We start from the raw sequence: 60,948 nt of genomic DNA on the forward strand, positions 1-60,948 counted from the left end.
GCAGGAGGATCGTGAGTTCAAAGCCAGACTCAGCAAAATCGAGGTGCTAAGCAACTCAGTGAGACCCTGTCTCTAAATAAAATACAAAATAGCACTGGGGATGTGGCTCAGTGGCCGAGGGCCCCTGAGTTCAACCCCTGGAACCCCACTTCCCCACCAAAAACCTTGCTGAAACTCTCCTTGGGAAACACTGCATAACTCATGGTAGTAGAAAGGCCTATCCTTTATATTCGAGTCATTGTCAACAGATTTTTAAATCTGCATTTTTTTTAACCACTGGAGCTAAATTTGAATTTTGGCACCTTCCCTAAATTATTATCTCTCTGGTGTCTGTGAATTCTAAAGGTGACAGACGTGCTGTATCTTGTTCCTATTGGTGCTTTCTGATGTCTTGCCAAGGTTAAGGGCTCCCATCACTAGACATGCTGTGGGAGGTGCCAAGGATTCCACCCCTGTCCCCAGACTGACCAACAAGCTAGTTATGTCTCCTCTAGTGCTGTGATGACGCCGCTGCAATGTCAGTCTTAAATTCTTGGGTTCTCATATTCCAGTTCTTTTGATGCTGGTGTTCCTTTGTTGTTGATGTTGCTGGGCCTCGGGCCCTTTCTTGGAAAATCATCTGGGTGACACTCCATGCTGTGCTCGGGGTGTCCTAGATCCAGTTTGGCCACTCCAGCCTTCTTCATTCCCAAGAGCCACCTCATGCAAATCACCCTTGTCCAATCTATCCCATCACTTCTCCTATATGCTGGGACCCCTGTTCACTGACAGTGACCTTGCAGTCACCTTTATCAGGGTCCACTGCCTCCCAAGAACACTGTTCTATGCCCGTGAGTGAGAGCCCAAATTTCTCCGCATGGTAGATACATGGTGATTTATTGTTCAGTATGTAAAGTACTGAACAAAACTTGGTGTTCATGCTGGGATAAGAGTGTTCAGGGGCACTCTTCTTAGTTCTTTACTCTGCACTGTGTTTTCTTTAGTGGAGAAGAGAAAGCAGTGAGAAAAGTTTTTCTCAGGGCAAAATCAGTTTAGTTTCTGAGATATCTGAGTAGGGTTTAGTGTTACTACTCTGCTCACACTTTGGGCGAGAGTATATTGGCTCTAAAGTGCACTGTGACATGGTTATGAACTATAATTGGCACCTAGTGTAACACGCAGGGCTGCTATTTTCTTATTGTTTTTTATTTTATTATTGTACTGGGGCTTGAACCCAGGGGCACTCAACCACTGAGCCACATATTCAGATGTTTTAAAAAATTTTTATTTTGAGATAGAGTCTCACTAAGTTGCTTAGGGTCCTCAATAAGTTGCTGAGGCTAGCTTTGAACTTGGGATCCTTCTGCCTCAAACTCTTTATCTGCTGGGATTACACGTGTGTGCCACCATGCCCAGTTCTTATATTAAATGGTTAATTATGAAAAAATTTCAAATATGTAAAAGTACAAAGTCTAAAAAGACACCTATAAGTTGATAACTAAGATTGAAGCAATCTTAACCTTGTACATAGTTACATCATCTCTTTGATATTTTTTAAAAGAAAGGTGTTGTTATGGATTGAGATAAAACCCTGACTATATCCATTCCTTTTCCCCCCTGTCTTCCAAGAGGTTTTCCCTAGATTGGGTGGAATATCATTCTTCAAGCAAAACATTTCTAAAAATTATACATGGATGCATTTTTTTGGTATGTTTTCCAACTTAGCACTTTAAGTTAGAAAATATAAATAGTATAAATATTGCCATTAACTTTCCCCATTCAACATAAAGTTTCTGAGATTTATTTATTGTGATTCATGATGTTCTTTTCACTTACATTAACTGTGAAGTATTCCATAAGGAAAACTAGCCAAGTTTTTATCCATTCCATTGCTGGCGGATCATTTTCTATTTTAAAAAATAAAAAAGGAACATTCTTGCCAATATGTCCTTGTGGGCCCATGTGAATGTTTTTCTGGAGCAGTGATTCTCAAAGTGTGATTCCTTGGGAACCTCTTAGAAATGCTGTTCTCCTAGACCTACAAACCCAAAACTCTGAGAATGGGACTAGCAATCTAAAATTTTAATGGCCCTCTAGGAGATTTTAATATCTTTAAACTAGAGGAGTGTCATCAGACTTAGTAGATTTTGCCAATGAAATGTGAGTACAAAGGTATCTTGTTGCCCTAGTTTGCAGTTTTCTTAATTCTAGGGACATTATGTGCTGTGACCAGCATGGTCATTAATTCAGAAACCAGTGAGGGGTGATGGGGGATGAAGAAAAGACAAACAGACACATGTAGAGAGAAAAAGCTGGGACCAGGTGGGCAACCAAGCTCCGATGGGGTTTGACTGAGCCAGAGCTAGCTTAGCATGTTTATTATATAGGTTTTGTCAACCAAATGTTATTTGTGGGAAAGTTTTGGCAAAACAGGCAATCTGAAGGACTCAGGACTGGCAATACATTAGGGTTATCTTGTTATGCTCAGAATTTTCTATTTCTGGGAGCTCGTGCCTGAGCTTAAGGTCTTGACTGATATAGCTGTGCACCTTTGTACTAGGCTTCCCCTGGCCAGTGTCACCATAGCAACTGGGCCATCTTGACCTGTACTTTTGCACAGGAAGTTCCCAGTGCAAACACAGCCACAAGAGAGTCAGAAAGACCATGATTCAAATCACGGCTCTCCACAATTATGTATTAAAAATGTTTTTTAAATTGGTTGTTCAGTTTTCTTCCCTATATTTAATTTAACTCAACAATGTTTGAGTACTTATGTTTGTGCCTGCTGGACAGACCACTGAACAAAATAAAGACCAAATCTCTAGGAGTTTACTTTGAAGTGGAGGAAGACAGACAACAAACAGGGACAACCATCAGGACCATGTTAGGTGGTGTTTGTTAAAAAGAAATAAATCAGAGAAAGGACAGAGAGGGGTAGGGGATGGAGCCTTTGTGAGTAGGGTGTTCAGGGCTCCTGATATCTGATGAGGAAAAATAGGGCTTAGTCCATTTTATTATTGACATTTATTATTTCAAAAATTATTGGAATTAATTTTTGAAATCTTATTTTGTGCTTTCTCTTAAGTAAGATTCTTCTTTGCTTATTGTTTCTTCATTTCCCAACATCTAGCCCCAGTTTAATGTTTATTCTTAACTTTTAAAAGTGCACATTTGACTTAATACTATCTAATTTTAACTTACCTTTATTTTCTTTCATATAAAACAAGGCCCATGAAAGTTTGTATTTGTGTTCTTTAATTTAACTTCTACCTTGCTTTATGCTCCAAAATTTGGTCATTGTCATTGTTTAGAAACACCTGAATGTGCATCAGTTCATTTCTTTAAAAAAAAATGCTTCTGGCACTTTCTCCCTTCTTTCTGGTTTCTATTTCCTGTTTACCAAAATACATTCTTTGATAGTTCTTATAGAATATATAAGTGATAAATTATCTGTTATTGTCTGAAAATGTCTTTTGTTAATGGTCACTCTTAAATGATGGTTTAGTTGGTATGAGGTTCCAGATTGATATTTCCAAAAATGGATCATACATTAGACCATAAAGCAAATCTTAATGAATTGAAATAAATCTATGCATCTTATCAGATTATAATGGAATGAAACTAGAAGCAGCAACAATAACCTCAGGGTTTGTATGAGCACATGTAGATTGAACAATGCACTTTAAAATGAACAGTGGGTCACTAGAGAAGCTAAAAGGGGCTGTGCACAGTGCTGCTCCCCTGCAACCCCAGTGACTTGGGAGGCTGAGGCAGGAGGATCACAAGTTCAAGGACAGCCTTGGCAACTTAGCAGGATCCTCAGCAACTTAGTGAGCTCCTGTCTCAAAACAAAAAATTGAAAAGAACTGGGATATAGCTCATCAATAGAGTGTCCTCGGGTCCAATTTCCATTACCAAATAAATCAAAGGATAATTTTTTTAAAAAAAATCTAGAATCAAATAAAAATGGAAATGCAATGTACCAGAACCTGTGGGATATAGTGAAAGTCATACTAAAAAGGGAACTTACAGATTTGAGTGCCAATATTAAAAAAAAAAAAACAGTGATTGATCAATTTATGTGTATGTAAGAATATGGCATAATGAATCCCATTATTACGTATAATTATAATGCACCAATAAAGGAAAACTAAGAAAACAAAAACAAGACAGAGAGATCGCAAATAAATAACCTAATGATACGTCTCAAGGTCTTAGAAAAACAAGAACAAACAAAACTCCAAATCAATAGAAGGAAATAAATAACAAAGACTTGGGCAGAAGTAACTAAAACAGAGACTAAAAGCACAATACAATGGGTCAATGCAACAGAATTGGTTCTTTGAAAAGATAAACAAAATTAACAAACTCTCAGTCAAACTAATCAAGAGAGAGAAGAACCAAATTAATACAATTAGACACACAAAGGGGATAATGCAATAGATATCACTGAAATACTTAGGATTATTGGGAAATATTTTGAAAAGCTTTATGCTGATAAGTTGGAAAATATAAAAGAAATGGTCAAATATGTAGATCTATCATATGATCTACCAAAATTGAACCAAGAGGATATAAAATATTCAAATAGATCAATAACACACAATGGGACTGAAGAAGTAATAAAAAGTCTAGCAATAAAGCAAAGTCCATTACTAGACAGAGTCGATGCTAAATTTTACCAGGACTTTTAAAGAAAAAAAATGCCAATGAACCTTAAGCTAATCCATAAAACAGAAAGGAAAGAATGTCTTTCAGACTCATTCTATGATGCTGGTATTACTCTGCTACCAAAATCCAATAAGTACAACAAAAAAGAAAACAGATATAGACCAATATCCTTGATGAACACAATGCAAAAATACTCAATAAAATACTTGCAAACCAAACTCGACAGCACATTAAAAAGATTATACACTGTGACCAAGCTGGCTACCTTCCAGGGATGGAAGGGTGGATTGACATATTCAAATCAAGAAATGTAATATAGTATATACATAGACTCAAATATAAAATAGTCACTGATCATCCAATAGATGAGAAAACACTTTTTATAAAATTTAACATCCCTTCATAATTTAAACCATGGAAGAACGACTAGGGTAGGGGCTAGGGGTTTGGGGGGAGGAGGGGAAGTGGTAAAAGAGAGGGTGGACATGATTGAATCATAATGTATGCACATGTGGAAATGTCACAGTGAAACCCATTAAAAATATATGTTAATAATCATATAAAAGTATTCTAGGTTAACTGCTGTTTTCCTTCAGCATTGTGAAGACTCCATTATCTTTTGGATTTTGTTGTTCATGTTGAAAGCAGGTCGTCAACCTAACTGTGTTTCCATTGGTGGTAATACTTTTTCTTTTTTCTCCCCTCTTTGCTTCTAAGATTGTCTTGTTCTATTTAACATGGTGTTTTCCCCTACATAATGTCAAGAGCAGGTTTAATTTTGTTTTGTTTTTTTATTTAGGAATTGCATGCTTCTTGAAATGATTCATGCATTTCAATAGTGTGGGAAATTCTCAGTCATTGTGTTTTGTGAATAACTTCAGTCTTATTGTCTCCATTTTCTCCTTCTGAATTCCTTTTAAAAAATTATACATTGGCTTCACTGATATATAATTAATACACCATATATGATTCATATACCATAAAATCTACCCATATAAAAGACAAAATTAAATGGTTTAAAATATGTTTGTAGTTATCACATAACTACAAGTCTGGAGCATTTTGTCATTCCAAAAAGAAACTTTGTATCTGTTAATAGTCACTTCCCTTTCGTCTGTCAATTCTCAGGCCTGGGCAACCCCTATCTCCATAGATTTACTTATTATTATTATGGATATCTCATATGAATGGAATATGTGGGATTCTCATATGAATGGAATATGTGGGATTCTTTGACTCACTTTTTTTTTTTTTTGCAGTGCTGTGAATTGAAACCAGGGTCTCACCACATGCTAGGCAACTTCTCTTAACACTGAGTTAAATCTCCAGCCCTGATTTGCTTCTTTACATAGCTTAATGTTTCCAGGTTTACAACCTGTAACCTGTATATGGCCACTGGATTATGTGGGTTGGTTCATTGGTTATTAGAATAATGCTCCTATAAACATTTGTGTTCAATTTCTAGAATGGATATATATTTGCAGTTATTTTGGGTACATACCTAGGAGTGAAGTTGCTAGGATATATTATAACTTCATGGTTAAAATTTTGAGTAAAAATCATCTTGTTTCCTGTTATTGCACCATATGGACATTGTTACTGATTATATATGAGGGCTCCAATTTCTGCACATCCTCACAAACACTTGTGTTTTTTCATTCTTTATTTAAAAAAAATATGGTTATCCTAGTGCATGTGAAGTAGTGTCTCATTGTGGGTTTGGCTTGTAATTCCTTCATGGTTACTGATGTTGAGCTTCTCTTCATGAGTTTATTGGTCATTGTATATATCTTCTTTGGAGAAATGTCCACTCAGATTCTTTGCCCATTTAAAAAACTTGGCTTATTATCTCTTACTGTTGAGCTGTAGGAGTTCTTTATATATTCTGTTTCTTATAAGATTTACAAATATTTTCTCTCACAGGTTAATTTTTCACTTTCTTGATGAAAAGAAAGTTCTGTAGTGCAAAAGTTTTTAATTTTGAAGTTTAATCTTTGCTTTTTAAATTTATTTTTTAGTTTTAGGAGGACACAATATCTTTATTTTATTTTTATGTGGTACTGAGGATCGAACCCAGTGCCTCATGCATGCTAGGTGAGCACTCTACCACTGAGCCACAACCCCAGCCCCTAAGTCCAATCTTTTTTTTTTAACCTTTATCACTTGTGCTTTTGGTGTCATATCTAGGAAACCATGGCCTAACCCAAGATCATGAGGATTTACATCCATGTTTCCCCATAGTTTTATAGTTACATCTCATTATTTAGGTTCTATATCATTTTGAGGTATTTTTTTCCCTCTGGTGTAAGGAGAGAGCAAAGACTTATTCTTTTGCATGTGGAAGTCCAGTTGTTCAAACATCATTTATTGAAAAAACTATTTTCCTCCATTAATTTTATTGGCACCTGTGTCAAATGTACTTTGAAGTAAGTATTAAAAATCAGGAAATAAGAATCTTCCTACTTTGTTGTTCTTTTCCAAATTATTTAGGCTATTCTGGGTCTCTTGCATTTCCAGCTGAATTTTAGGATCAACTTGTCAATTTCTTTAAATAAGCCTCCTGGGATGTTGGTAGATGTTGCATTCAAACTGTAGATCAGTCTGGGGAGTATCTCCATCATTTTTTTTTTTTTTACCCTACTAACTGTTGAACCCACCACATCATCTCTTCTCCCAGAGGTATATGACTGCAAGAGGGAGGGTTCTATTCACCAGCTTCCCTGTCTGTATCCTCCCTATAAAAGTTTACGAAATGGTTGAGCTGTGGAAAATGGGATCTGCCGATGTGTTCTGATTGTTGGGGAGGATGGTGACTGTTGCTTGGCTGCCAAGACCATGTTGCTTCTGGAAGACAGAACTGGGATGGATAAGTGCAGCCCCTTGCTCAAACACCACAGCCTCCCAATGTCCTTACCATATTTTTTGTTGAATTAATTCTTCTCAATTTGTTGTAAGCCATTTAATCAATCTTCAGAGACTTTGATTGATTGTCTTTGCTAATTCTGGGGAAGAGATTTCCTGGAGCTATTGATTGTCTTTGCTAATTCTGGGGAAGAGATTTCCTGGAGCTATTAACACCACTATTTCTTGGATTCCTTTAAACAGGTTCTTCACATTCTATCTTGTCTCTTATTTTCTCTTCCCTGTTTTCTATCTTTAAATATCTCTGTGCTACATTCTTGTGAACTTTCCTTACCTTATCAATTCTACTTCACTTATTCTCTTTTCATCTTTCTCTAATTTGATGTTTAACTTATCAGCTGAGTTTTCAAATTTATTTTATTAAATTTTTAGAAAATAAAAAAACTTTTTTATTATTAAGATCCTTACCAGAGTTGGCTTTAATAAATGAAATTCTAACAGAGATAGCAGTACTTAATAAGAAATATGTCAATTATTAAAGTTAACAATAATTTGATACATAAAAAGTGATTAAAGATATAAAAGTAACGGGAATGATGAGACATGAAGCAGAAATGTATATTCTACATATTCTTTTAGAAAACTGACAGAATGAACATCAATCCTCAAGAGGTCTATTTTATTTTATAAAAGAAAAAAAACCCAACAAATATATTGACTCCTAGATCTGTGTCAAAGGATGTTGTAAAGCTCTATTGAACAAATACTAACAAAATTAAGTTGATAAAACAATATGATAATTGCTGTGACTTAATCAGTGGGAAAGTTATTGACTTTTATAAAAAATATCCAATAGGATTATAGAGGCTAGGACTTCGGTCTAATTATAACTCTGTTAATTCAGTAGAAGCCAAGAGAAAATTCAGCAGGTGAAGAATATCATTGATGTCAAACAAAACTGGATTTTTTGAAGCTGCAGGAGACCTACTTTTAAAATTTATACTTTAAGTCTTATTTTTCATTTCTATAAATTATTTGATTTTTTTAAAATTATGACTTCTTTTGGAAGAGTAGAAACTTTTTGTGGTCTTGATTTCGTATTTTGTCTTTAAACATAGTCATTTAATATTATTGGCTTTAATCTCCTGCTTCATTTGTCTTCTTTTCCTTGCTCATTGTGAATTATTTCCTTGGGTGTTTTGTTAATTTATCATTATGGAGATTCTTCATATGTGTACTATAAATTCCATTCCAAACATTGGTGATACGCAGGTTACTACTTAGTTTAACAATCTCAAAGGAGACTTACTATTTTAAATTTAGAATCCAGTAAGAGATAAGATAGTTCAGCTTTTTAAAAAACAATTTTCTTATAACAATGGACATACTTAATTTTTCTAATCCACCTTTTAAGGGTTCTGTCTTTTGAGAGAATTGGATTTCTTATTTGTCTCAGTTCTAACTCTAAAAGCTTTGTTTCCTGTCCCTTAATTCTTTGATTTATTATTTTCCAATTTGGGCTCCTCCACAAACTCTCCGTGTGAGCTTGGGTAAGTCATTTTCCCATTTGGGTCACAGTCACCCTATTTTTAAATGAGAGCTGGGTAAAATGATGAAATGACCCATCAGGTCTTTGGCAGTGCTAACGTGCTAAGAGTCTAGCCTTCATCAAACTTGGAAACTGTTTCCAGAAAAGAAAGTTCAATGTCCTTTATGAACTGTTCCATGGCAAGGATGTAGCTCAGTGTGAGGTGAACTCAATACTCATCTCCTTGGACTGCGAACTGATAGGCACCCGGCAGAGGATTTATCTCAGGATTTTTCCTCTTTGGTTTTCCTGACCCCACACCAGTCCATTCAGGAGCTATTGGCAGTTTTTTTATTACTTCCTCACAGTTCACCTTTGGACTTGGCAAAGTCAGCAGTTATGACAAGGGTGTGAACGCCAATCACACAGCTTCATTTCTAGAATAACCAGCTTAAGTGCTGTTCGGTGCTTATACTGGAATAGAAACCCGACTTGGCTAATTTTTACAACTCATTTTAAAAGAACTATAAGAATGTCCTTCTGGAATTTTAATGCACATTTTATTTTGTTTTCTTGTGCAGAAGGAATACATTTTTTTTAAAAAAAATTTTGTAGGTAAATGAATGAAGTTGGGAAATGTAATGCTAAGTGAAGTTAACCAATCCCAAAAACCCAAATGCTTAATGTTTTCTCTGATATAAGGAGGCTGATTCATAGTGGGGTTGGGAGGGGAAGCACGGGAGGAATAGACGAACTCTAGATAGGGCAAAGAGGAGGGAGAGTAAGGGAGTGGGCAAGGGTGTAAAGGATGGTGGAATGAGATGGACATCATTACCCTAAGTACATGTATGAAGATACAAATGGAGTGAATGAATATACTTTGTATACAACCAGAGATATTAAAAATTGTGCTCTATATGTGTAATATGAATTGTAATGCATTCTGTTGTCATATACAACAAGTTAGAATTAAAAAATAAAATTAAGATAAAAGTTTAAAAAAATTGAAGAGAATAAAAGAATATAAAGAAAGGAAAAAGAGAAAACACATTCATATTCCTAACATTTCAAACCAGCCAGTATCATCATTATAGTGTGGTTCTTTTTTTAGAACTTGATTTTTATTTATTTATATGCAGTGCTGAGAACTGAACTCAGTGCCTCACACATGCTAGGCAAGCACTCTACCACTGAGCCACCACCCCAGCCCCCTAGTGTGGTTCTTTTTAATCTCTCAATTGTTCTTATTTTTTTAAAAAAAGTGTTATGACTATATTTGTGTATCCTTTTTGGAGTAAATGTATTGCTACTGAGTGGGGTCACTATTGTTTGACTCACTGTTGTTCTAAGTTTCTCCAAACTGACAGCATATAATTCTATATCTGATGGGATATAACTGTACCTAAATTACTACAAAAATTGTTGGGGTATAATCATAACACCAACTTAGAGATGACAATTGAAATGAGAGAGACAAGAAGGATCTTCAGTATTGGTGAATTCTATTGTTATTCCCATGTATTTTTAATTCTTCTTCAACAGCACTGACCAATGGCTAACAAGGCTTCATTTTCCTGTTTTACTTCTTCTTTATCATCTTCAATTTCTTCTCCTAGATAATGGGAGGTCAGATTGGTTTTGAAAATAATATCTCCATGGAGGAGATGAGATAGGGAATGCAGTGGTGATGAGCAGATTTGGGTTCTAATTATATGATCCTAAGCAAGTAGTTTCTTCATTCTGAGACTCAGCTTCCCCATTTGTAAAATTAGGGGGCCATGAATGAGAGCTCATTAAGATCTCTATGTGCTCCTTGTTCCGAGGCTTTCCTTCTCTCTTTTGACATTTTTGGCATTTGGGATTTACATTAGGAAGTGGAAGGGAAGGAGAGAGGTCAGTGCAACATGCAAAGGATAAAAATAAAACAAAATAAAAAATGCAAAACATTTTTAATTTTTAGCTGTAGCTGAGTGCTTTGGATCTGTTGGGGAATGTCCATTGCTGAGCTCTGTGTTGTCCTCCACTTTGAAGACAGTGAGTGGCCCCTCCCCTTCCTGGGCGATGAATGCTTCCCCAGGTTAGATTTTTTTTCTTCATTGTCTTTCTTTAAGATATCAAAGAAGGCTCATCTTATGTCCTACAACAAAACAGAAGTGGTCATATGCATGGCCAGTTCAGATTGCTTATGCTTCTTGGATGATTGTTCCTAAATTCCAAACTATTATGAATCATCAAGTTCAAACAAGCTCAGCAACTCTAAACTGTTTCAAGCACACTCCAATTATTGCATGAAAGTCTGATTGCTGAGACCAAAGCTCACAAGCTTTATGATCAGCTGTACTAATGGATGATGGAAGAACTTCTCCAAGTGATGACGAACTTCTTTAAGGGATGAACACTTCAACACTACATGGCTCAAATCTCAGTTTACCAGGGTTCAGTGTGGGCATTACTTTAAGAACATAGGTGCTGTATGCAGCAGGCAAACCCTTGTGACCCTGGGAGGGTCTTGACAACTTGCTGGCCCATGCAGCCCAGACCCTCTCCATGGTCCTGATCTCGTGTGGCCCCTGAGCTGCATGTGGCAGCTCTGACATCACCTCTTCTTGGGAGTTCTCCTCCCTGGCCCTCTGTGATGCCTGCACTCGTTCTCCTCACTGGCTCTCACTCTTTCTCCATTTCTTTGGAATTCCCCAAAGTTGGGCCCTCAGCTCCTCGCCACGCTTCTCGTTGTATTGTCCCCTGACTCATTTCTCCAACTCTCCCACCTGTACTAAAGTCTTATCTGTCGTTGTTCCCCCATCATGAACTCTAGAGCTCTGACTCCCTTTGGCCCCTATTGCTGCTTGCCGGGCCTGTTGTAATAGCCTCCTTGCTGGCCTCTGTGCCCCCAGCCTTTCCTTCATGTTTCTGAAACTGATGAATATCTGCAGAAACAGTTCCTCAAACAGCTTCTGTCACATCACACGTGGGCTCAAAAACTTACATCAGCTGTCCTGCTACCACGGAGGTCTGAGCCTCTTAGTTTTGTCCCTGAGGTCCTCTACCTATGGCCATGACCTCCCTAGACATCCTTATTTCCCACCACTTCCCTTCCCAGTTCTTCCCTCCCAGCCGCCTGGACTCACTGGAGTCCCTCAACCATGCCTTGGGCTTTCCTGCCCCATCACTGTGGACAACACCATCCTCCTCACCCCACCTGGCTCCTACTTTTCTCCTCTCTACTTCTTAGTAGCTTCCATGTCCCAGCACAAATCCAGCCCTTGAACCTCCAATCCTGGTGGTGCTTGCTCTCCCCAGTATGAAAACCACTCTGTCTTGTCACCTCCTTCCGCTCAACAATGTCCACAGTGTGGCCAGGACTCAAAGATGTTTAGACCCCACCCTTGCCTTCGGGGGGGCTCCAACAGGGAGAGATCAGCACACAGATCAGGACAATGTTATGTTCAGGGTAAAATCCTGGAGTTCAGAGAGGAGGGAAGGATGACTTGCCTGATGGAGGTAGGGAAGGAGGTAGGCCACGGGGTTCTCAGCAGCGTGACGCAGTGGAACGAGCAGAGAGCCATGCTGGAATTCCTGCTTCACAACTTACCATCCCCTACCCTCTGTGCCTTGGTTTGCCATCTGTAAAATGGGAATGATATCATCATTTGCCTTGAAGGGTTGGGATGAGGAGTGACAAGATAGTGTTTGTGAAAAGTGTCCAGTAGCAGCCTGTGCAGGTTCTTGGGAAGTGCAAGCCCTGTCTGACCACATTCTGCACGGTGTCCAGTACACTGCCTGGGATAAAGTCCGATCCTGGTAGATGCCTGTGATTTGGTTGCTAGACATTATCACAGGAAGCAGGGCTATTATTATTATTATTATTATCAGGAAGCAGGGCTGTGAGGACCTCGGCTGTTTTAACTGTTCTATAAAACATCCACTCCTTTTTTTTGAGAACCATGAATTTAGCACTTGGAAATTTGAACTAGCAAAAGATACACAGGCAGTACCTATGCTTTTGCATTTCTTCAAGGAGAGCCAGAATCTTGCCCAGGAGTCAGGGCCCTCACGCCAGGTGATAGAGCAGCAATCCTGTCCCTGGACCCGCCACACCCAACTAATGAAGGCCAGGGCTTTCATGAGTCCAGTTCTTTGAAGCCACACCACGAAGCTCTTACTTCATGACACACGGCATGGTGGAGAGTCCTGACTTAGGGAGAAGCCCAAGTAAAGTCTTTTATGAGGTGAGGGACTCTTCTGAGGAAACACATAACAAGCAGAAGGGAAGGGCTTTGACAATCACCAAATGAGCACAAAGAAAAAAGGGCTGCCTTACACGTCCACACCCTCCACAGTGAGGGTATAAAGGCCCATCTGGGGAAGGAGACCCACAGCGCTGTGGCTTGCACGACTTGCATTCTGTCTTCAACCGGACACCTCGCACCCTCCCAGCACCATGCCTTACAACTGCTGCCTGTCCAACGTGAGCTGCCGCAGCAGCTGCTCCTCCCGGCCCTGCGTGCCCCCCAGCTGCCATGGCTGCACCCTGCCCGGGGCCTGCAACATCCCCGCCAACGTGGGCAACTGCAACTGGTTCTGTGAGGGCTCCTTCAACGGCAGCGAGAAGGAGACCATGCAGTTCCTGAACGACCGGCTGGCCAGCTACCTGGAGAAGGTGCGCCAGCTGGAGAGGGAGAACGCGGAGCTGGAGGCCCTCATCCAGGAGCGGAACCAGCAGCAGGACCCCTTGGTGTGCCCCAGCTACCAGTCCTACTTCCGGACCATCGAGGAGCTCCAGCAGAAGGTGAGGGGCGGGCACCATCGTGTTCTTAGCAGGAGGTTGTTGGAAGAAGAACATCCTAGCTGCAATTCAGAAACCATAGGAATTCCTGGGTCGATGGGAAGGTTGACGACTGGCCTTTATTTTGTGTCTTGGGGACTCATCTACTTTTAGACTTGGGCCTATTAGGTCTGAATATTGGTGTAGAGTTAGTTTAGGTGAAAATAGTAGCACTTCAGATAAAGAAGCTGTTATTTAAAGCTGTCTCTGAATGCTTCCATTCCAATGTATTTCCAAGCTCCAGAATTATTACCCCGAGGTGAAAGAAAAGAACTGAGCTGGAGAAGAAAACTAAGCAAATGGATTAGGTCATTTTTCTCTCTCCCTCAAGTGGGCATTGGGCTGCTCTGATCTCTGGTTATCTCCCTCTTCTGGACACTGAATTATCCCGACTCCATTGTCCTGACCTGGATGTCTCTGGGATCCTACTGGTGTCCAGTGTTCAGTGAAGGGGTAAAAAATGGTTGGTTAAACCCAGAAAGATTGGAAATGATGTAGGAGGAAATGGTACCAAGTCATTTCGATGGCCAGGAGAGCATGGCAGACTCCCTGGTACAGCCCCTTGTAGCTCCTAATTTATATATTTATCTTCCCTTCTCAGTTGAAAGTATCTTGAGGGCAGGATTCACATTTTAATAAATATGAATTGTTATCAGCTTTTCAGTATTGCTTATCAGGAAAGGAAAAAAAAGGAAGATAACTTGCTGATATTTTCTTTGTGTATTTCAATTCTTTTTCAAATATAGTTTCTAAAATATTTATTGAGCACCTATTGTACACCAATAGCACTTCATAGTGTTATATAAGATACATTATGACTTCTTATTTTGATCCTCCCATGGAGTGAATTAGTCGAGATTGCCATTGGCAAAAATAACCAAGCCCTTGCTTATTTGAGAATGTTTTGGTGCTTCCAGATCCTGTGCAGCAAGTCTGAGAATGCCAGGATGGTGGTGGAGATTGATAATGCCAAGCTGGCCTCCGATGACTTCCGAACCAAGTGAGTGGGCAAGTTGGGTTTTGCTTATTTTTCTGCTCTTTCCTCTCTCTGCTCCCTTAACCTGTTGACAACACTGACACACATCGACCAAGCTGTTCTCCAGATGTTTCCCCACCATCCACAGAGCTCTTTCTCACTAGACCTTGGAGATCCCTCTTCCTGGCCTCCAACCCCTTCCTCTTCCTCTTTCTCCTCTCTAGAGAGTAATCCCCAATCACAGGGTTCGCCAGTGTAGATAGCATGGTCCTTCGACATCCTGCTGAGCGCAGAACTCATGAGAATGTGGGAAATGTATCTCCCTTGGAAACCTCACAGTTCATGGGATTTTGTCCTCCTAAGTCCACGGGTTCCTTAACAAAATAATTGCCGGTGAATTTTTCTCCAGGACCTACTGCTAGGTACTGAAAACCTAAATGACCAGGATGGTTTTAAGAACCACTAAACCTAATTTCTAGTTTTCTGATCAACCAAAATCAAAGCAAAGTCAAGGCCAGGTGTATTCCTGCCCAGCCTGTCCCTGATCCTCCTCTGGTCACAGGTACGAGACGGAGCTGTCCCTGCGGCAGCTGGTGGAGTCGGACATCAACGGCCTGCGCAGGATCCTGGACGAGCTGACCCTGTGCAAGTCTGACCTGGAGGCCCAGGTGGAGTCCCTGAAGGAGGAGCTGCTCTGCCTCAAGCAGAACCACGAGCAGGTGACGTTCCCTAAAGCACTGTCAGGATCCGGCTCGCCAGGGCTTGAGTCCAACCGCCTCGGGCTGTGGGAGAAGCTGTGGGTTGAGGTTCCATTAGCTCAAGAAACTATTCTCCCAACAAAAAGGGATTTCTTTGTAGAGAATGAATAATGTAAAAATCTGAGACAGGAGATTAGGATTTCTCTGCCAGGGGCGGAAACGAGGATGAAGGAAGTTGGCCAGCTCCACCATGAGGACAGGTCAGCGATATGCAGCCACAGGACCTCTTCTGTGCCCAAGTCAGGCCACAAGCTGCAGTCATTTTGTAACTGTCCATTTTGTAACTGGAGAGGGCAGGATGGCCTAGGGCCACCAAGCTGAGAGAGCTGAGCCAGAAACCAAATGCAACTGTCCTCATTCCTTTCCAGAGCCCTTTTTGTTATTCAGCGTTGCTTGGAAGAAACATGGGATAAAATGCTCCCCATCACTGGCCAGTCACTTGCACACCGAACAGACATTTGCAAACCTTAAATCCCAGAACAATGTTCATGGGGACTGTTAATATTAGTTGAGAGCTTATTTTCTACCAGACATTATGCTAAGCCTGTTAGAGTTCCAGAGGTAGTTCTTGAAGAAATGGAAGATTCCAGAAGCTTCTAGAGTTGTATTGTGAGTGGTAGAGACGACACACAATTCAAATCTACCTGATATCCATCTAAACCCGAGTACCAAGCTCTGTGAAGAGATTAGCAGTGAAGTGAACAGATATTGATTTTCTTCAGCATGTTCTAACACTGGTAGAAATCAGCAAATCACCAAGTCCATTCTATTCTAAGATGGCAGATTTTGAAGTAAGCATTCTTTATTTTATCTTTAGCTAGACTTTGTCTTTTTATTGCCCATGCTTAAGAATCAGACTTAAGATACTCTGAGATATTATAGCTATATGGGCTTCCAGGGATCAGAACTTAAATCATGGTCAACCATGTCTCAGCTCTGAGACCAAATGGCCACACTTCTCTAAAAAAGAGGTGGTACAATAAATCTAAAGGGCAGGAGGTCCTGGGCCTGAAGGCCCTTTGTGAAGTGGAACACACACACAGATCAGTCACTGAATGTAGGAGCTGGTCAGCGAGGTCAGAGGGAGCGGAACTGGTTGTAAACTTAAGAATGATTAGAAGTTAAATTGCATTTATTCAAGGACAGACCAAGATCCTTCGTGATATTTAAAATTGTTATCCCCTCCCTCCATCAGGAAGTCAACACCCTGCGCTGCCAGCTTGGAGACCGCCTCAACGTGGAGGTGGATGCTGCCCCCACCGTGGACCTGAACCAAGTGCTCAATGAGACCAGGTGTCAGTACGAGGCCCTGGTGGAGACCAACCGCAGGGAAGTGGAGGAGTGGTTCACCACCCAGGTGGGCATCCAAGCACCTGACCACTCAGGACCCAAGGCCTCAGGGCCCTTAGGGCAGGGTCTGATCCTGTCTCCTCCCCTTGGGTGTTTCAGACTGAGGAGCTGAACAAGCAGGTGGTGTCCAGCTCAGAGCAGCTTCAGTCCTACCAGGCGGAGATCATCGAGCTGAGGCGCACGGTCAACGCCCTGGAGATCGAGCTGCAGGCCCAGCACAACCTGGTGTGTATTGTTCAGACCAGCTGGTGAGCAGTGTGAAGTCGGGGAGGCAGACTCACCTGTGGGCCTCAGCTCTGGAAGCTGGTGACTTCTTTGGAAGCAGTTTTGAAGGAGCAGCTCCTGACACTTCCTTTGTTCTCTCCCCCACCACAGAGGAACTCTCTGGAAAACACACTGACAGAGAGCGAGGCCCGCTACAGCTCCCAGCTGTCCCAGGTGCAGTGCATGATCACCAACGTGGAGTCCCAGCTGGCCGAGATCCGGGCTGACCTTGAGCGTCAGAACCAGGAGTACCAGGTGCTGCTGGACATCCGGGCCCGGCTGGAGTGTGAGATCAACACGTACCGGGGCCTGCTGGACAGCGAGGACTGCAAGTGAGTGCAGGGCTACTGATCCTTTCTTTGGGACATGTGAGGTTGCGGTGGCGGTGAAGCGTCTTCCTGATGGAAATGGCTTATCATTTCATGCTGTAGGGTGACATTGTGACTCAAAATGCTTTTAGTGTCTTATTCCTTTAGCCCATTTTATTCTAATTTGTTCCAATGATTTTTATGTCACCAGACTTCCCTGTAATCCCTGTGCCACAACCAACGCGTGCGACAAGCCCATTGGGCCCTGTGTCTCCAATCCCTGTGTCACACGATCTCGGTGTGGGCCTTGCAGCAATTTTGGGCGCTAGAGGCCCCACTGCCAGGAGGAGGACAAGGACTTCAGTCACATCTCAACTCCAACAATGACCACACCAGACAAAGGAGAAACCCTTTATCACAGCAGGTCCTTGAGCTCAGCTCTGACTTTCCACTTCGTCTCCTGGTCTGAGTCTCCAGCACAGGACAGTGCAGAGCCTGTCTTTTGAGTCACACACAGAGATCTACAACAGGATCAAGTAATAACTACTGTCACAATGACACATTTGCGCGACATGTTATGTGTCGGCAAAACTTATCTAAATGCAATTTGAAAATGATGATATTAAGTGTGGTACAGCTGCTGGGCTGCTTGTGCAACAGAACATAACTGGACTTAATCTTCTTTGTCACACTTTTGGATTTTGGCGATGTAATAAAAATCCTTTGTTAATCCTCCTAATAAACTTATTCTGGCACGGAAATTATAGTTGTATGTTTCATTCATAAATTCCAAAATTGGCTGCCTTTTATCTATAAAGAGTACCCAGTGTTTTTCCATTAGATGAAAGTATTCAACTTGATACATGGTCTGTGATTTCCTTCAAAGGAAAAGTCCCCACTGGACATCACCTGTCAATCCCCCCCTTTTTTTTAACCTGGATTGAACCCAGTGGCACTTAACCACTGAGCAACATCCCCAGTCCTCCCTCCCTCCCTCCCCCTTCCTTCCTTCCTTCCTTCCTTCCTTCCTTCCTTCCTTTCTTCTTCTTATTATTACTTGGGGCATGAGGGATTAAACTAAGGGGCACTCAACCACTGAGCCACACCCCCAGCCCTATTTTGTATTTTATTTAGAGACAGGGTTTCACTGAGTTGCTTAGCACCTCGATTTTGCTGAGGCTGAACTCACGATCCTCCTGCCTCAGCCTCCTGAGCTACTGGGATTACAGGTGTGCATCATCGTGCCTAGCTCACCTGCCAATCTTGATAAGCACTAGAATAAGCAGAGCAGGGTGATCCATGCAGGTTGAGGTGATGGTGGTGACCATGGTCAGCACTGGTTTGTACAGGAGATGACATCTGAGTTGAGACCTGCAACCTGAGAAGAAACGGATCAGAGGGAAAGAGCCTTCCTTCCAGACAGAGGAACCAGAAAGTCAAGAGTGGAAACGAAGCTGATGCCTTTGAAGGAGGTGAGGGAGGGCCAGCGTGTCTGTGGTGATGAGCTGGGAAGGGGTGGGCAGTGCCTGGGGATCGGGGGAGGACCTGACTTTATTTGAAGTGAAGCTTTGGCAGAGTTAAAAGGATGGACTGATTGACAGCTTTATTAAAGGGAGTGCTTGGGTGGCTGAGTGGGTGTAGGTGTTCTGAACGTCCCTGTTGGAGGCGTTGGGGTTGTAGATGACAATGACAAGTCAACTGTGTTGTTTTGTTTGGTTTCATAGAGTCACTGACATCTAACCGCTGCTCACATTCCTCATCAGAAACAGGGAAGTCAATAAAGTGCCAAAAACTACAAGGATTGCTCAAACTTGAAGAAGATATGGTTATGATGTGGCCTGCCCGGGTCATTGAGAAACTCATGCCCGGCCTTGCCTGGCCTCTAAGCCCGCTGCAGGTGTGCGGAGGCAGCCTGCTCTCACTCTCGCTTTTACTGCATGCAGGGACAAGCACCCGTCTTAAGTGTAAAGACCAGGGAAGATTTACAGCTTCCTCAATGACATATTTATAAGAAACTCAAAGCGCTCGGCAGTGGCCGGGACATGTTGGCATGTACCCGAGATGACTTTATGTGGCAGCACCAGTGAGGTGAGTGGCCACCCTGGTGAACTAAAAGCTTGGGGTGTGACACGTTGGAACGTGTGTGTTTAAGGTTTTAAAGATGGTCAAAAGGTGAAAAGGGCCCTGTGTCTCCAATCCCTGTGTCACACAATCTCAGTGGGGGCCACAGGCTTGAAAGGACTCCTTTCAGTTTCGATCAAAGCTATAACCTGTCTCTGGAGCTCAGCCCTCAGTATGGTGTGTGGCCTTTCTGAGCCTCAATTTCTTAAGCTATAAAATGGGGGAATAATGATCACCTCATTGCTTTAATCTTTCAAAAATAAAAGATGGAAGGAGAGTATGCTGTTCAAGGCTAACCCAACACTTGATGCAAAGGACGTGCTCAGAAAACAGAGTTTCTGTATGCTTCTGTAGGGACCCTGAGGAAATTGTGTTTTTATGTCCTCATCCCTTTTCCTATTGCTCATGACAGAGAATCCACATCCTTAAGATTTAAAATTTTGCTGACCCAACCCATTTGAACCCGGGTGGAAACCTGGTCTCAAGTTCTCTTGAGTTGAGGGCCACCAAGGGGGTGGATGGGACAAGAAATCGAGAGATCTGACCTCCAGGGCTGAGAACTGGGGAGAAATGAATTCAGATGTGTGTGTGTGCACGCCGGCCCACGCATGGATGTACAGCAGCGTATGTGCATGAACTCGTGTGTGCACGTGTATGTGTTGTGTTGGGAGGAAGATCCTGCTCCCTTCCTCCTAGTATGATCATGATAATTATTCTGGTAATAACTTCATATCTGCTCTTGCTGACTCCATTGCTGGTTGGTTGTGGAATCTGGCTGGCTGGTAACTGCAGAGAAAAATTTGAGAGAAGGTTGCTTATCAGTATCTTGGATGCTGGGAGCAGAGCTGTGGGTGGTCCATGGGTCAAAGAGCCAGGCAGGGTGGACAGACAGAGGTCACCTCCACAGGCGCTGCTGCAGGCTGCAGGGTAAACACAATTACATACCAACCCAGAGTGAAGTCCCTCTGAGAGGGGCAGACTCTGGGGGTGGAGGAGAGGACAAAGATGAAAGAGTTTCAAGTCTGTTCTTGATAAATGCTCAGTTAGGTTCCTTGCCCGAGGCAGCGTATCTTGAACAGAAATGCAGGAATACACACAGGTGGGCTGGTGGAAGGGAGCTATTCCCTGGTTGAGAGATAGATGGGCTGGGGAAGCACCCAGAATCTTGCAGGCAAGATACGGTAAGCTCTCTTTGGCTTTGGATGCCAACGATTTTAGAAAATCCCATGTCTGCCTTTCTGCTCTGCACTGACTGAGGGTTTGTGTTCATGCTCTGAGGCTGGTACTGGAAAAAAAATGTAGGGGGGAGAGAGGAAGGAGGAGGAGGAAAGGGAAGAAGCAGGAGAGGGAGAGACCAGAAAGGAAGGAGGGAAGAAGGAAGGAGGAAGGAGAAAGAGGGGGAAAAAAGAAAAATAAACAAAGGAAGTTTCTTCTGTAACAATTTGTAAATTGTCAGTTTGTCACTTGGTCTCTGTTGGCCCTGTGTCTGCCATGACCTTGTCTTCCCCTCCCATTTCTCATCCCATATTGACTCCTTGGATTTACTAGAGTTACCTTTTCTAGTTCTGTCCTTTGGTGTCTGCAGGACATCATTTGCCCCTCTTCTCTAGCTTGGCCTCTGGGTCTTGGCCTCCCAGCAAGGTCTTTAGGACCCATATAGGTCATTAGTGAATAAGAGCAAGGCTGCCTGATGGGGTGGATGGAGCCACACAGGTGCCTGGTCTTCAGCTTCTGTGTACTCTGGAGCTTTGCGAAATTCCTAACGAATGCATATGGCAGTCTCTCCACAATCACGCATCCAGGCCATTACCCCCACTAGACTAGCCCTCAAGTCAGCTAATTTAAATAACTTCGAAGATTTTTCACATTTAAAAACTGATTCGGCAAGGGCTGGGGAGGTAGCTCAGTGGTAGAGCGCTTGCCTAGCATCCCTGGGTTCAATCCCCAATATGGAGGCGGGTGGCAGAGGGGGGGGTAAATGATGATTCTTGCAGTGCATTAATGACAGGCACATAGGAGGAAATACACCAGGTGCTCAGCTAATAATTTATAACATACCTGCTTGATATTAATAGCCCACCTAGGGCAGATGAAGAAATGAAGCACAAAGAGGTGGCTCGAGTCATGTCATGCAGCAAAAATGTTCTCATTTATTGACGGAAGGTGCACTTCGGTGACTCTGAGAAGAGCAGGGAACAGGCAGACACATGAGTAACTTTTTCTGATGAGAAAGGAGTAATCCGTTTTCTCTTAACCAGGTCACTGTGTTCTTTGAAGGTGATGACTTATTCCGACATTAACAACCGTGAGATTCATAGGATTAGGCATGAAACTTCATTCTGAAAGAACTTTGGTGATGAGGATAGAGTTACAGAAAGCAATTTTTGAATCATGTTCAGTACAAAAGAGAAATTAAGAACTTAAGTGATTTGACTACACGCTAGTTGAATGCATGCCAAGAGTGTTTCCAGTGCTTCTCCAAATGCTTAAGGGGAGATCTAGAAAGTCTCCAGGCACACTCTGGTCATGGTGGTGCTCAGGGACCCAGCCTTAGCCTTGTTCTTACTGCTCCTCCCTCTGGAGAACTGGGTATCTCTGGCTAGACATAAAGCTCCAGGGGCTTTTGAACAAAAAGGTATCCTTTCTAGAAAGTTCTGGATTCTAAAGAATTCTTTTTTTTTTTTTTTTTTTTTGTGAGTAGTGGGTTAAAATGATAAGGAATATAGACCTGGTGGGGGAAAACAAAAACAAAAACAAAACCCAGCAAGCCTTTTGGTTAGACTAAGGAGTTCTCTCAAACTCACACTAATCACATATCCAAGTAAGTAAGTTGATTGAAAAATACCAGTTCATATTTATACCTAGATCTAAGAAAAATCTTGGATTCACATACATGCTGGTAGAATCATAAAATGTAACAAGGATAATCCATGATTTGTATTTGTCTCTGGGAAGAAGAGATCTGAATGAGAATAAGTATGAAAACCAAGGAAGTCCTCAACGTTACCTCTCATCCCATCTTTATTTGATTTTAAACCCACTTAGAGTGAACACGGGAAATGCCAACAGCTACAAAACCTTGGTAGCACTAGTTTAAAATACATCTTCTCTGTTATTTTTTTGCATCAATCAGAGTAGGCAAGTTTACAGTTACCCCAGTAACAAACAATCCCCCCTTTTCCCAAATCTTCTCGGAACAAGAGTTTATTTCTTGCTCAAGTTCTAGGTCCCACGTGAGTAGGAGGACTCTAACCATTGTACTTCTCTAGATCTCAGGCTAGCAGTGGCTCTGACTCTAGAAATTTCCACACAGCTGCTTGGCAGGGTTAAGAAAAAGGGCACTGGCTCATAAAGCTTCATTCTGGAAGTCAACACACTTCACTTCCATTCACAGGTTATTAGCGAGTCACTTGGTCAGTTTCCAAGTAGACAGAACTCCAGTACATTGCTGCCATGTTCTTGAAAGGAAAAGAGAACTATTTGGTGAATAGCAATGAGGATCACCATATTCACTTTCCTTGGGAATATTATTTATAGGAATTGTCATGGTGAAATGATGGTGTGTTTCCCCCAAAGGATTGGCATTTATGCCATTTATGTCTGCCAGTGTATTGGGGACACTTCCATACAGAGGTCTCTTTATATTCATGGTCTGGATTTTTTTATTTTTCTGAATCATCCAGATAATGCATAAAACAAGTTTCCTTATAGGGTAGGGTCCTGATGGTGAGAGTGGGAGGGCTGAGTTTCTTTCTGGGTCACTGTAAAACAAGGGTGTGGCCCATTGGAGGAGGGTCTCCTAGAGGTGTCTCTATCCTGGGTGGCTCCTGGAGTCTGTCTTCTGTTTCTGTCTCCCTGAGAAGGTATAAAGACTGTGATTTAAGGGCTGGGTATGTGGCTCAAGCGGTAGCACGCTCACCTGGCATGCGTGCAGCCTGGGTTCGATCCTCAGCACCACATACAAACAAAGATGTTGTGTCTGCCGATAACTAAAAAATAAAAATAAATATTAAAACTTAAAAAAAAGACTGTGATTTAAGTTTACCAAGTTCAGTAAATGCCCTTGGAGGAGAAGCAGCCTCAGTGCTCAGTTTGCCTGTTACTGTTACTTTGGTGATGATTATTTTTAGTAGTTCATCTCTCTTGTCTGCTCTTTAGTGTGTGTGTGTGTGTGTGTGTGTGTGTATGCGCACACACACACACACACACACACACACTAGGATTTAAACCCAGGGGCACTTACCACTGAGCCACATCCCTAGCCCTTTTTTATTTTTTACCTTGAGACAGAGTCTTGCTAAGTTGCTTAGGGCCTTGCTAAGTTGCTGAGGCTGGCCTTCAAATTGTGATCCTCCTGCCTCAGCCTCCTGAGTTGCTGAGATTACAGGCATGGGCCATTGTGCCTGGCTTTTTGATATTTTTAAGAAGATTTTAATTTTTTTTTAAGTATAGCATATCCCCTCCATTACATACACAGCCCATGAAGGAGCATGGGTTGGAGAAAATTAACAAGCACCACCCTGGCCAGGTGATCAAGGTAACACCAGCAATGGTCAGTCAAGCTGACAGGGTCAGCCCTTACCATGATGTGAAGCACTGACACTCTACCTCTGTGATCTTCCTCCAAAACCGAACCCCAGTCTCACCACGAGAAAAAAACCTCAGAAAAATCCCGGTTGAAAGACACTGAAAAATCCCTGCTCCAAACCCCTCAGCCATTGGAGTCTTCAAGAGCAAGGAAGGTCCAAGGAACTCCACAGCTCAGGGAACCGAGGAGGAGGCACAGTAGCTGGATAAAATGTGGGTTCCTGGGTGGGATCCTAGGACAGGAGAAGGACACGGCACAGAAACTAAGGACACGTGAACAAAATGTGGACTTAATTAACAATAAGGTATGAGTACTGGTGTACTTGCGGTGACAAAGAACGTGCACCAAAATGTAAGATGTCAACAGGGGCACGGGATTGAGGGACCCTGGAACATTCTATATCTCTACAAACTTTCCATAAATTTGAAACTATTCTAAAATTTTAAAATAAGTAATTAATCACATAAAAATTTATAGCATATTTGGTTGATTAATCTAAAGATCCTAGCCTGCCACAGCATCTGGAATACAACATATGTAGTTGTTCTGTTTGATACGGGAGCTAGTAGTCTCCTGTGGCCATTTCCATATAAATGGGTAACATTAAATGAATCTAAAATTTTAGTTTCTTCATCACAATAGCCACGTTTCAAGTATTCAGTGGCCACAGGCAGCTGGTGGCTACCCTATTGGGCAGTATAATTCACAACATTTCCATTACTGGAGAACATTCTATTGCACAATGCTGCTTCCAGATCCAAGATTGAGAGGAGCAGTGATTGGCAATGATGACAGGTGGAGGGTGACAGGGACCCCAAAGTCCTTGAGTTGACACTAGAAGGCCATCTCACATTCAGTTACAATTCTATTTATTTAGCAGGTATTTACTGATTCCCCAGTCTACAGTAGCCACTGTAACTTGGTGAATGAAACAGCCATGGTGGCTGTGTCTCTGTCATTATCCAACTTAGAATCCCTTGCAGATACTCTGAACTGAGGGCTGGTCTTCAGACAGACAGGTAATATTCTGTGGATCTCTTAGGAAAGCCAGACACAGAAGAAGGAGGATGGGCTTCGGAAGCACCCAGATTTGGATTTGAATGCAAGCTCTGTATCTTCTACTTAAAATACGTGCCCTCCATAAGCCTCCGTTTTCTTATGTACAAAGTAAGAATGGGCTGGGAGCATAACTCAGTGGTAGAGCACTTGCCAAGCATGCAGGAGGCCCTGGGTTCAATCCCCACAGCCATAAAACAACCAATCAACCAACCACAGAAACAAAGGGAAAATATGAACTCCTATTGTACATAGCTATCTCAAATTTTAAGCAAGAGAACACATATAAGATGCCTAACGCAGAGCCTAGCATGTGGCTGGTGCTGATACTGTGCCTCCTTTGCAAGGTATGGTTAATTGGAAACATTATTTAAGTCAGTGCTATGTAAATACAGTGATTTCTCATGTCAAACCAAATTTTTGTGTCATTGCTTCTGGGGAAACCAGCATGAGAACCCATCTTGTGAGCATCTCTGAAAACAACAGAAAATCCCTAAACCACTAGAAAGTACCTGTGTAAAGCCCTCAGGTGAACACTAGAGGACACCAGAACAGAGGGCATGCCTGGGTTTTGATGACCTCAGCATCCCGTTCTTGCGCAAGCATTCATTTACTTAGGGCACTGGGGTTCTCCAATTAGGAAAAGTAAGACACTTAAAAACAAACAAACAAACAAACAAAAACAAACAAACAAACAAACAAAAAAAAAACCAGTATCTTCCACACACCAGAACAGATTCCTGACAGGTAATATCATTAAGTATTAAAAAAATGCAACCATAAAAACTAGAAAAAATAAAGTGAACAGATGTCTGATTTGAGGATGGGGAAAGAACTTTTGAAACATAAAAGTTGCAAGAAGAAAACAAGAAATGGATTTGTTCACATAGACAGAAAAGTCTGTGCATAGACCCAATTAAACGGACAGCCTGGGACAAATTTTGCAACCTGTGTAAGTGACACAGTACAAAAGTGATCACTTTGCATAAAGTTAGATCTTATAATTGAATTAGGAAAGATGAATAGCTTAATTAGAAAAATCAGAAACAGGTCACTTCCTAAAGGAGAAATAGCAAACTATGAAACAAATGCCCTAATAATTAAATAAGTACAAATAAAACACTACAGTATAGAATTCATGATTAGCCTATGCAACTGACAAGGGGTTTTAAAAAATTATATGTGATTGGTATTGGTAAAAGCACTGTGAAATGGAAATAATTGGGAACAATTTTCTGGAGAGGGATTTAAAAGTATTTATTAATGTCATTACAATTACTAACCTGCCTAAGGGCTCAGTAGTTCCATTTTTTAGGAATTTATTTGAGGGAATAAGAAATATGTAAAATTCACATTTAAAGAATTTCTTAGTGTTTTGCTTTTAATATTGAAAAACTAGAACCAACATGTATATCCAATAGCATGGAAGGCTTATATCAACTTGAAAATAGAAATTCTCATATTTAACCATCAATATACTCATGAACATGTTCTCAGGTTAAGTATGATATTCAGTATACAAATCAAATTGTATGTGATTTAATTGCGAAAAAATATGAGAGAGATTCCTGGGTGTTAATTTTGTTCTGCACTTTCTTTGACTGTTGCTCTTTCTTCATGACATGGGCAGTAGTGGGGACTTTATAGTCATTACTCCCAGAGTGGGGTTATTACTAAAGTGAGAGGCAGCCCTTAGGTTAGGCAATTCAAAGTAGATTTTGAAGTTAGAAGAGAGTGACAGTCTGAGTTTACATAGAACTCACTCCTCTCTCCCCATAAACTGTAATGAAATATATTTAAGTGATTTTTGAGAAAAATAAAGTTCCTGCATTTTTAACATACCTTAGAAAACAGACTTGGGAATTTGTACCTGAGATATATGTATATATTTATCTACATTCATATAAATATTTATATGCAGTTCTTTAGACTAGAACACTAAAAGGAAAACTAGGATACTAGCAGTAAATATCTTTGTTGTGATTATAGATTACTTTAACTTTCTTCTCTTTTTTTGATTTTTTAGAAATTTCCCAGTAAGCAGCTATGAAATTTATAATATAAACACTTAGCAAATGGCAACCTGAAAAATACTTACAAATTCTAACATGGATAAAACTTTTGTTTCATTTTATTATTTCATTTCATGTCATTCCTCTTTCTTTTTGTAGCAAAGAGGTAATATCTTTATTCTATAAAGAATATGTACAGATTAATAAGAAAAAATGTAGCTAAATGAGTAAAAGACACAATTTCCAAAAGAAAAAGAGGCACCATTAGTAGGAAGATCTATGGGAACATGGGCCTCCACTCCTCTGCAGTAAAACTTTCATTTCCTGTCACACTTCCTATCAAAGAAAAGGATTAACCACCCAAGAGAAAAATGGGCGATGGAGATGAAAAGATAATTACAAGACAGGGAACATAAACAGCTTTCGAGCATATGAATTATTGCTCAATTTCATTCACAATAATAGAAATGCAAATTAAAACTCTTGCAAGATCCTATCTTTCTCCTATCAGATTGGCAAGGTCACATCCCTTGATAATGGGTTGTGTTGGTGAAGAATGAGAAGACATTCTTACACATTGTTCATGGTTGTGGAGATTGGTACAACATTTATGAAGGGTGAGTTGGCAATCTCCATCAAAACAGCAAATGCAAGGATCCATCAATCTGGCAATTTCCTTTTTAAGAGTTTATGGCAGGGATGTAGCAAGATATGTATGGAATGATTCAGGCACACGTTATTCCCTGCAATAGGGTTATAATAGGAAGATACCAAATATTAGAAGCAACTTAAATGGCTCTCATAGGGAGTGGTTAAATATAAGTTACTGATACAACAGAATACTATGGAGAACTTCTTTGTGTACCCATATTGAAGGATCTGAGACACCTTAAGGAGGGGGAGGACCACTGTCAATCACAATGTGTATAGTCCTCTGACTGGACACAGAGCCGGGTTCTTTCTGGTGCTGGCGCGGCTCTAGAAAGGCACCTGCATTTGCTGCTGCAAGTCCCCAGCACAAAGTCTCGCGAGCTGGGCACTCTCACCTGGATGGAGGAGAAGGGGAGATAAGTCCAGCACCAAGTCCAGCTAGCCCTGGGCCGCCAGGCAGGGAAAGGATGGCAGTGAGAAGCGAGGGACGGATAGGGGTCACCCCAAGCCCGCCCAGGTACTAACACCTAACACACCTCTCATCTGGGCTGGGCTCCCCAAAGCCGGGCAAATATAAGAGGCTGCCCAAACCTGGGAAACCGCAAGCAACTCCGAGGGGGAAACCAGCGGCGGATCTGAACAGCTGGAGAAGAAGGAAGGGAGGAGGAGTCCTCGAGAAAGAGCAGGGGCCATGTCCTGTGACTCCTCCCAAACCCGAGGAGCAGGTTCTTTCTGGGACGGACCACTTGCCCTGCAACTCCTCCGGCCCCACCTTTCCTCCAGGCCCACAGGTCACCACTGGCTTCCAGAATGCGGCACTACTGCGCCCTGGACCCGCCCCCCTGCACTGCGCAGCAGGCCAGCGGGGGCAGGACCCACCATGGACCCCGAGGGGGAGGAGATTTTCTTTGGTTTCAGTTCCCTCCACCCTTCTCCCCGCACAGAGGCACACTGGAAGGGGGCAATAGTTAGTCCCAGTGCTGGATGCATCCTCTCACTCTCTGGGATTTTGGTTTGGGGCCCTCTTCTCTGCCCCTCCACTATGGTGTTCCCTAAAAGGTCACCGTTCCCTTGGCCTTAAAAGGGGTCCAAGTTCCATCTCATGTTGACATGTCCACTCCCCTGTACTGGCAGTGGCAGGTGTGGCCAGTGGAGGTTGTTATTTGGCCAGCAGGAGGACCCCACCAACACGTGTCCCTCACGACCTTTTCTAGCCCCCGCACTAAGTTAGACAGCCGCCTCTGGGGTCCAGGAAGGGAGGAAGGGGAGAGTCCTCTACCCCTCTTCACAGAGGCCCCAGCCCACCTTGCGCTCACCCTGGGAGTGAGTGTCTATTGCACCAGTGGAGAGGCAGAGTCACCTGGTACAACTAGGTGAGGTTCGGGGGACCCAGGTTCTCTGTGACCACCCGAGAGGAGGGGCAGCTCACCCAACCCTATCTGCTTCCATGCTAGACCTTTCCCCCTTTTCTCAAAGGGGCAACTATAAGGAGGAGCCCACCCTTGTGACCCCTCCTACCCTCTGGTTCTGACTTTCTTCTGTTCACAAACTCCCTCTGAACAATCATGCTGCTTTTGTTCAATGTTTCATTCTTAGACATCTGGCATCGCAGCTGCTCTCTGCACCAAATGTTCATCTTCATCATACCCCCACCCCCACTTCTGACAACATTCCCTGCCCCATTCTTTATGGGGAAGGGGGCCTGGGTGCAGCACCTGGGCTACCCATAACTTCAGTCTCCAGGATACTGTAGTAGAGCGAGGGGATGTGCCCCACATCAGTCACTGAAAATAAAGGGGTCCCTTTATTTCCTATCCTGTTGGGGAGAGGCAGCCATTATTTGTCCTAGCCTTGGGGGGGTGTCCCCATCTGGTTTCCTATTTGCAGTTACTTGCATAAAGTACATATATTTTGCTATCATTTTTGTAATGAATGAAAACACCTGTATCTATTTGCTGGTATGTGTATAATAACTAGTGCTTATCCAACTACATGGGGCCAATCATTGTTCTACATGTCTATGTATATACAGTCACTCATTTAATCACAATAGCTATATGAGATTGGCACTATTTTTATCACAATTTTCAGTATATAGATGAGGCAATTGGTGCACAGAGAGAGCAAGTAATTGTGGGAGAACAGAGAGGATGAGTAGGAGGCAAAAGAGGTAAATTATGGATAGGAAGACGAGGAGGACATTTCACTGCACACTCCTGTGTATCTTTTATCCTTAGTTTATTGCTACTGCAACATAATACCTAAAACTGGATAACTTTATAAAGAAAAGAAGTCTATTCAACTCACAGTTCTGGAGGTTTAAGTGCATGATGCTGCATTGGCTCAGCTCTGGAGTCTCCTGGTGGAATGAAATCACAAACAGCAGGCGCGCATGCAAGAGGGAGACATGATATCACCAGCCAGGAAGCTAGAGAGTGGATCAAGGGGAGGGGATCAGGCTTTTATAATAAGTAGTTCTCAAGAGTACTTCTCCAGGAGAGCAGCATTCCCCTGTGGGGGGTGGTACCCAATGACCTAAGGAGTCCCATTAGGCACCACCTCTGAATGATCCCACCTCTCACATCATCAAACTGAGGACCAAGCTCCTAACACATGAGGCCTTGAGGGACACACTCAAATTTCATCCAAACCATAGCATCTTGTGAATATATTACCTTTTATAAATATATGTCTGTCATGAACCTTGCTGTATTGTACCCCAGAGAGGTGCCCATCTACAGACATCGTATTGCACGAAGAACGTTGGGCTGGGGAAGGGAACATCTGGCTATGGGTCCAATCTATCCTTAATGTGTCCTCTCTGGAACTTGGTATCATCTTCCACAAAACAAGTGCTCGGGGTGCATGGTAATGGTGGTATTGAATCACATCTGTGTTTCCTAAACTCTTTGACAGTCCAGCTCATCTTAGAAACTTTAAAGTAGGTAGCTTCATGAGCACATATTCTGATTGAGCATAGGACTAGAGTGCAGTTTGGGGATTTGCATTTTCAAAAGCCACCTCGAGGCAATTCAGATGTAAAACTGGGTTTAGAAACCCTGGACCAGATGATCTTTCAGGGCTTCCTCTCAGCTCTAAAATTCCACATCCTGTGAAGTAGTGAGTGTCACATCAGAACCAATTTGCCATTTGCCATTCACGCCCCCACCTTCCTCCTGTCCTCAGTCCATCTATCCCCTCTTAGAAGCTGCCTTCCTCCTGGTCCATCTCAACAGGAAATGGAAATGAAAAGGCAGGGCTGTGTCTTTTGATCTTGGTCCCCCCACCCCAACCTTCCACCCTCCAGTCCCCCACTTACTGGTATTGTACTCTAGAGGGCTGAGCCTGTCCACTCCATTCATTATCATTCCAAGAGGATGACAAGGTACCAAAGCCCCAAATTCCAAGATAGGAATTTTGAACCATCTCAGAATTTACACCTGGACCTTATTCCTCTGGGGATTCTAGTCTTTTTCCAAAGACAGTGTATTTCCTGGGATGACCCTCTGGGTATTTTACATATTAATCCCAAATTCTGCCAGGTTGTCTACAAGATTGGGATTCTTAAAGAAAAGAAAAGGAAAAAAAAAAAAAAAAAGGTGTACAACACTCTTACTCTGATGCACTGTTTTGGATATTCAGCCATTCTTCTTCCCTCCCTTCTTCCTGCATCTCCTCCTTGCATCAAGGAAAGGCCTGCAGCCAGGAGGTGGAAGTTCTCTCCACCTCTCTTCTTCCGCTGGTAGAGAGAAGTCTGAGGGTTCAGGTCACTCTGCTGCTGAGAGGGAATGTGGTTCCCCTGCCTTTTGCAGTTTTATGGCGAGTCTTTCTCCATTTCACAAGTCAGTTATTACTCCGTGATTGATGCTCACCGACCAAGCCCAAACAAACGTGTGCGCGGCACACTCCACATACCACACACAGACACAAATATTTGCAGGGCTCACATGGGCTAGGGTGAGATGCTATTTCCACCTGGGAGGAGCCACATGATCAGACCTTCAATCTCAGCCTCTGCGGGTGGCAGGAGGAACTTGGGCCTCCAGCTTCAGCTCTGGTTTCCCAGGACCCACATCCATGACAGAAGGTGCGCTGCTGAGTGTTGAGGGTCCTCTCTTAGCCCCAGAGAAGGTGCGGCAGCCGGGCCCCAACTCCAGAGCCCCCATCTGTGGCCAGCTTCCCCTTCCTCTCCTCAACCCGGGCTAATGACAGGTCTTTCTGGAAGATGTATTCTTACCCTCTGGACAAATAGCAGTTGGGACGAGTGGGGCTTTTTATGAGTCGAGGTACTCGGGGCTGGAAAATAAACAGCCAGTTAATGAGACGTTCTTATGGAAACGGGCATAAATAATAACAAAGCAAACATCCTGTCTCTCGTGCCTACATCCCCGGGAGGGGGGATATAAAAGCTGCTGTCTGGCTGGCCACTTGTCAGACCTGGGGGAGCTCCGGCCGCGTTCCTGACCTGCGAGCTGACCGGCTGGGACCATGGGGTGCTGCCCAGGGGACTGCTTCAACTGCTGCACCCAAGAACAAGAATGCTGTGAGGAGTGCTGCTGCCAGCCCTCCTGCTGCGGCTGCTGCGGCTCCTGCTGTGGCTGCGGAGGCTCTGGCTGTGGAGGCTGTGGCTGCGGAGGCTGTGGCTGTGGGAGTAGCTGCTGTGGATCTAGCTGCGGAGGCTGCGGGGGTTGTGGAGGCTGCGGGGGCTGCGGCTCCAGCTGCTGTGGCTCCAGCTGCTGCGGCTCTGGCTCCGGCTGCTCCGGCCCTGTGTGCTGCCAGCCCACACCTGTATGCGACACGAAATGAAGACCTTAGCCCTACCTACCACGGAGGCGGTGCCAGCGACAGCCTCCATCTGCTCCAGCTGGAGACCCCCTCCTCTCCACAGCCCTCCTTGCCCGCAAGACACGGACCTCTCCCGCGACGTGTAGAGGAGGGCTGGTTCTCCAGCGCCTGCCCTGGTGCTTCGAGGCGCTGAGAGCAATAGCCCAGTTTCTTGGCGAGAAATTAAAACTGGGTCTCAAGGAAGTGAGCCTCGAGTTCAAAGGATGAATTTCCAAGGCCTTATTTGCATGAAGTTCGATGTCTTGTCACTGTACGTTCTCTCATTCAAGGTGTTTGGGACTGATCTTCCTCTCTAGCTTACTGTTGCTTTGGAGTTAAAAAAAAAAAACAAAACAAAAACAATAAAACAAAGACCCCCCCCCCCAAAAAAAAAAAAAAAAAAAAAACCCAAAAGAGAAAACAATAAAAAAACTTTGTTAACCCTTTAATAAATTCAAGTGTGCTGGCATAACCCCATCAGTCCTCTTGCCTCTTCCTTCAGCCCCTCCTGGGATTGGTTAGGAAAATTTACTCTGGCAATCCAGGCTAGGGCTTTTGCAATGTGCTTTGTGGATTGCCTGTACCAGAATCACCAGGGTCTAATTAAAACTGGAGAACCTGCCCCTGCATACAGAACCAGAATCCACAGGGGCTTGGCGTGGGGATCTGTGTTTTTAACAAGAACCTCAGGTAATTCTTTGCATTGAAGTTAGAGATGCATGGATGTATGTGGCAGCTGCATGGCATTTGCTTGGGGAGGCTTTTAAGAATACAGAAATTTGGGCCTCACTGCCGGAGATTGTTATCCATTAGCTGTAGGGTCTAGGGAACCCTGGGACCTGTATTGTTAAAAGTTCTGTGGTCAATACTGATTCTGGACAAATTTGGTCTTGATTGAAGGGCCTGGCTCCCTTTTGGACAGCAGTCTTCCTAGGATAGTTCAGCAGGAGGCCTTCTGGCTTGTTCAGAACTTTCTGGAAAAGCCAGGGAAGGAGGCTTTGGTAAAAACAGGCTTGGTTCTGAATGGATGGGATTCCTGTGGCAAGGCTGTGTGACACAGGTCCTAGGGAAGTTCTGGGCAACTCAGCTCCTCCTCCAGCCCCAGGATATGGCTCAGTTTGGCTTTTCTTGCTTTGGAGCCAGCTGTATTTCTTCTGCTGAGGAGGGGAAGGTGCACATCTGCTAGGGGGCTTGATGCTGGTGTGTGAGCCCAGCTAAGTTAAACCCCCAAAGATAGTTGATTTGGCCTTTTGCTGAAAGTGATCTTCAGCCACATGTGGAAGAAAACTAGATGTGTTCTTGCCCTAGACAAACAATGTTTGTTTTCATTCCTACAAAACAATGCTCCATTGGATAAACAGGAAATCAGAACTATTATATCAATGATTCCTAAAAATACAAAAAGCTATAGAAAAATATAAAGAAGAAACAATAGCCTTCTGAATGCTTAGCGTTTGTTACTGAGATTTATCTTTTGCCAGCATACTTACAACTGGAATTATGCTGATTCTACTTTTTTTGCTTTTTAAAAATGTTCTGTTTCATTTTTTATGAGTCAGTTTTGTTGAGATACTGCTAGGTAGCAGGCAGACATGTGCAGTGAGCACATGGAGCTTAAAGGTTTAATTCTACAGATAAAGTCTATGTGCTCACTCTCGGCACATTTTTCTTTGAAGCGACTTTCCTAGGCCATTCCGATCCTGCTGTGGTTTAAAAAAGCTAACAGCATGGTACAGCCCTTGACTAATGAGCTTTTTATTTCTAGGGTTGTTCTTTCCTCCCAAGGTTGAGGAATATAAGTTCAAAAACTCCTCTGATGATAAAAAGAACACAAGTCACCCTGCTCCAGGCTGGACGTGGATGAAAGAAGGCCTTTGTGACCTTTATACAAACCCAAATAACTGGGAGATCCTTTAGGTAGAAACATATGCAGTAGGGATTTAAAAATCGGACACAATCCTACTGTCAGTTAACAGCTAAGAGGTGGTGCTTGGGTGGGATTCTCCAGAAACCTCCCTTCTTACCCCAGTAAAATTGAGATCACAAAGAAGTGAGTTGTCGTTGTCTTAAGAGGACACTCTTTCACTAGAGGGTGATGTCCCCACTCTTGTTCTTTCTCTTCTAACAAACTTTGCTACACTTTTAATAAGTCTTGTGATCTTGCTTGAAATCCTCTCTTGCAAAGACTCAACAGCCGAGAGCACAGCACAATCTCCAGTAAGATCTAGCTCAGCTATGATCTTATCTCTGTTACCCATATAGTGTAGAATACAGTTTGATGACATTTGACCATTGTACATATGATACCTGTGTTATCACTACTGCACTCAAGACATGAATTTTTCCATCATCTCCCAAATTCTCCCCTTTTCAGTCGGTTCCCTATTGCCAGCCCTTGGAGATCCTTAGTCTGTTCTCTATGTCATTAGACACTGTGCCATTTCTAGAATTCCATATAAAAGAAACAATACAGTGTAAACTATTTTTTTTCACTTGGTGTAACATTTTTAATATTTGTCCATATTTTCACAGATATCAATAGTTCGTTCCTTTTTATTGAATGGTATTCCACTGTATGGATAAACTCCACTTAAAGACCTATTCACTATCGATGGGTATTCGGATTGTTTTGAATTTTGGGCTATTATGAAAAAAGCTGCTAAGAACACTTGTGTGTAAGTTTTCGCATGGACATATGTTTCCATTTATTTCAGATAGATACCCAGGAGTTGGGTTGCTAGGTAAATGATACATGAATGTTTATCTTTGTAAGAAATGATCAAATTGCTTTGCAAAGTGGATATACCATTGTGTATTCCAACCAGCTATGTCTGAGAATTTTAGTTGCTCCATATCTTTGATAACACTTGATATTACCAGTTTTTTAATTTTATAGCCATTTTAGATCATACAGCCATAGCTTATTGTCATTTCAATTTTTGGTTTTATTAAAAATGTCATTGGTATTAATATGCCCTGTGTTTGGGAAGAATATAAGATTTGACTCCACCCTGGTTTAGCTTCAGACTCTAATGTTTAAGTAATGTTTGCTCTGGATGGAATTAACCTAATAGGAACTGAGTTTTTAATCCTCAGGATAAGGTCACAGCTAGAGCAGGTGCATGGCAATGTGACAGACTTGCCAAGAGGCCAGTAGGTCTGTTCTGAGTGATGGTGACTCAGAGCTGCTTATTATTCTATTGCTCATGGCTACATCTCCTGGATACATGAGTAGAGGTAGTGATTTCTTTGAATTACCAAGGGAGGCCCTTCTTAGCTGTTCACAGAGGTTCTCATTTGTTCATTCAATAAATATTAATTGTGCACTGCCTAAGTATCCAACACTGCTATGGGTTCTGGGTATGCATCAGTGAATAGACAGAAGCCCTAGCCCAGATGGTACTTATATATGATATCATATCTTATATGATATGAACTATGAAGAAGAATCTCTTCCTCTTTTCCTCTCCTCTCCATATCCAGAGGGACAGTTCCAAAGGGCAAACCCGATCAAGTGACTCCTTAACCCCCAGATACCATTATAAAATGTGACTTCTTACCCATGGTTCACAAGGCTTTACACGACGGGGGTACTTGGGAACCAATCTAGTACCACCACTGTCCTTACGTACCCTGGGCTCTCCATTCTGGCTAGGTTAAACCATTAGCTGCTCCCCAAATACACTCTGCTTTTGTGTCTTTGGTTTCTGCAGCTCATCTTTTTCTAGTTCTTGCCAGTCTTTCATCCTTCTCCCTTGAGGATTTAACTTGGCCATCATATTCCTTGAGAAGGCTATCCTAACTTCCCCAAAACAGTGTTGGTATTTCCCCTTTTGCCCCTGAAAGCATCTGTACATCCCTCTATCATAGCGCTTGTAATCCATCATTGCTTATGGATGTGCAAATCTCTCTTCTCCACTTGTGCTCCTTTGGCTGAAATTGCAACTCCTTTTTTTCTTTGGTACGGGGATTGAACTCAGGGGCACTTGATGAATGAACCACCTCCCCAGCCCTATTTTGCATTTTTTAATTTAGAGACAGAGTCTCATTGAGTTGCTTAGCACCTCACTTTTGCTGAGGCTGGCTTTGAACTCGTGATCCTGTTGTCTCAGCCTCCTGAGCAGCTGGGATTGCAGGCCTGCACCACTGTACCCAGCACAACTCATTCTTTTAGTATCCCTCACATAGAACTCAGTGTTAGCTCAGTTGAATGGATGAGCAAGAGACACAGAGTGAATGATTGCTTACAGTAATGAAGCAAGAGTGGATGGATGACTAGCACAGTGGTCAAAATCTCCAAAAGGCAGAGAGAATGCTTGGGATAGACATGGGTGGAAGGAAAAGAAGGAAGAGAAGCAGAGAAGCTGGACCAAGTGCTTTCAAGGCAAGGCTGAGCCTGTGATGTGTGGCTCTGATGTGATGACCTTTCTCCTAAGAAAGGTCAATCCACACAGGTTGCCGAGGAGAAGGGGCAGCAGCCCTAGATGAGGGGACAGGCTGTTTGTCATCCTCAGCAAGTGACTTAGCCTTTCGGATTCCTCCCTTTTTCTTCATCTGTAATGAGGAGGAATATTTCTGCCTCATTGTTGATGGTTTTTAAATAAGATTGTTGTTATAAGGGACAGTCACTTAACATCCAGTGTAGATGTCCGTTCCCTGAATGAGTTCATCCCTGCTTTTCTCTGCTAATCCCTGTGTGTCTTTGTGAAGCTGATCCCTGCACTGTGGTGAGTTTGCTTGCACACTACAGAGAAAGACCCAGGAGCATGGGTGAGCAGATCTCATTCATGTGGTCATCCTCTGTGCCCAACCCAAGGCTCAGTACGGATGACTAGAAGGTGGATAAATTGTAAGTTCCTTCCTTCTTTCCCTGTTCATGATGCTAGGAAATATAGACCCTCCATCTTGGAGGTGATGATGCTTCTTCCAAGACTACCTGTAGCTCTGAGGCTTCCAAATTTAGCAAGTCAATAAATAAACATCTGCTTTATGGGGAGATAAACAACTTCTAGATCAACAAATGTTGGCATCATAAGATGGCAAAGTGGCAAAGTGGCCCCAACAGCAATGAGGAAAAGATGCAGGGGCCCCCAACAGCACTCAGCAGTGAGGGGGTATAAAAGGGAGGGCCAGGCCAGGCTGGCCCAGTCAGGCAGCTCTCTCCCAGCACTCACAGGACGCAGAGGTATCTCCACCATGTCTGGCAGCTGCTGTTCTAGAAAATGTCCCTCCCTGCCAGCCATGTCTCTCTGCTCCACTGAGGTGAGCTGTGGAGGGCCCATCTGCTTGCCCAGTTCCTGCCAGAGCCAGACGTGGCAGCTGGTGACTTGTGACGATAGCTGTGGGTCATCTAGCTGCAGCTCACAATGCTGTCAGCCTTCTTGCTCCGGGAACAATTTCTGCCAACCAATGTGCTGCGAGGCCACCATTTGTGAGCCTTCCTGCTCTGTGAGTAGCTGCGTTCAACCCGTGTGCCTAGAGGCCACCATTTGTGAGCCTTCCTGCTCCGTGAGCAGCTGTGTCCAACCTGTGTGCTGCGAGGCCACTGTTTGTGAGCCTTCTTGCTCTGACAACAGCTGCTGCCAACCCGTGTGCTGTGAGACGGCTCCCTGCCAAGCAGTGCTCTGCGTGCCCGCTTCCTGCCAGCCCATCCTCTGCAGCCCCACCTGCTGCCAGCCAGTCATCTGTGAGCCCAGCTGCTGTTCAGAGGTATGCACCGTGCCTAGCTCCTGCCAACCTGTGGTCTGTGAGCCCACATGCTGTCAGCCAGTGTGTCCCACGCCTAGCTGCTGTCCATCTGTCTGCTCTGCCACCAGTAGCTGCCAGCCTGTCTGCTGTGACTCCAGTCCCTGTGAGCCACCTTGCTCAGAGCCCCAAGTTTGCCAGCCAGCCACCTGTATGGCTCTGGTCTGTGAGCCTGTCTGCCTCCAGTCTGTCTGCTGTGTTTCAAGTCCTTGTGAACCACCGTGTGTTTCCAGCACTTGCCAAGAGTCCTCATGCGGTGTCTCCAGTATCTGCCAACCTGTGTGCTCTGAGCCCAGCCCCTGCTCGCCATGTGTCTGTGTGCCCAGCCCATGCCAACCTCCTTGCTACATGGTCAAGCGCTGTCGTTCTGTCTGCTGTGAGCCTGTGTCCTGCCCACCCACCTCCTGCCAACCTCTCTGTTGCCGCCCGGGGTCTTCTGCATCTGCCATCCGCCAGCCAGTGTGTCCTCCTAGAACCTTCTACATACCCAGTTCCTGCAAACAGCCTTGCAGTGCTTCGGTATCCTACCGTCCGATTTGCCGCTCAATCTACCGTCCCATCTGCTCGGGACCCATCACCTTCAGGCAGCCGTACGTGACATCCATCTCCTACCGTCCTTCATGCTATCGCCCGTATTACTCCATCCTGCGCCGCCCCACCTGCTACACGTCCTACTCCTACCGCCCCGTCTGCTCCCGCCAGCCTTGCTCTGACCGTGACTCCTGTAAACCCGAGTGCAAAAAGTCCACGTCCAGCCAACTCGATTGCGATTGCGCTGACTCAACCCCCTGCAAGCCGGAAGTCTCCGAGGAGAGCCCCAGCCAACCCTCTGAGGCCAAACCCACCAGCTCACCCACCGGTGAGGCTGCAGCCCCTCCGCCTGCTGCTGGCAAGCCTGCCGACCGCTAAACTGGCCCAGGCCCACCAATTCTTGCAAAGCAAGCCACAAGCTGAAGAGAAAACCTGACTGCCTTCTGCAAAGTGCATTATGACTTAGCCAGAATCTTTACTCTCTACATCATCTGCTTATGCTTCTAAGAACTCCCCAGAAATGTCAGTAGTCTAATGATCCAAATAAAGGCCTGCTGGTCACTGTGAGGAGGATCTTCTGGGTTCTAGTCTTCTCCTGCCATTCAGTTGAGAAGAGCTGTTTCGCCACATCACCAGACTTTTTCCTGACACCAAATGTTTTCTGTCCATATGTATGGGCTCCCATGTGGTGTGTACTCATGTTCCTTGGGGACATCTGCAATGAGATATATTTAACTGTCCAATAAATGTGGCTAAGCTGAAGTGGCTTGCTGTTCTCCTGTTAATGTCATAGTCTCACTAGAGACTTTCTTTTTCTTTAAGAGTAGTTTCATCCATCTACCCAATCACTCATCCATCATCTACCCACCATCTATCCATCCACCTATCCACTTATCCAGCCAGCCAGCATTAGCTAGCTACTAGATAGTGCTATGGACTGCTTAGGCTCTAGGAATGAGTCCTCAAGTATCAAGGAGCTCGCTCTTTGGTGGCATGACAAATAGGTGATGAGACATTAATTTTATTATTTTGTGCTCATAACAGGGCCCATGAGTTCAGCAAGACACAGTGGGTACCAGGGAAGAATTCTTGAGGGATGTGACACTGGAGCTGAATCTTTCAGCACAAGTAGGAATTAACCAGTTACAGAGAAGGAAAAGATTTCTAGGCAGGAAATACATGTACAAATGAATGGGCCAATCTGTTTGTGAGCAAGCTGCTCATTAGGTGAAGCTGGTGTCCTTAGGGGAGAGGTGAGTCCAGAAGTCAGAGAGCAGGAAGCAACCTGCCCATCTGGATGCTAGACAGAGGTATTTGAGTTTGGTGCAGGGCTGATGTGAAGGTGTCATCAGGTTATGCAGGGCAGGGACATGAAGAGCACTGGGTTTTGGAAAGTCCCTCTGGCCTTGGTGTGGGGAACTCAATGAAAGAACATGATCCTGGATATAGAGAGACTGTGGAAGAAGCTAATTATTTTTGGGACCAAAGTGGGATGAAAACAACAAATAGGTTATATGCACAACAAGGAAGTTCAAGTAACCTAGATTTCTTATGGAAGAACTTTCCTATGTTCTCCTGATCCCCACAAACACTCTTTGCGTAAACTTCATACGTATCCTTTTACAATGTTCAAGTACAGAGTCTCTTCAAAGCAGGTACCTCTTTCACTAAGTGCCCAGAATAGAGGGCTATCTGTTGCCCTTGAGGTGCAGTTTGAGCCATCCCAAGCACAAGAAGGGTTAGACCAGGACTTCTCAACTTTGGCATGATGGTCATTTTGGATCCTGTAATTGTGGGAATTGAACTGTGCATTGTAGGGTGTTAAGCAGCACCCCTGGTCTCTGCCAACTAGACATTGCCAAACATTCCCTGAGAGGCAAAGCCACTCACACATATGTATGTATGGGTATACGAGCACGTATATACATATACGTTATATGTGTATATACATTTGTGTAATATTCAGAGATAGACACACACGCACGACTGGGGATAGTCACTTAGCAAGTAGCATACAAATAACTAAAACCCAGTTTGGTCCAAAGTCACCGATTTTTTTAGGGGTCACCACACTCCTTGATGAGGTTATAAGACATCTTTGGTGACACTCTAGATGTTTTTAGTGCCTCAAACTGCAGCAAAATGGATTTTCTTTCTATTGAGAGGTTTCTCAATAGAGAACATAAAATTGAGAGCAAGAATCAGAGAAAAGTGGGTGAAAAATGAATTGCTTTAAAACTGTACAAGTGGTATGTTCTAGACTTTTTTTCAGATTGAAGTTGATGTGTTTTTTCAAACACACTCATATTCCCATTTTTATTGACCTATGTGGTAAGATCCAGAGTATTTCCTCTCAAGTGAGAGATGAGTCGTTTGGGGGTGCAAATAGAATGCAGTGCACGGATCCCTGTACTTTGAAAGATGACAAGATGATCAGAGATGAGAAAGTGAGCACTAGAAATGATCCGTGATGTGACATAAAAGGCTATGGCTGATGACCAGGGTGAATGCTCTCTAGACAACACTCTGATTGGAAAACTACTTCTTTTCTTTAGCAGAGGTGAAAGGAAAAAGCATTTTGTATCCGGCACTTTGAAAAGGACCAGAATTTCCAACATTTTTATTAATTTGTGAGGCAGCCAAAGAAGAATGCAAATCACCCAAGAAACAACAAATGCCGCTGGTGAAATCCTGGGACTTTGACAACTTGGGTGATTAGCTAACGTGTCCAACAGAGTGAGTCAGTGGCTGAGCCAGAAATCGAGACCAGCTCTGCCTGGCATCCGAAGCCACTGTCTTTCCACTGCACACATCCAGCCTGATCCGGGCCAGGACATGGACTTGTGTGGAATGCTGAAGTTGGCTGGTGTGTTGCAGAGCCACAACAAGCCCAGAGGAAAAGGAGAAGGATCAGGAAAGCCTTCACAAATACCTCTTGGCGAAGATTGACTTAACTCTACAACTACTTTGCAGTAATATCCTGATAATTCCTTTTGAATGTTGTGCTTTTTTATTTGTAGAATTCATATGCTGCTGACTCCATAATATGAGTCTAATCCTTCTTGATGAAATATTTGCATCTTTTAAAATTTCCAAATTAAAAGACTGTCTTTGGGTGTATTGGAAGGAGGGTAAATAGTCAACCAGTTTGACCTAACTGATGATGAGAATCACAACAGTGGGCTGATGGTCCCCAGCTCCCGTCCTGGCCAATACGCTTATGAGCCAACATTCTGCTGTACAAATGTCAGCCTCTGATCACTATCAGAGTTGTCCCTTTCCTACCTCCCCAAAGTTAGGAGGTCTAATAAATAATGAGATTTGAGATTTGGGGGCCAGTTTAGCTAGGCTTGAATCTTGCTTCATTACTTGCACATTTGGGGAACATGATTTAGATCCTCTGAGTTAGTTTTGCCACTTCTGATATAGCGATGGCGATTACACTTACTAAGGTCATTTTGAGGATAGATGAAAAGTGCAGTCAAGAGTGTGGTACATAGAGTATGAAGTAGGTGGAAACTCTGGAGTCGTTATCATTGGTCACGGTACTAATAAGGTTAATTTTCAGGAAAGCCAAATGGCAAGGTCCCAGAAAAAGAACACTATGTATCTTTGGGATCCACCGCCTAATTTTCTCTTCCTTATCCTGGATACCCTCTCTCCCAGTAGGGTTGGAGCCTCACTTCCGGACTGGATGGTGTAGAACTGCATTCCTGGAGGAAGAGCAGGTGCTTTGGCGTGGGGGAGGCCTCCTGATGAGAGGGTGTACGGGAGATACCTGCTTCAGTGAGGCTGGGGAGTAACCTGTAAAAGAGACAGCTCATCCCGGAGCAGCATCAATGAATTCAAAGTTGGCAAAGAAAGCTCCCAGCTTTACAGACATGTTTTCTAAGTAGGGTTATCTGCTGGGCTCCTGAAGCTTTCTAATCAGATGTTTGCCTGCAAATGAATAAGAACCATAACAAGGAAAGATGCCTTGGTACCCACGCCCCTGGTAAAGGACTATAAAAACCCCTCTGGATTAGATGTCCTCTGAACTCAGATACACTGAGTTTCCAACTTCCCAGCAAGGTTAGCATCAGCACCATGACAGACGGCTCTTGTCCTGGAAATAGCCCAGCCATTCCAGCTGTGCCGACCACTGCCATATGCCCAAAGAATCGCAGCTTCGGAAATGCTATCTGTTTGCCCAGTTCCTGCCAGAGCAGGACATGGCAACTGGTTACATGTCAAGAAAACCGTCAGCCATTCAGCAGTGCTCCAAGGAGCACAGAATCCGTTTCTTGTCAATCTACCTGCTTTCCAGAAACTTCTTGTGTGGGTTTTGTTTGCCAACCCATCTGCTCCCGCATAGGCTGCTGTGAATCTGGCACTGGTCAGTCTGCTTGTCCAGTCTCATCATGTCAATCATCCTGCTTGGAATCCACTGGTTGTCAGATAAAATGCCGTGATGTCAGCCCCTGTCAACAAAGCTCCTGCCACGAACCTGTCAGCACATCTGGATCATGCCAGGTACCTTGTGGCCAATCAATCTGCTGTGATACAAGCTCCTGCCAGCCATCCTGCTCTGAAGTAACTCCCTGTCCTGAAACGCCTTGCCTACCAGTCATCTGTGAGTCTAGTTCATGCCAACCCCCTTGCTACCAAGGAGGTTCGGGTCAACTCATTGGTGGTGAAGTCCAGCCCTGCAAATCTACTTATTACCAACCCATCTGCTACATTTGCAAGCCTTGCCAATCAATTCCCTGCATGCCTGTTTCCTGCCAGCCATTGACTTGTGTGTTTAGTTCTTGCAGTCCTTCTTGCTGTGTGCCCTCTACTTGTCAGCCACTTCACTGCCATCCAGCTCCTTCTGTATCTTTCATCTGCCAGCCAGTGGCTCACTGCCAATTCCCATGTTCTATAAAGAACTCTTGCAAACCAGATTCCTGTGGCGCCATGCTTTCTGGCCAACAGACTTGTGGTGGATCCATTTCCTGCAAACAAAGTGGCTGCAAATCCCCTTCCTGCCAACCACCTTGCTGTGTGACAGGTTTAGGAAAATCATCTAGTGATGGCTCCAGTTGCTTCTAGCCAACTTCCCCAGGTCTGTGCAAAGTAAGTTCCTGCTTGGCAACTTCTGGCCCACCCAGCTGTGAGTCAAGCTTCTGTAAAGCAAGACGTCGTTGATGGAGTACTTTCCACACCTCCTCTGAGGTTGTGCTACTGTCTATATGTACATAGCCATCCTGTGGGTGCGTACCTCCTGTGGAGCACAAATGTTACTGCTCTCTGTCTTTAGAGTCCACCTTCCATATTCTCTCTAGGTGCTCAGGAGAGAACTTGATAGCCATTGAGACATCCTTCCTAACTGAGGATAACTTTTCAGGAAGCATGGTCCACTCTATAGCTTGCATTTCCTGATGTTGTCAATTCATTTCATGTCAGCAAAGCTTTCTGTCCAGTTTGTCCTGTTTTTGAAGCTTCCCAATCTTTCAGAAGACTCCTTTGCTGCCAACTGATAATAAAAAATGTGAGTGGTTAAGTGCAATGAATGAGACTCATACAGTGCTTTCATTCCTTTCCTCACGCCACTACCTAGATTTCTTTCAGGTTGCATTTGAACACAGTGACCTTGAGTCCTTCAAGTCAGAGGGTTTGCATTGGTCTGAATGGGTAACAGGTGTCAGGAATTATAGATGCTCAAGCTGGAAGGGAAAAAGGACAAGTAGTTCACTGGCTTTCAGTCTTTTCACCACCAAGAGCTCTTTTCAATTGAGTGGCCTCAGATGCCCCATAATGAGGAGACTTGGGAAACCAAAGACAGAAATGGTTCAGGGAAGCCATAGGTTAAAATAAACATGGAGACTAGCTTAGGGTTAATTCACTTAACACTGGTTTTAATGATCAATTTACTTAATGACCAACTTAAACAAAATTAAAACACTAGATTTTTTTTGTTGGTTTATTGGTTATGTTTTTGAAATTTTAAGAGTCCGTTTTAAAAATAATTAGTTGAAGGAAAATTTAGAACCTGTTTTATATGTCTGGTATGTAGTTATTGAACCTAAATATTTTTAAAAATAGTTGCATTTTGGGGAAATTTTAGAGGAAAATTTATAGTATATGCTTGCACTGATATAAGGTCCTTCCTCAAAGGGATCTGGCCTCTCCATTAATCAAGGGGCTCTCGGTCTGTGAAATACATTGATTTAAGTCTGAAACTGAAAGGCCATGATCCTCCACTGTAACAAATCAGGTTTCTTTTGTACGTGGCCACCTAGTTATTCTAGCGCCCTTTACAGAAAACATTAGTACATGATCTGAGAACTCTTGTCTAAAATCAGCTGACTATAGGAATATTTAATATAAGGATATATTTATAGATTTATTTCTGGAATCTCCATTCTATTATTGATCAATTCTCAATTAGAAGTTTTAGTTCTTGTATTGGTCTGTATGTATATTCTGGTTTCTGTGAACAGGATTCAGAAACAAGTATCCAAGAAGCATGAGCCATTGGAACTATCTACACATATGGCACTACTTCTGTTTTGCTGAAAGACACAAAATGAACCTTATTTGATAAAGTGTTATGGGCCTAATTAAAATAAATCATTTATTTGATCATTTGCATGAGACACAGGGCACATCCAACTGCCCCATCAGTAGTTGGAAAATTTATTTGCAAAGCAGCAAAAAATAATCAGTGCATTAACCATTAGCATTCAAGTCAAAGCATCCTATGGAAATGCCAATCAAGATTAAGATAGATGAGGACCATGATCTACACAGCTCTTTTTTCTTTTTCTTTTTAAGGTTCAGCAATTTATCTTTTTAAACCATATTTTTAATTGATGCATTATAATTATACATAATAGTGGGATTTTTTTATTATGTGTTAGTATATGCACATGATAATTTGGTCAATATCAGTCCTTCATATTTACTCTTTCTCCACACAATTTAGGGAAATTTCTTTGTAGGGAGAATGGGACTTGCTGGAGAGCTAGGTGCCTGCTGGGTTAAACTAATGTGCTACTGAAAAAACATTGATCAAAGGATGCAGGAGTCATGTCTACCTCTATTTAGAACTTCACAGCATGATCTCACTGAGAGTCCAAGTATAGGTATTCTTAATATGGAAATGCATCCCACAGGGGAAGTTCAAGGTGGTAGTGTGGAAAGAACCCTGGGACAAGTTTCAAAGGAGAAGGTTGAGTCCCACCCTGGACCTTTACTCACCATATGACCTTTTGCAAGATCACGATCCTAATCTATGAAAAAGGAAGGAGTTAGATTAATTGTACTCAGGACTCTTTTGTATTTTCCATGAACTTCTAGTTATTCTCTAATGGATTAAGACTAAAGCCTCTCACACCCCTGGAACTGATAGAAAAGGAAAAGTACCTTGAGATATGAATGGAATGTTAAAGAAAATGAACCCTTAAACTAAAAACCCCATGAAAGGATGCTCAAAAGTAGTATCTTTTGGAGAAATCCAAATTTTAAAATAATTAGATACTATCTTATAGGTAAATTACTAGCAAAAAAAAAAAAAAAAAAAAGAATGTCAGAGCTTAGCACATTTTTCTCTAAAGGCACAGATAATACATATTTTATGCTTAGTGGTGCACATGGTCTCTACCCCAATTACTGAATTTTGCTATTGTGTCATGAAAGCATCAATAAGAAACTTGTAAACAAATGAGTGTGGCTGAGTTCTAATACAAATTTATTTACAAAAACATGCTACAGGTGGCATTTGGCTCATAGGGCATAGATCCTGTGCTATGTAGTACTAAGTGTTGAGCATGTGACTTTATAGGAATCCTTCTGACTGCTGATGAATTATTGGCTTGTTTGACAATTTTTAAAAAACAATCTGGATCAATTTATGTAAATTATATAAATGCATACTACTTGATCCAGAAATTCTGGTCCTGAGGATATATTCCTCTGAAGTTCTTACACCAGCCCATAGGGAAATACATAGAGGATGCTCACTGTGGCATTTCTGTGGTGACAGGGACTTTAAAGGTGTCTACCATGGGGAGAACAGGTAGGCCATACATGGTGATTCACTCTATAATGTCATGTAGAATTAGAAGCAGCAGATTATACATGCAGGGACACATTGAGGATCATAACAACACTCTGCTTAATGACAAAAATGGAATGTGATGTGTTGCATGTTGCTATTCACCAAGGCCAAACTGTTGTTTATACCTTTTATGCAAACAATAATAATGGTACAGAATTGAAGACACTTGAGACAAACCCACATAAATACAGTTATCTCATACTAGACAAAGGTGCCAAAAACATACATTGGAGAAAAGATAGCCTCTTCAGCAAATGGTGGGGAGAAAACTGGAAAACTATATGCAGCAAAATGAAACTAAACCCCTATCTCTCACCATGCACAAAACTCAACTCAAAGTGGATCAAGAATCTAGAAATTAGACCATAGACCCTGCACCCTCTAGAGGAAAAAGTAGGCCCAAATCTCCATCATGTCGGATTAGGCCCCAACTTCCTTAACAATACTTCTACAGCACAAGAAATAAAATCAAGATTCAATAAATGGGATGGATTTAAACTAAACAGCTTCTTCTCAGCAAAAGAAACAATCAATGAGGTGCAGAGAGAGCCTACATTTTGGGGGCAAATTTTTGCCACATGCACATCAGGTAGAGCACTAATCTCTCCAGGATGTATAAAGAACTCAAAAAATTTAACACCAACAACCAAACAACCCAATCAATAAATGGGTACTATACGAACATTTTAAATTAAATCAAATTAAATGCATTAAACACAATGTATTAGAATGAGGCAGGGGAAGCAAAGAAACTAAATGATACATGAGAACATAAAAAATAAATGAGAAAAGAATCTTTCAGGGACGAAAGATGATAATGTCCCATATCATTAGGAATGTGAATCAATTATTTGCAACTGAGGCCCAAAGTGAAAATTAAGGAAAGGCAGAAAGAGAGGAGAGACTTTGATATCATAGAGGAAGTACTATGGATGGAATGGCTTGCAGAAATAGCCTTTTGATGATAACCTGTCCAAATTCTCTCTCCCACATCTTTCCCAGGGGTCTCAGTTGTGCTGGAGAAGGAGCAAGGATCTGGGAAGTGTGATACAATACTGTCAATACTGTCCAAAAGTTTCAATCATGTTTCTTCTGTTGTATCTCCTCAAATAATTCCCTCTTCCAAGAATTCTTGACAAAACTAGGGTTTCAGATTTCACTTTGCAATAGTTTCTGGACCTCTCTAAGTCTGTATTATTCTTTTTATTATCTCAATTACAGATTTCTCAGTTAACTGGCAAATATTTTTCAGGGACCATCTGCCAACACATAAACCATAGGTTCTAAACCTGTCAAATATAAAACGTGGGTTGGGAAGATGTATATCTTTCCCCACGCTTGGCAACAGTTCAAATAACATAGCATTTATTTGTTCCTTTTAGGTTTGCTAGAACTTGCCCATAAAATATCTGAATCTCCTGTTATAAACAGCGTTCTGCCAAGCCTGAACATGCTTATAACTAAGTCCTTATTTACACATCTGTTCGAGTAAGGGAGCAATTTTAAAAACGTAAGATGTTTTTAAAAACGCCTACCACCCAGAATCCACATTTTCTTACTTACATCTGTTTTGGGTTTTTAAAAAATATAATTGAAATAAGATATCATTAATTTGAAGTCCATTTTGTATCCTTCTCTGTCTCATTTCTCTTCTTCTTAGATATAACTTCTATTATGATTTGCATACCCTGTTAGTCACTGTTAGTTTGTATAAAAAGAGGCCACCTAAAATATTTATAAAGTCTCTAAGTAGTATCTAGTATCAGGGCTTGCAAACATAAGAATTTACATAGACAATGTGAAATTATGCAATTCACTTTTTAATTTAATGATTATTGCTTTTAAGAACAATGTATTTTGATACATTGATATATTTCATTGTATTAGCTATCTACTGCTGCAAAATTACCCCCCAAATTAGTGACTGAAATGACAAACATTTGCTGTCTTACTGTTTCTTTGGGTTGGAAATATAGATGTGGCTTAGCCAGTAAATGTAAGACCCTAAAATTTGAGTCCACGTTAACTGTAGTGTCTCCTTCTAGCAAATTTCAGATGATCTGAACCCCTCCAGAAAGGTCTGTCCAATCAATTTGTCCCAAACTGTCTGCCTAAATGCCCATTTGGTTCATTTACTATCCAGGGTTTCAGTCTGAATTTGAGATCAAGTGCTCTTGTAGAATTGTCACGGAATGAATTGGCACGGAATTCAATCCAGAGATTGCCTTCTTTTCATAAGATATTATGAGAACACTATTCAATTGCCATGTTGAAGGCCAGATTCACTTTCTACTGAATTTCATTTATCAACGAATTTAGCAAAAATAAAAAGCTAAATTATTTGATGTGGCGTGGTCTAATCAGTTCTATGTTTTATTATTTTTTCCTAGGCATCTGCAAAGTATCATTTGAACCATCTATTCTAGGATCTTTTTTTCCTGAGACAAGATCAAGCTTACAGGTGTATGGCCTCCAGAAACTTGGAGAATTACTTGTCTCAACATTTTGAGTATGTCTCGTTCTCTGAGATTCCTTAATATCAATGTTTGATTTACTTCTTAACTCTACTGTGGGACATAAAATGCACAGCATACAATGATGCGAATTTATTAGAGAGTCTAAGTGTTTGTAAATGGGTTTGTCCTTATAAATGTTCACTTTTTTAATTTGATGATTCCCCCTTGTCTGAAAAGATAGACACCAAGAAAGGGTCTTTCTGGCATCACCTTGACATTCGTTGTGCTGCATCCCACAGGAGATCTCAGATCTATTTCAATCTTCTCTCTCAGCATGAATGAACTAAGGAGGCCTTTTAAAAGCCTAGATTTTTCTTGACAGATACTGAATTGTTACAGTTTCTGGATCATGAGTTGAATGAGAGATGGATACAAATGCATCATGAAAAAATGCATCATGTAAAATCAACTAAGAACATTCAAAACCAAACAGCAGCAACAGAACTATTACATCACACTGAGAAGCTTCCCTCGTATCAAACATCTTTTGGTAGTTGTGGCTTCCTTATTCAGATCAAAAAGAGTTAAAATCTCTGTCTCTGTCTCTCAGTCTTTCTTACCATTTGCAAGTTTTCCCATTTCAGTTTGAAAGGAAACACTTTGATTTTTTTTTTTAATTATAAAAGTAATGTGTAGTGGCGCACACCTGTAATCCCAGCGGCTCAAGAGGCAGAGGCAGGAGGATCACAAGTTCAAAGCCAGACTCAGCAAAAGTGAGGCACTAAGCAACTCAGTGAGACCCTGTCTCTGCATAAAATACCAAATAGGGCTGGGGATGTGGCTCAGTGGTCGAGTGCCCCTGATTTCAATCCTCAGTAACCCTGCTCCATAAAAAACGTAATGCATGCTTGAGAAGGAAAGCAATGGAAAGCCTTGGTCCCCAGAATCCAATCCAGTTTCCTCTGAAGACAAACTCCTGATGACTGTTCAATATGCTCCCATGTTGGGTTTCTGCTTTCTTTTACTGATGGTTGCTTATTATCCCCATTTTAAAAATAAAAGGAGACTCATTTCCATATCTCGAACACCAATTTGAGAATATCAACACAAAGTAGTAGAACTTTGTCCTGGTGTTTCTTGCCGTGATGGGAATCAAACCCAAGGCCTCGAACATGCTAGGCAAAGAACTCTGCCACTGAGTTACACCCCCAATCTGCCTTTATCCTGTTGGATGGCATCCTCACTTTGCTTGTAATCATTTTATTTTAAAAAATATTTCCACTGTGTGCACTATTTTTCACATTTATTTATTTATTTTTGTCAACCCAAGAGTGTTTGCAGTTTCCTTCACTCTTCTCATAGGCTCCTACTTACCTTGTTTAATGTTCAGTTCACAGAACTTTCTAAGGTTAAACTTTTTAAATTGCAGACAATGCAGTTGTTTTTAATCTGTAAATATGAAAATATCTTATGGCTCAGACTAGTATTTTTATGTGGCCTTTTTTGTTGCAATCAAATCCCAGTATACACAGCTCCTTATAACTGGCTGGTATTTTTACATGTGGCAAAGCACTTTAAAGGGTATTAAGATAATAATCACACAAAGGAAAGGATTTTAAAAGGAATTAAAGCAACATAAGTCACCTTTCCTAATAGTGTCTTTTTGAATGGAATTTTGCCTGCCCCTTGTTTCCTGTTTTAATAGCTACTTAACAACGAGGGGAACACATCAGACTTCTCTGAAATTGTATTCCTGAAGAGCAGAAACTCTGCATTAGTTGTCTTATTTTGGAAATCCCCGATGTGGGATCGGCATCGTGGGTTTGGGTAGAGAAGGCTAAGAGGCAGAAGAACCTGTGATTGAGGCAGCCTCATGAAGGCCAGCTTTGAAACTCAAGCCCAGTAAGGAGTTGTCTCAGTGGCTCTACATTGGGAAAACAGAATAGAAGCTGACATCTGAGACATGCAAATGGACCAAAAAGATATGTGTAAATGAGATAGCCAGGGACCACCACAGGGACAAAGGGTGAATGCACTCCTAAGCCATAGCTCATTTTTTTTTTTTTTTTGTCTCTCACCTGAACTCATAATGGGCTAGGAATTCAAAGCTGGTACCCACCCTCTTTAATACCTAATCAGCTTCAGAGACCAGGTGCATTGGAAGGGCCGGATGCTCTTGCCATGGCTCTCCCAGGACAACATACAGGAACAAAAAGGATAAAACCTGTTTAGGAGCCCTCAGATGGCACATTCCCAGGACTCTTAACTTCTTACTTACCATGAGTTGTGTTCTCTTCCATTTCCCACCTGTGGGTTCTCTGAACAGCTGCAGCAACTCAATGCCCTTATCATAAACAGGTGTTTAGACAGAATGCAGCAGAAAGGCAAAAACTAACATTTGACTTCAGGGTCACAGTCTGACCTTTCCTTCTTTAGAGGTAAAGCAGCCCCATGGGAAAAGAAAATACACCTTTGAAATGTACAGAAAGCTAATTAACATTCCTAACCCTTAGACCCCCTTGCAAAAAGCCCTTTTGCCTGAACAAAAGGAACTCTCTTCCCTTGTTCTAGGAGCCAGCCTGACACTCTGGTCATTGCCTGTATGCTCTCTCACCTGACCTAGTTTCATTTCAACTGTCACCAAGTCAAAGTTCCTGTGTCCGGCCTCATAAGAGCCTATAGGATGAGCCCCGCCTATGGCATGTGGAATTTGCACATCTGTGGGTGCATGACATTGGGTGTTGCTCATGTTGGTCTCATCAGTTTTCTTGAATCAATGGGTTTATTTTATAAAAATGGTCCTATAAGCTGGGAAATAGATTTCCTCTTGTAACCCACATAATCAGAAGCTTTTTGGCTACAACCCTGAATCTGCAGAAAAATGTGAAGGCGGTGATTTATCAATGGCCCAAAGCTCTTGCAAACAAAATCAGAGGGTTGCTCTTTAGAAAGACTCCTCTCTTATGGTCTAGGGAAGCCCTGAATGGGATCCATAATCCTAGCCCATTGTCTTAAATTTGGCCTCTTGCCTTAGTGTATGGGAACAGATGGGAAAAACTCAGTAAAGTATAAAATATCCTTAGAATCTCAGGGTGTTGGAAGCACACATTGTATACATAATCTCATATAAGGATACACAAGATGAGTGTAGTTCATTAGATGTTAAACTGGGGAAATTCCTCAGCTGCAAAGAAGCCAAAAACACATTGTAAACACAAGGGGCCCTGGAAAGGGAAGATATTTTCAAGGTAACAAAATTAACCTATTATTCAGACAATCAACATGGGTGGAGGATCAGGGGGGAGAATTTTGGGCACATACAATTTTTAATGACATTCAACTAAATTCAAACTATCTCTAGTGGCCATGGAGTCCAACAATTTTTTTTTTATTCAAAAGGTAAATTTGATTCTTTGTCCAAACTTTAGTCAAGCTTCTGAAACTTCTCCTGACCCCCTTTGTGTGCTACCTTATAAAAATCTGGTTTTGTAAAGCTTTAGCAAAGAGCCCTGACAAATCTTGTTATTTCTCTGATAACAATAAATATAAGAAGCATATTTTAAATGTATCCCAAACCTTCAAAAAATGGAATTTACCTTGCTGAACTGAAAGACCAGGAAAGAGCAGGGATGCAAGAAGAGTGGAGAGAACAGGCCACTTAATGCACCAATGAGCCAGTCGTAGAATGTTCTCTCTATACAATTTTGTTCACGTACTAATTTTTTAAAAATGTAAGCAATATGGAGAAGTCTTCCTTTTCATATGTCATAGTCATAATTTCACCGGTGGCTCTTACATCTTATTTCTTCATCTGTTCACCTATTTGTGGATTTGATTTTGGTCTTACTGAGCTGTTAGTTTTATATATTAAGTATATTAATGCTTTGCCATATTTATTACTATTGGGCATTTAAAGGGGAATGCCTGGGAAGAACTGGGTTAATTTTGTTTGGAATCAACCTGAAAGGGTAGAAGATGATCGAAATTTGTTCCAATCCATCTTAATCTTTGTTTCAAGCAAGAATCTGACTGAGGCTGAACAGCTTGGTTTTTATCTGGCTCTTATCTTGGATGAGGAATGCTTCTGTTTAGAAAGGGATTCTGAAGGCTTTCTGGGTAGGACAGGTTACAACCTCTGTGAACACAGGGACAATAAAGGGTAGACAAGGCACGCAGGCTGTCCTTATCAGGTTTACATGATCTGTTACAACTTAGGCTTTTTAAATTTATGCTTTGGGCCTGGGAGGAAGAACCTGATAGTGGTGCTGTAAATCAAGAATTCTCGAAGGAGCAGATCTTGGGAGAGATAATACAGGAGGCTAGAAAATACCTCTAATGTAGAGCAGGGCCTGATATTTAGGGCCTGGTTTCCACAAATATCTGCTAATAGACACATTTTGACTCTGCTTTTTTAAGATCATCCCATAAGCTCTTGGCAATAGGGTGGCTGGAGGAGAAAAAGTGAGATGACCTCAAATTGTGGGTTTGATCCCTACATAGGTACAGGCATGGCAGAAGCCAAGGGGCAAGAGAGCATCCAGGGCATCTCAGATGAAGTGTTGAAGATCCCAGGTGCCATAGGATGGGGAAAGAGAGACAGGAGAGGTTGGATGGAACAGAGACCAAAAGGCTCATGAGATTCGGCGAGTGAAGACAGAAGGGTATAAGTTTGAGCCACAATAGTCATAATGAAACATGCCTATGTTTGTAACTGTTGGATTAACAAAGTAAGCCTTTTTTAATTCCACTGGATTTAGTCCTTCCACATGAATGTGAATTACCAGGGGCTCAGCTTCAAGACAAAAAGAACCAAAACCCAGTGGTGCCTGAATCTAAAGGTGGGGTGGAACACAGTCAAATGGGAATGGAATGACATTTGTGTATACAGAAACTGGTTGAGTTATTTATGTCCTATGTTGCAGATACTGTCAGACCATCAGATAAGATGATCAGTGTGGCCTGGGTCATAGGACGTGGGGAGATATCAGAAGTGATTTGTAAATATGTAAAAGGCTTTCCCAAGGGGAACAGTTAAAGGATGCAGGGCTCATATCAGTCAGAGCTTTCAATGTAAGTGGAGATTATTAGTAAATTAGCTAGAAAGGGTAGAAGGACAATTCAAAATTATCATAAGATGCAGAGAAAAGGAAACAAACAAACAAAAATTGGGGGAAAACATGGGAATAACTGCAGTTACTACAACTTGAAAAATCAGTTTCATGGATATAGTTTTTAAAACTAGATTAAAAGACTGAGCTGGATTCTCATTAAGAAGGGAGATTTTGTTATCATTTGCAAAAGATCTCTGAATAGACTCCAGAGAGAGCCTGAAACATTATATAAATGTTGTTAATATCTCTGACGAATTACAAAAAATAGTTCTAAATCAGAATTTCTCCTTTTGTGGAATACTCTTTATTTTCCTAGAATACTGTCTATAATCGCTCTTTTCAAGTGGAAGTCATTTTAGTTTTTATTTTGATTCTTAATCCTCTGTTTTCTTGTAAGTTATCTGTTGAGTAACTATTAACTATTTCTTTTGTGATTAATATGACTTGAGATAGCTTCTTCAGCTACCATTTCTAAAGGCTGTCATTTCTCATAACAAGTCAGTGATGTTAGATGATAACCTAATGAACCAAGATCCACTAAAATGGGGGCAAACACATATGCACACGAGTCAATGCAACATCATGATGATAATTCTACATTATGATGATGATGATAGTTCTGTATCACTGGGGAATTCCTTTTTTCTTTAAACTTTGGAAGATAAGAGAAAGGTTCACGAACCCCAAGTTATCTTGAAATTCAATTAGAAATATCACAAATAAATATAATTAGAAATAACACAAATATAGTGCACAGATATTATGGTAAAAATGAGCTAGAGTAAAACGTAAACTCTGTCACAAATGCTTATGATGCAGTGGGGTGAGTGAGCGTACATCACAAGTTGGGGACTGCTGTTAGATGCCATTGAAGACTCAGAACCCACCTTAAAGAGGATCAAATCCAAGTTATGCAAAGTTACCTTGAAAAGAAAGGTATCCTCAAAGTCTCAATACCTGACTCAGACCTGATTGAATATATAAAAACGTGAAGCCTAAAGGAGGGTGTTAGTGAAGTATGGAAATCTGGAGCTAACACAAGTGCTGTGGCCAATGTCACCAGTGTCTTGTCAACCCACTGCCCAGAGAAGCATAAGAGTTAGTTGTAGGACTGAGTTTCCAAGTTCTACTGAGGAGCTCTCCTGTGAAATGAATATGTCAAATGCCTTCCAAGATTTAGTTCCCTTAATTATTTTGTGCTTATTCCTTGCTCCTGTGGTGGTTAAGAAGTTCCTATAGTTAATTCTCCTGCAAGTTAATAAATAGGTGTCTTTGCTTTATGGGCTTGCTTAACAGGAGTCTGCTGCAAGAGGTGGTTTCATCCTTGGTATGTAAACAATACCATATCTCTCTGTCTACAAGACTAAAAGGCCAAACCCTGGTAAATTCATCACAGTGTGAATTCTTCCCTGAATGTCTTTTGGAAGACAGCACTCCCCTGCTTTTTCTCCTTCACTCTAAGAGGATACCATTTATCATGATAGAATGTATGTTTTTCTTAAAGCATTATGTGTTTGAATGTGCATGGATTTCAGAGACTGGTGTGTTGGCCAGTAATCCATCTAATAACGATAGGGCAAGACGGAGGGTATTTAGCACCTTGAGGAATTCCAGGCATGGAAGGAATCCTGATAAACTTCCTGCCATGGAGTTGAATGTTGAATGTCTAGTAATTAAAAATTCATATACCCAGGTGGTTTGGTCCATACTGGGGAAGCTCTCTTAAGGAGTTTCTCCACATATTAATTGATACTCGTGCTGAGTCCCCTGAGCTTTTCCTCATTAGGAGCATGCATAACTGTACAATCAGGATGGCATCCCCTACACTTATTAACTCTGTCCTCTATTCTGGTGCCTTTGCTAGGAAATCAGATTTATTTTCCTCTAAACATGGCAATTATCTCCTTGCACCATAAGATGTGGTTCCATTCAGGCAAGGATTTCTCTGCCTTGTAAATATGAATCATTTTTAGATGGTCCTTTTGTAACAAGTTTATCATCGCTAACTTTGCTTACCAGGACTTTCTCATTGTCAAAATCAAGTTCAGAATGACTTCTGAGGATGCTGAAGAATTCCTACTGTATTTTAGTGGCACTGAGATTTCAATGAAATTTCTAAATTGTTGGGTGTCCCTTAACCCCTTCTTCTTGCATATGTGCCAATTTTGTGATGTGTATTTTCAAAGTGTCATCAATTTTCTGGGTTTTGCCAGGGAGACTATATAGACTGTGCATACCAGGTGAGCTCACGCATCCATCTTTTCTTCTGGGTTCATTTATGGGTATGTTTTCCATTGTGGAAGAAGGCAGGAAAGGTGGGCTTTAGGGACTAAATTCAGACAGATGAGCATTCATATCGTTCCTGTTCTGGTAAACTAACTGCAGGGTTTTTGGGGAAAATACTTACATATTCCGACAAGATTTCATCATTTTTGCAAATGTTTTCAGAAATTTTGCACTTGAATTCTTTCAGTATCACACCTGCTGTTCTGTACAGTAAGTTGATTCATGGGGTCAATATGAAAGAGTCTTCCTTTCTTCCCTCTCTCCCTCCTTCCTTCCTTCCTTCTCTTTTTCCTCCTTCATTAGTTGGCAAGACACAGTCCTGTCAGACACAGCTGTCCTGAACCACCTTTCCTGAATCAGTAATGACACAGGTTCACCACCCTCAGGTCTGGTGTGTGACTTTCATCTCAATCACTTCTATAATCATAGCATGTGGCAAAGTGCATGTTCAATAAATTTTGTTGAAATAAAGGACCTTTCTAATATCCAGATAGGACTCTTTTTTATTTTCCTTCCCAAAGTTCCAACTAGGAATGGGATATGAAACTGAATGTATTAAGTAATTTGTTTTCATACTCAAGGGTTCTTAGATCCATGTTCCCTTCTACACCTGCAGGTGCAAGGAGCAGAGGGCACCCAGATAGTGTAGTGTAAATAGCTTATTGTTTGAAGCCAGGTAATCTGCTGGCTGGCTGTGCAAACTTGAACTACTTACTTAGTCTCCCTTAGCCTCTGTTTTCACATCTGTAAAACAGGGATAATAAAACCTTATTCCACCATTTTTCCTGCCCCCATACCCTCTCTCCTCCACTCCCTCCCCTTTGCTCGCGAGGTGGAGGCAAGAGGATTGTGAATTCAAAGCCAGCCTTAGCAATTTAGATAGGTGCTAAGCAACTCAGTGAGGCCCTGTAATAAAATACAAAATAGGGCTGGGGATGTGGATCAGTGGTTGAGTGCCCCTAAGTTCATCCCTGGTACTGTTCCCCCCCCCAAAAAAAAACACAAAAAAACCCAAACAAACAAACAAAAAAAACCAAAATTCTGCTGGGTTATGAGTTAGATGAGAAAATATCTAGGATGGTTCCAGTCAAGCAAGGATGTCTCTGTAGATGCTCAGTAAGTTCCTCAGCTCATTCTCTTCCCTATCATGAATCCGGAACAGGCACTTAGCAAGCCAGACAATCTGTCACTTTTCTGAGAATCCCTCTGTCTTGTTAAGTCATCTAAGATCTAACCACAAGATGGCTCTGGCCACCTTTTCTTGCCAGAGCCAGTATCAGTTCTTTTCCAAGAAAATATCTGGATATCATTTTTGTTTGTTCAGTTCTTCTTTAGAAAGGAAGGGACCACTTTCATATCTCACATCTATCATAGGAGTACCCAGTTTCTTTTCTGTAATACTTCTGCTTTCTAATAATACTCTGGTGTCGAATCTCCTTGGCTTCAACCTTGCCTTACAATACCCTGAGACTGGGTGGAGCACAAGGAGTTAAATACCCATTGCTCACTTACTTCAGTTCCTAGAGTTCTCCAAGCAGGTACCATCCTTACAATGCTCTGTGTTTAGAAGAGATAATAGAAAATGCAAAAACACAAGAAAAGCCTTTTAAAGCAATAACTGTGAAAAACAAGACTTCAGCGTAGGGTCTGTGATAGGGAAGACTTTAAAAACATGATTCTAAGTGACCATGGAAACAAGGAGCAGGACATAAGGCTGATGAATACGCTGATAGATCGTGGTGGTCTGGATCATTTGAAATGTTGGCCATCAGTGCAGAGACTGGAGCAGTCCTACGGATTTGTTTTTCAAGATTCTTAGAGGGAAAGGGGGATGGCAACTTTTCCAAGGTTGAGATCTTGACTTTGTGTGGAGGATAGATGAAGCTGATCAGCAGCTGTTGCACTCAGCTGTGGAAAATAAAGACAAAAGCAAATAAAAATGAAGCAGGCTGCATTTCACAAAGCTGCCTCACAATTTAAGAAAATAAATTACAATGTTCCTATCTGCATTTTTCATTCAGTTTAGTTTTTATGTTAATGTTGAGTTTTTATTCTAATAAGCACAACGATATGCTAATTATTATGCTAATAAGCACATTATGCTAATAATCATAATAAGTTGTGGGTGTTATTTATGCTCTTTTAAAAAATTTTGTACTAATTAGTTGTATGTGATAGCAGAATGCATTTCGATTTATTGTACACAAATGAAGCACAACTTTTCATTTCTCTGATTATACACAATGTAGAGTCCCATCACATGTGCAGTCACACATGTACCTAGTGTAATGATGTTCATCTCATTCCATGATGTTTCCTGCCCCATGCCCCCTCCCTTCCCCTTTGCCCAATCAACCTTTTTCCATTCTCCCCATGCCCCGCCCCGCCTGCCCTCTCATTATGGATCAGCATAATTACCATCCACTTATCAGAGAGAACATTTGGTCTTTGTTTTTTTGGGATTGGCTTACTTAGCGTGATATTCTCCAACAATCCTTGTTCCTCATGTGCATTGTGAATATCTTCCTTGCCATGTGAGGCAAAAGAAATCAGTCCATAAAATCATAAAAAAATGGTAAATTGTTGTCACTGTTAAAAAGTAGTTTACAACACAGCAACAGATAATTAAAATAATTATATTATTACTTATTTAAAACTATTTTGCCCTTATTTTATGCCCACTATTTCTTTCATAATGCTGTTTATTTCTCTCTTACACTTATTAGCTGATTAATTTGGCCAGAGTTTTACCTGTTTTATGCACTTTTTAAAAAGTTCAAACTTTTGGCTTTGTCCAATTCCACTATTTTTCCTTTATTTTCTGTTTTACTAATTTCCACTCTTATTTACAGTATTGTTTTCTTCTGTGTGGGTAGGGAGAAATGCTGTTGCTTTTCTCCTAATTTTTTAAGATGGGCCATTAAGCTCATTTATTTTGAGGCTTTCCTCCTTCTTATATAAAGATATAAAGCTATAATTAAATTATCATTAAAATATTGCTTTTGTTACATCCTGTGAGTTTTGATATGTCATGTTTTATAATTATTTAATTCTTTACATTTGAGCAATTCCTCTATAGATTCTATGCTTGTGATTTTACCATTGATCCACTTTCCCTATCATTTTAGCTCTATGTCGCACAACTGGGGAGGCCTGCTACTGGCATCTAGTGGGCAGAGGCCAAGGAGGCTGCTCAACATTTTTCAATGCACAGAACAGACCCCACTGACAGTGGATCACCTGGACCAAGATGTCAACAGTGCCAAGGCTGAAGACGCTTGATTTAGAAAAACATCTAAATATAATTATACATATATATGTATATATTATATATTCACATATATTTACATGTATAAATATATGTATGTTTTGTAATTTATATTATTACATATACATATGTTTATGTACATGTAATATTATATGTGTAAATACATGCTAATATATAATGTATGCATTATATGCATTTAGGTAAATATTTGTAAATATATCCTTGGTACCAGGGATTGAACCCAGGGAAACTTAACCCCTGAGCCACATTCCCAGTCTTTTATTTTTTTAATTTTTCATTTTGAGATAAGGTCTTGCTAAGTTGCTGAGGTTGGTGTTGAACTTGTGATCTTCCTGCCTCAGCCTTCCCAGTTGCTGGGATTTCAGGTGCATATCACTGTTCTAGACAACAAATATTATTACCTTCACTTACCTCTGTCCTCTGTTATGAACTGGGCAGTCTCTTCATAAAATCTCAGATATATCTGGATTTGATTTGTGCTTCTGCAGCAATCTCATAAAACACAGGATAGTGTTTTGTAGAGATTGTAGATAGCTCAAAGGTAATATTTCTCAATTCCTAAGATTGGGTCCATATTTAATTTCCTTAATAATGTCTGATTGAGACAAAAAAGTGAACTAAAGTATGGGGGTGGGTGCATGGAATATGCCCTGAGGGAATGTCATTTATTTGAT

The 60,948-nt window shown here is 41.9% G+C and overlaps 4 protein-coding genes across 4 annotated transcripts; all 4 read left to right on the forward strand.

Annotated features, from left to right (window-relative positions):
• The first annotated feature begins 13,481 nt into the window (after positions 1-13,481).
• Positions 13,482-17,850, forward strand: LOC114101907 (keratin, type I cuticular Ha3-I). The gene is made up of 7 exons (XM_071604016.1): positions 13,482-13,829; positions 14,783-14,865; positions 15,404-15,560; positions 16,795-16,956; positions 17,049-17,174; positions 17,325-17,545; positions 17,733-17,850. The coding sequence occupies exons 1-7, from the start codon at positions 13,482-13,484 to the stop codon at positions 17,848-17,850; spliced, it is 1,215 nt and encodes a 404-aa protein (XP_071460117.1).
• Positions 17,851-32,437: 14,587 nt separating this feature from the next.
• Krtap17-1 (keratin associated protein 17-1) lies at positions 32,438-32,755 on the forward strand. Its single transcript, XM_027947042.2, has one exon. The coding sequence runs from the start codon at positions 32,438-32,440 to the stop codon at positions 32,753-32,755; it is 318 nt and encodes a 105-aa protein (XP_027802843.1).
• Positions 32,756-37,969: 5,214 nt separating this feature from the next.
• Positions 37,970-39,427, forward strand: Krtap16-1 (keratin associated protein 16-1). The gene has a single exon (XM_027947310.2). The coding sequence runs from the start codon at positions 37,970-37,972 to the stop codon at positions 39,425-39,427; it is 1,458 nt and encodes a 485-aa protein (XP_027803111.1).
• A 3,708-nt stretch (positions 39,428-43,135) lies between these two features.
• On the forward strand, positions 43,136-44,122 carry Krtap29-1 (keratin associated like protein 29-1). The gene has a single exon (XM_027947055.2). The coding sequence runs from the start codon at positions 43,136-43,138 to the stop codon at positions 44,120-44,122; it is 987 nt and encodes a 328-aa protein (XP_027802856.2).
• The last annotated feature ends 16,826 nt before the right edge of the window (positions 44,123-60,948 follow it).

This window comes from Marmota flaviventris, chromosome 17, assembly GCF_047511675.1.
Source record: "Marmota flaviventris isolate mMarFla1 chromosome 17, mMarFla1.hap1, whole genome shotgun sequence".
Classification (NCBI taxonomy): domain Eukaryota; kingdom Metazoa; phylum Chordata; class Mammalia; order Rodentia; family Sciuridae; genus Marmota; species Marmota flaviventris.

Excerpts from the sequence above, each read along its gene's own strand:
- Krtap17-1 (XM_027947042.2), top strand. The coding sequence starts at position 32,438 with ATGGGGTGCTGCCCAGGGGACTGCTTCAACTGCTGCACCCAAGAACAA.
- Krtap29-1 (XM_027947055.2), top strand. The coding sequence starts at position 43,136 with ATGACAGACGGCTCTTGTCCTGGAAATAGCCCAGCCATTCCAGCTGTG.
- LOC114101907 (XM_071604016.1), top strand. The coding sequence starts at position 13,482 with ATGCCTTACAACTGCTGCCTGTCCAACGTGAGCTGCCGCAGCAGCTGC. Across the intron at positions 14,866-15,403 it reads TCCGATGACTTCCGAACCAA|GTACGAGACGGAGCTGTCCC; the intron begins GTGAGTGGGCAA and ends CTCTGGTCACAG. Across the intron at positions 17,175-17,324 it reads TGCAGGCCCAGCACAACCTG|AGGAACTCTCTGGAAAACAC; the intron begins GTGTGTATTGTT and ends CCCCCACCACAG.
- Krtap16-1 (XM_027947310.2), top strand. The coding sequence starts at position 37,970 with ATGTCTGGCAGCTGCTGTTCTAGAAAATGTCCCTCCCTGCCAGCCATG.